The following is a 63,807-nucleotide window of genomic DNA, read 5'->3' as shown; positions in this document are numbered from 1 at the left end:
AGTCCCACCTATGAGATGTAAAACACAGATAGTTGATGACAAATCTAGGTTGTCAAGACGCAATTTTGACGATTTTTCCCGTCATACATGCCGTTTCAACATGGCGGCCTAGGATAACGTCGATGCGAAGGCAGCAGTCGTGGTAAGTTTTTACCGTTATTTTTAGTTTTGAAGTGAGAAATCGTGAAAAAATGTATCGCCTTCCGGGTCAAATATCATGGAAAATGCCTCGTGAAGTATTTTTGTCGAACGTTTGGTATTTTTAGATAAGATAGATGTTAATTGCGGACTGCTGTGGGTCTGCTAAGCTGATCTGTGCGATATCCATAGAAAACCACGTGCGTATCAGTACAAGTATGGTACACGGTATGGTGCAGTGCAGTGCAATTTAAGATCACCACTCGTTGACTTGGTCGTATACAACATGCGACTTCTACCATCTGATCTTTGAGATTACCGTATGTGCAGGGTCTAGCTTATTAAATGGTACTCATGCAAAGTTTGCTCTATTTCCTATTAGTATTTGCAAAATCGCACAGATCTGCTGGTAGACCCACAGCAGTCCGCAATTAACATCTATCTTCTCTAAAAATACCAAACGTTCGACAAAAATACTTCACGAGGGCATTTTCCATGATATTTGACCCGGAAGGCGATACATTTTTACGATTTCTCACTTCAAAACTAAAAATAACGGTAAAAACTTACCACGACTGCTGCCTTCGCATCGACGTTATCTTAGGCCGCCATGTTGAAACGGCATGTATGACGGGAAAATCGTCAAAATTGCGTCTTGACAACCTAGATTTTGTCATCAACTATCTGTGTTTTACATCTCATAGGTGGGACTTCGTAGCTTAGCTATCTAGAATTCCATCCTGACGATATGGACCGTACGCTTTGCTAATATTTCTTACCGAGATCTACATATGCGTGAAAAGAAAGCTCATGATTTTCATAACAAGGGTGGGAAATTAGTCGATTGACGCGTAAATCCAGTGGCATGATTGGCTTGAGTACATTCTGAATACCTAGTACCTGTACTAATTTAGGTAGGTTTTTATGCAAATAATAAATCCTGACCGATCAGACTGTGATAGTGCAGTACACAGCGTCATTGTAACAAAGCTGTCAATCAAACTGAACTCTTAGCCAATCATAATACGGGAAAGTTGTGTAACTCCTCGATGATTTCGCGGGCCGCGTAGTCTGGTTCCCTGCCCCCTTTCTACCGCTGGCTGCGCTGTGCTAACGAAAGGTCAGCAGGTAATATCTGCTTGCCATTTTGCCCAGATTTGCGGCAGAATGACCGACGCGCGAGGTCGATGGGGCGTAGAGTCCCGGAGCGCAAAGCACTTGTGGGGGGAGGTCAACTTGATTGTGACTCCGCTGAAGTTTACTACAGCAGCTTGTTTCATCTGCAGTGACTTTAAGCGTACTTGTACCAAAAAGTTCACAGTCTAACTAGGTGAGGACGGTGAGGTAAGAAAATATGGTACTTGTTCTTAAAAGAATATTGGTGAAATAGACATCGTAGAAGGTGTTATTTGCAGAACGGCATCTGATAACTTTGGATAAGTTTAATCAACCGAGTGTCGCGAAAACTGTCGGTCGTGGCTGACATACACCAAAAGTACAGCTGAGTAGCTGTAATATCGCAGCGCGCGGTACTTGAAGGCGCTCGGGTCAAGGGTCACCGCCACAGGAACAAGTACCGCTGCGATATCACAGCTGACACAAAGTATGTGCGAAGTCTGAGCTGCCCATTGAAGACAGCAAGATTGCACAGTGTTCTCCCCAGGAATGTTTTACAAGAGGGCGAAGATGTTGCAGGGTTCGACATTCGTGTAAAATGATCACTATCCCGCAGGACCAGTAAAATGTTTAATTCAGTGGTCCTGCAAAAGATTTGGTAGTCCCGTCCACAGGCGCTTGGCACATTGCTGGGATAATAATCGTATTTAATATGTAGAGTTGATTATTTAGTAAAAGAATCACCGTACGTGAGATATTAGTGTAGGCCTATAGGCCTACATGTTGACTGGCATTATACCAAGTGGCTATGGCTGCCTGGCTCGGGCCAGGCGAACGCACTGCGCTGCATAATCATCAATGTGTAGAATGTCTAAATGACTTGAATATTTAATAAAGAATAACGGTACGTGATATTACTGTACATGTCGGCTAGCTTAACCGAGCGGCTGTAGCTGCAGGGCTTTGGCCCGGCTTGGGCCTGTTGTCCACTGCTGCACAGACATAAACTCACGGCGTGAAAGCTTTTCACCGCCCAATTTCATAAATCAGCGAAATTCAGGATCTCTGAGCGTTTTCGATGATAAAAACTGGTCATCGGTCAGGTGGTTGCATAAACAATCGATCGACTGGCCCTTTTGCCTAAAATCATACCTTACCCTATGCTACTGGCGAGAAATCGTCCTAAAATCGGCTGGGCACACCAACCCAGCGCCGGCCATTTTGAATGAGCTGCATGAAATGTATGCACCTGTGCATACAATCCTTGGCAGATGACGTATTGTCTTTCAATTGCTCTTCTCTCATTGGACGAGTACGTTGCAGGAAGCTTATTCAAAATGGCCGGCGCTGGGTTGGTGTGCCCAGCCGATTTCAGGACGATTTCTTGCCAGTAGCATAGGGTAAGGTATGATTTTAGGCAAAAGGGCCAGTCGATCGATTGTTTATGCAACCACCTGACCGATGACCAGTTTTTATCACCGAAAACGCTCAGAGATCCTGAATTTCGCTGATTTATGAAATCGGGCGGTGAAAAGCTTTCATGCCTTGAGTTTATGTCTGTGCAGCAGTGGACAATGGGCCCAAGCCGGGCCAAAGCCCTGCAGCTACAGCCGCTCGGTTAAGCTAGCCGACATGTACAGTAATATCATGTACCGTTATTCTTTATTAAATAATCAAGTCATGTAGACATTCTACACATTGATGATTATGCAGTGCGTTCGCCTGGCCCGAGCCAGGCAGCCATAGCCACTCGGTACAATGCCAGTCAACATGTAGGCCTATAGGCCTACACTAATATCTCACGTACGGTGATTCTTTTACTAAATAATCAACTCTACATATTAAATACAATTATTATCCCAGCAATGTGCCAAGCGCCTGTGGTCCCGTCTGAAAGTCTCATGACATAACTAGGCAATAACTTGTTGTTCGAAAAATGTTTTATTTCACATAAAGCAAAACTCTCAGCACTTACGTCCGAAATAATGAACAACCATCTCGCTTGATTAATCATAGAAGATAGTTTGCTCCGCTCACAATCGGCTATAGCAGAAACAAATTCTCGTGCCCTTTTGTCATTTCTATATGTAGACCCGACATTCAAACCTTTTGCTTCATCTAAGTCACACAACCAAGGAAAATCGGAAAATGGTCTGCCATGTTTAGCGAGAGCATGTGACGTTTTGAAGAGAACAACCAGTCTGCTGACAACCTCTTTATTCAAAGATAGAATAATTTTATCGGCCCGAGTCTCGCCAGGTTTCGCCTGCTTGGCTTCCAGCTTACCAACATTCCTGCTATGAGTAACTGAGATGGCATGTGCCTTAACAGAATCTAATTTAAAATTCTAACATCCCGTCACAAAGGTGCCCACAGCGTCAAATTTTCGACAAACCTCGCAGTACATTTCCCCCTGGCCCTTACCATTACTGACAAAATAGGACAGCCAAGTGTATTTCGTTTTCCAAGCCTCCTGAAATTCACGTACCCGGACATTATCATCGTAGCACTTGTTTTATCGTCGTACCTCTACTGTAGATCGTGCCTTTTTGACAGCCGGGGGAGTATAGCCAACCAAAAAACGTTCCATCATTAGTAAAAAATCAGAGCTGAAAATAGATCGTGCGAGTAGTTGCGAGCAAACGGAATGGACGATGCCATTGAACTATGCGCATTGCATAGTGCGCACCCCATACAGCGCCCGCGGCATTGCCACCGGCCATGTACAATATCTGCGTGAAAACACCGGCGCAGTAGTTTTTCAATGGCCGTGCACTTCGAAGTTGCTGACGATCAGTAGATCGTGTTTATTTGCAGTTTAAACCAAAAGCTACTTATCGAAAAGTCACTATCCCGTCGGACTTGCAACAAAATAATTTTACTAGTCCTTAAAAAAAGTTACTAGACTCGGGATAGTGGGCCAGCGTGAATGTCGAACCCTGTGTTGTGAAGCACCACAAGCGACCGCGTAAGCTGTCGCGGGGGGGGGGGGAGGTCAGGAGGGGGGTGTCCCCCTTTTGCATTGAAGCTTTTGAAAAACAGATTAAAATGGTGTTATTTGGTGGCACTTTGCAAGTATTTTTTCAGATTTTTTCGTATAAAAAACTCAAAGGAAAAGAAATCTGAGACAGTGTTCCACAACTTTTATTCCAAGTTCACTGATTTCAATGAAGATAACATTTTTTGAAAATGAAAACATAGCGACAGACGTACATTTATTCATCGATGTCAAAATTATCACCATAACACTCACGTGTTCTCAGCCTGATACACGTCTGGCCGAGCCTAAAAATTGGTCATTTTGCTTTGGGAAGGAATACACAAGTGAAATTCTAACCTCCTATAAAAACTTCAGTGTACTCTGTTGTCCTTGGTTACCCTCAAGCTCCTTGGCATGTTTACTCAGCTAAGTCGGTTACCTAATGCTCTTTCCCTATGGAGCACCGTGGCTACCGTTACGGCCTGAGAGCCATGCAAATATGGCTCCCATCGATGAGCTGCATATGGGCTTATGATCTAGGATGACATCACAAACTCACGAGATTTGCAAGATCGATGAGAAGTACGTTTGCAGCCGGCGGGATCGACGCTCATGCTTGCATTTTGCCTGTAAGCACCGTCAACTTTTTCCCCCGTACATTTTATTGCTTTATTTTTCAAAAAAATAAATCTTTTTCATTTCTGGCAAGGGGGCGCTCGGAATTTACAAGAGGGTGCCACGCCCCTGTTACCTTATTCAGGGAGAACACCGTTGCAGCATAGACAGTAGACTGTTTATGGTTGCAGATAATGTCAGTACTCTTGATGTGACATTTGCTACCCCTTGTTCAACCATTGATTTGTATCAGACTGAAACTCGCAAAAACCGCAGAGACCCATCTTGTTCGAAACAGTAATTTTAGGGTGGAAATCACATTCAGCGATGCACTCGACATAGCTGTTGGTCCACAGTTACGAGTGTTTAGATACATAGCGGCTGCCGCGTAATTCTTTGCATTTTACGTGGCGGCCGCTATGTATCTAAAGACTCTAGCTCGAGAGATCTGCATGGCACCTGCGCTGTGTGTTACCGGCGTTATACTGCCTCATACGTTATACGTTATACGGTAGCTTACGATAGTTTGTGGTGGGAGGCCGTATAACGCCGGTAACACTCAGCCCTGCCATGCAGAGCTACTAAACACTCGTAACTATGTGTGGGTCCATAGCTGTAGTGTTTTCGGACGGGATTTCTGATTTTTAAGGGCTGGTTTTGACTTTTACGTCATTAACGCCGCTACCACATAACGTAAAAGTCAAAACCAGCCCATAAAAGTCAGATATCCCATCTGAGAACACCAGCTATGGACCCACAGCTACACTCCACAATATGGTCCTTCGTGAGTGTGGCGCAGCCAGCGCTAGAAAAGGGGCGGGGAGCCAGACTATGGGCAGCATAGTCATCATTGGACTGAAAGTGTCCTGGAACTGTTTTCAACTTGACAACTTTTTGATGTAAAAGTGTTTAAATTTCATGTTTTGCATAAGAAATCTGGATTTCGGAAAATTTTGCAGAAAAACATCGATAAACTGAATAACAGTAGTTTAAATATATCATTGCACCATTGGATGAAGAAAATCATTCCATTTTTAACGGATATTCGTCTAAAATGGAAATAAAGCATTTGATTATCATTTGCCAATAAACCAGAGAACACACATGCAACTTATTCACTTCGTTTCCTTGAGACTTGTTTGTGGCTTTCAAAAATCTGTTGACAAAATTACGACATTCCTCTGTTGATATGTGTTGGTCTTGTATTTATTCAAAGTTGGCTATAGTATAAGAAAATCATTTGTTTGTGTGATTGTTTGTTTGCATATGTCTAAGTTCAACCAATCACCTTGTACTATATTGACTACATGAACATTGGATCTTGTCAACTTCTGTAGAAACATTCAACTTTGCATGGAATATCAGTGTGACATTTGATGAAACTACAATGAACAAATTAACATGATTTGCAGATCAAAATTACTGCCAATAGTAGCACATGATATCAGACACATAAATCATATTCGATATTCGCTGGTACCTAAGGCCAAAAAAAATGATAGGTTTGTTTCTGGTCATTGACATGTAGCAAAAATGATGCGGCGACGCAATTTTTTTTTCAATTTTTGGTGGAATTTGATACATTTTCCCCTTTTTTCCATAGGGGCAAATGAAAAACAGGGAAAAAAAAGAGTTGACGCTCACACTTTGAAGTGATGCGCGCGCTGACCAGAAACAAATCAATTTTTGGGGGGGCCTAAGCAAGGAAATTTGTCTGATGTTTGTTCATGCCCTGATCACATCAAAACTAGGATACTGTAATTCACTCCTGTGTGGCATATCATCAGCTTTCATTCTACTCCAGCAATGAACATCATCCAGGATTCTGCTGTCAGAATTGTGTCTCAGACTCGGAAGTTAGACCATATCACTCCCATTCTCAAGGAATTATGGTACACAACAGAATCCAGTATAAGATCTCCTCATCACCTATAAAGCTCTGAACAACAATGTTCCTGCCTACTACTCTGCTTACTTCTGGACCTGATCCGGCTCAAAGATCTGTGACAGAATTCAGCAGTTTCAAATGAGGCATAAACATTTGAAATTCCTACGTGCAGAAAGTTTCACGTTTTAATGGTTTTATTTTTTTAATTACAGCACCTCATTACCATGTGATGTTGGAGGAATAGTGGAATATGATGAAAACATAAAAATCCAGTTGCAGAACAATATTATACTCATGTAAGTAAAATTAAAAGGACAAAATACACAACTTTCATCATTTTTAACATACTGTTTCTTGCGAAAGGTTACTAGCTATTTCACTTTCTTGAACATTTTAGCCCTGCAGTCAATAAAGCCTTAGCTTCTGCTTGTGTCAGTGTGAGTACTGCTGTGGTAACTGAGATGAGAATTCAGTGTGCTTCATGAGTAGAATAAGTTAGAAATTCATGCACCCACTCTTGCCTTGTGACATCAAAAACATGATGCACATTACATATTTTTGGAATATTGTGTAATTACTGAAAAACATTGAAGTTCACTACAGGGTAAATGCATTGCCCATAATTCAGTACAGCGCCAACAGTGTTGTTAGTGTAGTCATGGTGGTTGGTAACAGCAACGCAAATTTCAAGATGGCAGCGGCCAGGAAGAAGTGTCAGTCTCATAATATGTAACAGGTTTGACCTGAGAGCGAGCGCAGCGTAGGGTATATCGTCATTGATGTTGATGCATGACGCATATTTTGGCAATTGAGGTTGAATTGCTGTCGATTGTTTTCTAGAATAACATTTATAGATTATTATAGCAATTTAACTCGGAAATGCCAAGTTCACTAACGAAAATTATTTACAACTGGTAAATTATATAATTCAGATCAGTTTATTGTAACAGGGGCGGGAACAGAGGCAGTCTAATGTAAAACACGTACCATTCCCGTCGGTGGTAGTCTCAGCACACTATTGTGAGTTGACCGTTCGTTCTCGCGAGAGTTGGCTTGTTTCAAAATGGCGGCGCCTAGTGATGACCAATCCGGGCTTTTAAAAGTGATCGAAAATAGTCATTTTGAAACAAATTTCACACTTTCTTTGGAACAAAGAGATTCTTTTGTCAGAAATACACATTGTCGAGTAGGATTTGTGGTAGATTATATCTTTAATTTCACGCAATCCGTGTAAAAGTATTCAAAATGGCCGCCTCCATGGAAGTGCTCTCCTTGCAAAACTCGTAGGTATAGAGATTCGATTCTAAATTTCATGTACACGCGTTAGTCTTAATGCTCGCTTCGCAAGCGGCCTTCAGCCGCTCTCGCTGCGCTCGCTATCAATAATACATTACTGTAATAATGGAGAAAACACATCCAGAAAGACGTGTTTTGATACACTTTCCTAGATGTTTGTGCATTGAATTCTTTTCTGGAATACAACTAGGATTAGCTGAGAAAGTGTCTTGGTCCCAGACAAGAATTTGCTGCTTTGATCACGTACATGTCACATATATACTTATGGCATTATTAGTTTTGTGTGGCAATTTACAAATCAGTCTGTCATGTGAAATATTAAAACAAATTACTTAATTTGCTTTTGAAGTTCCTATTCTGCTGTCAATGTGTTGTTTGTTTGTTTGTTTGTTAATATGTTTGATTTTTTGTTTACATTTACCCCTAGCATATGTTTTAGAGCATTCATAAGGCTATAATTTCATTGTATGTCCGTCCATAGACAATGTTTTTTAATTTTAGTCCTGATATCATGATTAAAATTTTAGCTGTATTGGTGGTTTTCTGATTGGTTGGCGGGACTTAGTGGAAGTAAAAAAATCAGCACATAAAAATCTGAAAACCCAGTGGAGAGGATGGTCATCAGTTAACCCCATAATACTCAAATACTATGATGTATGTCATTCTTATTAATGGTCAATTTGAGAACTAGACATGTAATTTTCTTTATGCAGCATAAACAAGATGATCAAGTCTGTGTAACTCACTACTGCATTAAAATCTGAAAAAAAACCAATCAGGATTACTCTCCTAACATTTATTCACTAACTTATGCTACGTTCAGACAGGTAAAAATTGAAACGCTTCTGCAACACTATTTGTGATTTGTAAACACAGGGGATTAATAGTTTGAGTCCGCTTGCGTCCATACTCACAAAATTAAGCCATTGTTTTGGTGTTTAAGACGTCTTAATGCGCCCTCTCGAGTTCAAAAGGTGTGTATGACCAAGCATACGGCATTGTAACAAGATGGCTGAAGTGAACGACGTCGTACTGCTTGTCTTCTGTTTTTTTTACCTGCTGCATATGTGGTCCAAAGCGAGTCATCGTCGCTTTATGATCTGAATGCAGACCAAATGCAATCGTTAACTGATTTAGCCCTTGCGTTTGATACGTTCAGATCTGTAATAAAGGGAAAACGGCTCCACGTTTCACCTACACTATTTTTTCGTTCTCTGTGTTCATGTTTTATTTTGTGCGTTTGGCTATTGGTGTAGATATAAGCCATGGCGAGACGTAGCCGTAATCTGGCTGTCGAATGACAGTGTGATCCTTTGACGCTACGTTTCGAAACCAGTGTGGTTTCTTCCTCAGTCGCTTTTTTAATATTTTCTCCCCTTGGATTTTTCTTCCACTGTTTGTGGCTTAATCATTGTCAGAGTATTGTTCGTCCAGCAAGGAGGCTAGAATATTTATATTCGAGTCAGTTGATAGTGTTTCATTTTGTTCGGTCTTTTCTGAAAGATTGTGTACTTGTGCATTGTCAGTGTTTTGTTCGTCCAGTAAGGAGGCTAGAATATTTATATTCGAGTCAGTTGATTGTGTTTCATTTTGTTCGGTCTTTTCTGTAAGATTGTGTACTTGTGCATTTATGAGCTTGTCGCCAATGTTTGGTTTTTCTTTTGTATGCGATGATCTGTTTCATCTTCAATAAAGTATTTACTGTTTGGTCTTTTTCTACTTCTTCCTAGTTCTTCAGGAATGCTTTTTTGATGTCTTTTGTTTTGATATGTGGATTATGTGTGGTAGAAAATATCACTTTATTAGTGTTGTTGTTGTGTGTTTGTTTGTTTGTGATTTAAATGTGTTCTTCGTGTTGCGTAATTTGTTTCCGCATTGATGTTCGATATTTCTTGTTGTGAATATCCTCGCTGTAGCAATTTTTCATTAAATGTTTTGACTTTGTTGTTAAAGTCCTCTTTGTTGCTACATGTCCTCATGCCCCTTAATGTTTCGCCTTTGATCAGGCCCTTGAAGGTTGATTTTGGATGACATGATTTTCTGTGTAAGAACTGGAATGTGTCTGCTGGTTTTGTGTGCGTTCTAGTGTCTAGTATGTTACCGTTGTTGTATCGTTGAGCTTTGTAAATGACTAGGTCAAGAAATGTTATTTCGTGTGAAGAACTTTCATATGAAAATTTGAAAGTAGGATGCATTTTTTTACTTACTGTTAAAAATGTGTGGAGTTCGTGCTCCGTTCCAATGAAGATTAGGAAAATATCGTCTCTGAATCTACACCATAGTGATATTTTTATTGTGTGTTCACATATGATTTCCAGTTCTAATTCGTGAAACGTGATGTCGATTGGCAATCTCGCGTGACGTGGCGATCCCATTGCGCACCCACATGTTTGTTTGTAGAATTCGTTGTTAAATTCGAATGTGTTGTTTTTCAGAATAATGTTTAGCATAGCTAACAGGTATTCTGTTGGCGTTTCAACTGGGATTGACAGATGGCCGATTACCGAGGATTTGAGACAGTTATTCGAAGAAAGGCATCGATTTTCTGCCTCTGCCGCTCCGTTTGTTGGGGGACACCGCGACATTGCACTTTTATATGATATCCGATATTTACGGCTACTAGACTGTACAATATCAAAGTTAGATTGGCTTTGCTAGATCTATGAAATCTCCGATAAATATCGGATATTAAGCGCGATTTGACAGAATCTAGTATCGTCTAGTATAAAAGCAAGAGTCAGTCCTTGGAAGTCGGGTTTGACCAGAACTTTTAAGGTGGTGAAATCTCTGATATATATCGGATATTTACGCACGATTAGAATGAATCCAGTATCGTCCAGTATCGCAGCTAGAGTCAGTCCTTGGAAGTCGGGTTTGTACAGAACTGTAAGGTGGTGACATCTCCGATATACCGTAGGCCTATATCGGATATTTACGTGCAATGTGAATGAATCTAGTATCATCTAGTATCGAAGCTAGAGTCAGTCCTTGGAAGTCGGGTTTGTCCAGAACTGTAAGGTGGTAAAATCTCCGATATAGGTATCGGATATTTACGCGCGATTTGACAGAATCTAGTATCGTCTAGTATTGAAGCTAGAGTCAGTCCTTGGAAGTCGGGTTTGGCCAGAACTTTAAAGTGGTGAAATCTCCGATATATATCGGATATTTACGCGCGATTTGACAGAATCTAGTATCGTCTAGTATCGAAGCTAGAGTCAGTCCTTGGAAGTCGGGTTTGTCCAGAACTGTAAGGTGGTAAAATCTCCGATATATATCAGATATTTACGCGCGATTTGACAGAATCTAGTATTGTCTAGTATTGAAGCTAGAGTCAGTCCTTGGAAGTCGGGTTTGGCCAGAACTGTAAGGTGGTGAAATCTCCGATATATATCGGATATTTACGCGCGATTTGACAGAATCTAGTATCGTCTAGTATCGAAGCTAGAGTCAGTCCTTGGAAGTCGGGTTTGGTCAGAACTGTAAGGTGGTGAAATCTCCGATATATATCGGATATCTACGCGCGATTTGAATGAATCTAGTATTATATCGTCCATGGGGTTCTGTCATAGTAAGCTTATTGATATTAGAGTCCCCAAATCGCCGGTAAATATCGGCAATTTCATGGGACAACCACAGTTCATTCTAGTATCGTCTAGTATTGATATTAGTCACGAAATCGTCGATATGTCAAACTGCGATACTAGATTGGAAATATCCGATATTTAAAAATTGTGCAAAATCGCGCCTTCATGGTCTGTTGCTGTCGACAACTTCTTTGTATTTTAGCTTCAGTGCTTACAGTGGCACTGATCTGCTTTCCGGTTTAAACCTCTCTGTAGAGCCTCTTCTGCAATTTTTTTGTACAGGAGGGTGTCGCGACACGTTCTCTTTAGCAGTCTTTGAATGCTTTCGTCTGCCCAGACTGAGATCAGCAAACTTATTTCGTTGTCTGACCAGTTATTTCAAGGAGATGTATAGACCTGTGTTCGGCAGCCATGATCAACGTGAAAATTGTATGTTGGTTGTTGTTTGTTTATGTTACAAATACCTGTCGCGTGAGGGCGTTTAAAACGCCTCTGAAGCGGCTCGGTCCGTCCACACAGTGATTTGCAGATAAAGTTAATCCCTACAACGGCTCAGGTCGGGCCGACTAAACCGTCTCAAATCTGAAACGCTTCAGAACCACTTCGGAGTGTCCACACATAACTTTCTGTGCCAGTATTGGCCCAGAACCGTTTCAGAGGCGTTTTAATGGCCTGTGTATGAACGGCATGATAGTTTCTGTCAATAAGACTTGTACCAAGACTAGCATGTAAATAAAGAATAACAACACTACATGTACCAGCAGTATGTAAATCTTCTGTGGTGGGATTACTGGTTGCATATTGATCAGTCTAGACCATACCATTACCAAAGTAGTCTGGTTCCCTGACCTTTTTCTACCACTGGCTGCGCTGCTAACGAAAATAAGATCAGGTATAGGCTAATGTTTTAGTCAGAATTTTGACTGCATATTAATGAGCACAGTCACCTGACAAGATCATGTGAGTGGCACAAGTACAGTCACAGGCAAGCTCGGAAATTAGATGACAAAACTTCAAACGTTAAGTAAGTCTCCAACTCTGTTCTTCTATGATGGTATTCAGTGGTGAAATGACGATTATCCTCTAGGATTTTTGCCTCACCATGACCTGGTGACATTGGTGACCTTTGGCATATACGGCAATCACTCAAAAATAAATGGTTTTTCGTTTTTCATTCAATGTCGACATAGGATGTTTGGTTCAGGAAACTGGAGGTAAAATGACTCAATGGGTATAAGAAATCTAAATCCAAAGGTAGCTCCAGGTTAGAAATGAAGTCAACACAATCACTGCATTTCTAGTAAATTGACCAATGATAACAACGCATACGATAGCCAATACCTGACCCTATGTTCCTTAGCAGCACAGCCGCGGGTAGAAATGGGTCAGGGAACCAGACTATCAAAAAGAGGGGTGTCCAGGATGCATTAAAATGGGTAAAACCGTACGATAGTGGAGAGGAAGACTATGTGGTTGAAAAAATATTGGCCAAAAAGTCTTCCATGTGTTTTATCATGTTGAAATAATATCATAAACATCTTTGCGTGGGAGCAGTGTTTGCTTGACACTTCTTTCTAAAGTGACTGGATACCGGTGAAGGGGTGGTGGTTTACTTTATCTCAACCTACCGGTATTTCTCAGGTGAATAGCATTAAGATAGATTATTGTGGTTTTATGAATCATTGAAGGGATCACCGACACCCGAGACTGACTCAAATCTGAAACTTCTTCTAGATCAGGGAATCTACCTGCCTTTGAAGAATGGGAATCAGATTTCTGGCATCAACCGACTGTCTGATCGTCATTTTTGGTAGGTGACTGAAATATTTGTGATTTCATTGACACTTTGACTTCTGCACCTTATAGCAAAGGTTGTTTTAACCCACAGTCTGTCAGTGTTACTGTGATAGTCAATTACACACTTGAAAGATTACCCATGGGAATTCAGCCCAAAATCTTAATAATCAATAAATCTCATTTGTCAGATATTTTCAAAAGGACATGTTGTTTGCAGCGATATCTTCTGGTATGCGTGTATTTACACTGAAAGGATAAGACTTACCAGGAAAACCACAAATTCAAAAATACATGTCGTTCCATGTTGTTGTTAATTAGGGGGGGGGGGGTCACTCAGTGAAATAGTGGGGGGCGGAGGGGTCAGGGAGACAGGAATGTTTACTCCCGTCACTTGAGACAGAATTGATTTTGCCGTATCTATAATGTCGAAAGCTAAATTTTCTGGAATTGATGTGTTTCTATAAATAGAATGAACTTTGATTTAGGTAATTTAGAATGCCTTTTACAGGATATTGTTTCGTTTTGGACATAAAATGAGACATACACATCGCAGATTTTACAGTGTGTGTTATGTGACAGGCCATTTTGTCCAAAACTTTAATACGTAGTGAAATTCTTTGTAAATGTGAATGTTATGTAATTTATACAATTGTACTGTGAATGTACTTTTGGCTACAGAAATGACATACCGGTAGATATGAATGGAAACATGTTTATTTTAGATACAGTTAAAATGTTGGCAAAGATGATATTTAATTGCTGTGTATGTGGAGATAACATTCTCATTAGAAAATGATCAGGTCCAAGAACTGATAAAACTGAACAGCAAGGTAATCTTTGAACAGCAAGATAATCTTCAGTAAATGTCAGTTTATTGACATAAATAGCTCATTAATGTTGACTTTTGAAGATATACTCCCTGTTAGGGTTGTTTCATGGCCGTCCCACTGGAGTCAAAATGGTACATGTAGGTACCTTATTTTATCGATAACATGTCATCAACTTGGGTTTACACAAGATTTTCCCTGTTTTGCTAGTGTGATACAAAAGTAGCATTCACAGATATTAAATGTAAGTTTTCTCTCCAGTCAGTACTCTTGTACATTGATGTATCTGAGTGTAACATATTTTCCAGCAAGGATTGGAGTTGCATATAAAACTAAATTAATCTCTGCTCATAATAATTATGTGGCCACGAAAAATCTTTTGATCTGACTTTTTTGTTTGAATTTTACTCGACCGATGGTGTCAGTTTACCATTTAATTGTCTTGAAGGAAAGCCTAAGGTCATTTGTCCGTCTGGTTACAGGCCACTCAGAGCCAATGAACACACCAACCATATGTACAGGCTGCTGCACGATGGAAAGAGAGAATATTATAACTGTAGTCTGTTTAGCAAGGATATTTACTCAGTCATTGTTCTGAAAAAAATGGCATTCCTCTGACAATCTACTTGAACCTGACTCTTCCTGTACATAATTTCGGTGATCTTTTTGTTTGCATGCCCATGTATGTTTTCAATGTTCTCTCACAACTTGGGTAAATTTGTCAACCTTTATAGTTATTAACATTCCAGTTTTTGCAAATATGTTCAATGAGAGATCGATAACTATAGCAACTATTTTGGTGTATAGTACAAAACAATGGAAAAGTAAATCCCATTGGGTACCATAAATAACATATATACAGTGTGCCAATGAACAATACCCATGAGCAGTAAATCCTTTCTGTAGGCTCATTTTATCATGATGTGAAACCAAAACTAGTCTGAAGGTGGGACGTTGCTTGTTTGTTTTATTTTACAAATTCCTTGGAAGTTGAGCCAATGTTTAATAGCCAGAATCAGTGCATATATCCAACATGTATAGACACATTTAATAATTGAAGTGGCAACATAATGAATGTTTTTCAAAGGGTCATAGTAAGGTCATTGTACGTTATTCAACCTTTTACACAGGAATTACAACCACAGGTCCAGTAGGCATAATTGTGATGATTTTTTCGTATTATTATCATAAAAAATAATTATGAATATTAATAAATTATTAATATGAATGTTACAGAATATTAAAACTTTTTTACACACAATGTCGTCTACTTTGTGTAGGCCTAAATGCCATCTGGAAACTCCATTGTTTTGATAATTATGATTATGAATAAATTATGATTATGATTAATAAAGTCATATTTTACACATTGTAATGTGCTTATGTGAACAACCCTCTGGAAACCCTTATATAGTTTCACAATCTATGCCAAAATATACAAGTGACACCATTGCCCAGGTTCAGTCTACGGCGAGAGTTACCATTGCCCAGGTTCAGTCTACGGCGAGAGTTACTACACAGTATATACACTGTGTAGTAACTCTCGCCGTAGACTGAACCTGGGCAATGGTAACTCTCGCCGTAGACTAAACCTTGGCAATGTTGTCACTTGCATATTTTGGCATAGATTGTGAAACTGTATGAGGGTTTCCAGAGGGTTGTTCACATAAGCACATTACAATGTGTAAAATATGACTTTATTAATCATAATCATAATTTATTCATAATCATAATTATCAAAACAATGGAGTTTCCAGATGGCATCTACACAAACTAAACGACACTGTTTGTAAAAAAGTTTTAATATTCTGTAACATTCATATTAATAATTTATTAATATTCATAATTATTTTTTATGATAATAATAGGAAAAAATCATCACAAATTATGCCTACTGGACCTGGGTTACAACCTCACAAAAATACAGTATAGTGGTTATAATGCTACTGATTGCACAGACTTATCAGGTACGGCCAGTCAGTGTTGACAGATAAAGTTAACCTTTGTACTCCAACCTGTGATTGGCATTTTTCCTCTGTCAGTGTGTACCTGTGTCATATCTAGGCACACAAAACTCAGTGTTGAATGTCTCGAAGTACTGAGGACAGTGATACTATTCAAAAGTAACCAGCTCCTGAGAATTTATTTTTGGCACACGTATGTGTTCCCAGTGGTTTACAGGTGTAGCTCACACTCGTGAGCCTTTTTTTTTTGTCTCAGTGAAAAACTTGCAAATATATTTTTCATAATGAAAACAATTTTGGCGACTAGTGCATACCATCACAATGTTACCAAGTTTGTAGGCCTTCCTGGTAACCTGACTTCAGATTCTACATGAAGGTACAGCCTGTATCCATGTGCACCCATTCATTTCAATTCTGTTTCTCCCAAGGGGATCCGAGGTTATAAAGATCAGGCTGAATTTATTGAAGTTGGGATTGTGCAATGATTGATAAATATGGACATCAAACTTTTTGTGTGTTTAATTATTGGCTCAGTGAGTCATATAAAGTCAGTGCTCATCAATTAATAGTCATGTTTTGGTGTTTTATTTTGAAATGTCATAATGCACCATGCACTGTCAGTGGTCTGTTTGTTCCATTTCTGTGCTTATATGACCTGACATCCCAACCTGCAGTAAATTTTCATGTGGATATAATGATTTCATACTAGCAGACAGAAGAAGTCAGCAAACTGGGTGAGGTCCATTTTTCTGCACCTTAATTGCAACTCGTACTTTTGTTGGCATCTCACTGCCCAATTTCCCACATACTGTCATTTTATAGCTACGTATTTTTTTTAAGTCTGCCCAGCTGTGATAAGTGGGCACATTGTAACCCGTGAGCTCTCCAAGTTCAAGAATTTGCTTCAGTGATAACATCATCTAAATCACCAAACGTGGGTACATTAATGTCTAAGGATGGAAATTTACGTTATTTTGTCAAGATATGAAGTTTGGGATTTCACTGCACACCCTTAGCAAAATACTCTGTAATCAGTATCAAAGATCAAGTCCATTGTTGTCAGAACTAATATCGTACTCACACTGAAACCACAAATCTATCAGATGCCACTACAGTTTCAATTCCAAAATGTCACAACTGCAACAGCACTAGAGAAGTAACCCAAGGTGACCTGTTCTTGTGTAAAAAAATGCAAAAAGAAGTATTTTCAAACAGAAAAGTCAAGTTTAAATGAACTGCAACCACAAGCACAGCCAATCGTGACACAAGATCTAAAAGTCAAAGTGACCTTCAAGTCTCTAGGTACAGAGGTAGATTTGGTCAATCTTCCAATAAAAGTTGTAGGATCAAAAATTTGGAATAATATTTCCAAGGAGATAAGAGATATACATGTTTAGACACAGGTTCAAATAGCATACAGAAATTTTCTTCTGTCACGATACTGATTTTGAATTTTTTTGTTTTGTCTTCAGTGTATTTTGTTCAATTTCTCTGATTGTAAGAATTTTATTTGCTGACACCACAAAGTTCATCAGCAGCAGTATAGTTCTATTTCATAGAATGAGGTGGACTCATTTATTTGGATCACAACAGTTATTTTCCAACCTCTTACTCTCATACTTTGCTGTTTATTGCAGTTTTCAGTGTGTGTATTGGTTTTGTTGATATTGTTGTTGTTGTATTTTGATTTATTTGTTGTGGGAATAAACTAAACTAAAACTAAACTATACGGTATAGTGTGTGTTCCAGGGCCACCATCGACACTGCCTTGGTAGCATGTGATTGTTCAGAAGTCGATCAGTAGTGAATAAGTTCTATTAAAAAGCAAAGTTATGTACATTTTAAGTGCACAGGGTGTATACCACACCATAAAGAGCTAGAATTATAATACCACATCCCTAAGCAGAAGTACTGTACCCTACATGCCATTTGCAGTCACAGTCAGTTAAGGTGATTCTAATTTAATTACATAATCTGCATCTGGGGAGTGAAGTTCAGTTTTCTTTTAGGAATGAGGTTTGTAATTTTTATTTCTATGACTCAAAGAAAATTGCAAAAATTGGCAAAATATAGTTGTAATATTTAGGTTCTGCATATTAAAAATAGGGTGGGTGAGCTTGTTTTATTGGAAAGATATTTATTTGGCCATATTGTGCACAGATGGTAGAATTTTTACCAATGTCAGGCATCTAATATGCAGATCAGCTTAAAAGAGATGCACCAGGAGGGAAGTCAGAGAATGAAAAAAAAATGTACCTCTTTATTTGAAAGAAATAACCTTTTAAATAATAATAATAATAATATTTTTATTGCTTGCTTGTAAATATAGGATTACATCACATTTGTGGCAATAAAAGTGTGATACAAAAATAAGTTCAATTTTTCTTCAGTAAAGATAAAGTTGAGTTGATAACCTTTTAAAAGTTGAGCATTGTATGGTGAACAGTTTTAAAGGCTATTTTCTTAAATGTAGAACAGGACTTAAAACTAAAATCATATCAATTTGATGTAACAGTTTAAAATGAATTCCTTTGTGAAATTTAGTTGCCCATTAGGTTTGGAGCCAAAGGAGACCAGTGCACCAACCACAGCGCTATCGTTTACTTTCACGTCAATAACATGAAGAAAATGCAAGGTGCAACACAAATATAAGGTATTGTAAGCAATGATGATGATCTGGTTACAACAGCTGAGATAATTGGAACCCTTCTTGCCATCGGAATTGTGGTACTTGGTGCTCTCATGTTCTTCAACTGCTGCAGGTACGTAACACTGAGGAGACCTTATCAATCTATCAAATTTGTCAGTACTATTATTACCTGTTTTTCTTGAGCAATCTGATAAAAATCAGATGTAGAGATGGCAACTTTTCCACCTTTGGTTTTTGTTTGCTGTTCTCATTAACTGATAGTCCCCTTACTACAGCTGGCCAACTGCTATAGAGAAATGGATTCAAATCTCATGCTTTGCAGGAGCCAATCAGGTTCTGTTTTTAAATACAATGCTGCAATCCATAACAAATGGTTGCATGTAAACCTTTTTCTAATTGGTCAGCTGTTCTGGCTGATGCGCGAGATTTGAACGCAGTAATTCATATTAGTGGGTCAGATGTGGTGGGGCAATTTACTATCAGCAAATGAGAACAGCAAATGACAAGCAAAAACGTGGGAAATTTTGTAATAATACATTGAGTCTTATGTGTTGCTGATCTTTTCTGTGATATGTCTACCAGTGATTGCTTATCAGTGCTCAGTATGTACTGGTACATGTGTTTTGCACGTTCCAGGATGGTATTTCACCTTTATTACACCTTAAATTCCCTAATGTTGTATATCCTTGTATCGTTGAACTGTAAAGGTATTTTTGCCTTACTACACTCGTTGAACTGTAAAGGTATTTTTGCCTTACCACACTCGTTGAACGTACAGGTATTTTGCCTTACCACACTTCTTAAGTGTGTTGTTGCGCAATAAACATTATAATATTTATTTGAACTTTGCAAACATAGTTGCCAGTTATAATGGTTACATCCAATAACTGTTAGAGGACTGCGGATAATCAACTTCACCACAGGGGACCGAAAAACTGGTTGTTGTTGTTGTTTTGTTGTTTATATTTATATTTGTCATGTTGTTATTGTTGTTGACCAATAAAATTCAACAAACATAACTAATGTGTTGTTGTTGTTTCAAAGTATGGTTATACGGACCATGTTCAAACGTAATGTAGATGTCATGAGAAACAGTATAAGAAGTCTATCATTATATGACCCAATGCAACTCACTCCCAATGTACTCTCTTCAAACTCTGAGTTTGTCCTATTTCAGAAATCGCTATAATATGGTGTGACTGGAAACAATGTACCAGACTTATTAAAAATACGTATGAAAATGTAGAATATAAAATAACAAATCATCATTGATGACACAGTCCCTGCTTGTCTGCTTGGTTATAATCTTTGGTGTCTTGGTTGCTGTAGTGTGACCTTGATGCAAATTGCATGAGGCCTATGATTTGCAAACTAATGTTATTTGTAGAATGTTCAATGAATGACCCATTTCCGTTGGTATAACAAAGTGGGTGGCGCTATCACGTGACGAAAATCGACAATGTCCATTGACATTAAAAAATCGTGACAGAAAATCTGTGTGAGCACAAACTGAATTCTTCTTATTCTGTTTTTGCTCTCTATGTATAAAAAATGGTATTTTCGTTCTGGTCTGTGTCTGTGACAAGTTTTTTTCCAAATTGAACAAATCAGTTCACAGATGTTTGATTTATGGTTCAAAGACATAAAAAAATTGCAAAAACAATGACCGTCATTGTGGCCATATGTCAAACTTTTCACAATTGTTACGTGCAGAGAAAACGAACAAAAGGGTGAACTCAGCAGTTTCCGTTTAAACAAAATTTATTACGAAAACAAAACTAATTGCTAAGTCAGGGACAGAGTACAAGCTTTAAAAGTGTACAGACTACTTATCTCAGCTGGGACGGCAAAGCTCCAGTCTCAGAGTTGTAACAGTCAGTTGGATGAATGAACAGTCCTTTGGCTTGCAGGCTTGAAGCTGCACAAAGTCCACAGTATAAATCCAGCGTTGACAGTGAAGGTCTTGAAAAGTCTTGAGAATGACTACTGCTGGAGTTTAGTAACACACAAGAGACACGATCCCAAAAGTCTGACTGGAAGCTGTGCACGTCCCTTTTATAAAGGCATATAAGAACAATCTAGAACTTTTATTGACATGCTAATTACTGTTCTAAAATTATCTCCCTTACACAACTAATCAACTTTCCAGAACATTCCAAACATGACTAATTGAATTCAAGGTTGTGAGGTCATCAAGGGCAGTGACCTTGAGAATGTTCTAGACTAATTGAACTCAGGTCATGATGAGTGTGGGGGAAATGACCTACATAACACACCCCCTCTTCAAAAAAAAGAAAATTTTTCAAAGAAAAATCTTTCTTTTACAAATGTAATCTTGAAAAGGATTTAAGTACTCAAATTTTTTTTTTTTCTAAAGTAAAATTTCTTGAAAGTGAACAACAATAAAATTTCTTGAAAGTGAACAACAATAAACTCTAAATACGAGAGAGACAGTCTGCAATTAAATTGTCTCTGCCTTTGATATGTCTAATGTCAAGATTAAACTCCTGTAACATTAAACTCCATCTTAGCAATCTCTGATTTTGCCTTTAAATTTCTGCAGAAAAACAAGAGGGTTGTGATCAATATAAACCACTATTGGCTGATTTGAAGAAGTAACATAAACTTCAAAATGCTGTAAAGCTAATATCAAAGATAAACACTCTTTTTCAATTGTAGAGTAGTTTCTCTGGGATTTGTTAAATTTGTGTGAAAAGTAGCAAACAGGATGTCCCATGACTATCTTCTTGCAATTTGTTGTTGGAAAACTTGAAATGGCACTGAATTTGGCATAAAGTATGCACGGCAAAGTCCGGTTATTTTTACTGAGTTCGATAAAGTCATTGTTCGGCAAATACTTGGCTTCCTCCTGGAGATATTCCGCTTTCGCAGGATTCAGTCCGTCTGGATGTTGTTCCACTGGATTACTGTCGCAGACATCTTCGTTGTGGTAGATGATGTTTGTCCTCGTTGGAACATCTTGGAACAAATGTTCATGGATTGGTTCTTTCAGCTGTTGTTGGTGTTCTGGCTGGAGGTGTGCCAACTTTGTAGACTCCAGCTTCTCCAGGATTTCTGAGTTCTGAAGCTTGACCGAGCCCAGCTTTGAGTTTAGAGTATTTTCACTCAAGTCAGTTTCAGTATCACTATCTTCATAATGGCCAGAACTGACGGTACTGACAGGCTGAGTTATAGTAGGATTATCCCTATCCAAATATGGCTTAAGCATATTTATGTGACATAGCTGTTTTTGTTTTCGCCTGTCAGGTGTTATTATGATGTAATTTAAATCACTCAATTTCTTATCAATTAGATATGGCCCAAAGTAACGAGCATGGAGTGGTTTGCCAGGAATGGAAGTAGAACAAGAACTTTTTGACCTGGTTCAAACTTCCGTTTGAGGTGCTTTTATCATATTTGGTTTTCATTGACTGCTGAGATGACTCAAGATTTTCTCTGGCTAATTCACATGCTTTAGAGAGTTTCGTACGAAAATCTGACACATATTGCAAAATATTCAGACAATCATCATCGTCTGATAGGAATTTCTCTTTAACGAGCTTAAGTGGGCCACGGACTGTATGTCCAAATACAAGCTCAAATGGGCTAAAACCAAGAGACTCCTGAATTGACTCTCTAACAGCAAAGAGCAAAAAATGAATTCCTTCATCCCACTGCTTCTCTGTGTCAAAACAGTAGGTCCTAATCATGTTTTTCAAAGTTTGATGAAATCGCTCAAGAGCACCCTGACTTTCTGGATGATAGGCGGATGACCTATACTGTTTAATGCCTAGCTGATCCATTACTTGTTGAAAAATACCAGACATAAAGTTGGAGCCTTGATCGGACTGGACACATTTAGGGAGGCCAAATAAAGTGAAAAATTTGACTAAAGCTCTCACTATAGTCTTTGTCTTTATATTTCTCAGTGGTATGGCTTCTGGGAACCGAGTTGATGTACACATTATTGTCAGCATGTACTCATTTCCTGATCTTGTTTTTGGTAGGGGCCCAACACAGTCTATTAGTATCCTACTAAATGGTTCTTGAAATGCAGGAATTGGCTGTAAAGGGGCCTTTGGAATGGTCTGATTTGGCTTTCCTACCATTTGACATGTGTGACAAGTTTTACAGAAATGTGCTACATCCTGCCTGAGATTAGGCCAATAAAAGTGACTGAGAATTTTATGATAAGTTTTCCTGACTCCTAAGTGACCAGCCCAGGGCGTTTCATGGGCCAGGCGCAATATTTCAGCACGATAGGGCTTTGGAACCACAATTTGATGTTTTATAGCCCAATCGTCATCAACCAAAACATCTGGAGGTCTCCATTTACGCATGAGAATACCAGATTTTGTATAATAGGAAACAGAGCTATCTGAAGTTTTATCTTCATCATCTACCCTGTCAAACAAAGACAAAATATCTGGGTCTTTGTGTTGTTCTGCAATGAGATTTGATCTAGAAAATGTCTGACTTTGTCAGCAGAAGTTTTACTGGAAGTTTCAAATCCACGAGGGATAACGGAATGATCCGTGTCAAACACCTGACTGAGAAAGGTGTCATTTAAGTCAACATCTGTGACATTATTTTTGAGAGTATTTTGATTCTCGGAAGTTTCTTTGACATGGCTCGAGTAATAGCACATGAAGGAAATAAATCGGGTATCTCTTTTCAATTGGCTCTGGATCCTGATCTAAAGTAGGATTATCAGTCACAAGTGGATTAGTAATGACCTTGTCCCCAGCAAGGTCGTTTCCAAGAAGAAGGTGAATCCCTTCAAAAGGCAAAAAAGGCCTAATACCTAAAGCCACAGGTCCAGAAACAAAGTCCGAAGACAAATAGACATTATGGAGAGGAACAGGAATAAAGTCATTGCAATCTACACCCTTAATAAGAACTTTAGAACCTGAAAATGACTTTTCAGAAATCGGCAGGGTATCTGCCAACAAAAGAGACTGGGAAGCCCCGGTATCTCTTAAAATTTTGACAGGGGTAGCGGAAGAAAATCACTAGAAAGTGATATAAAACCATCGTGAATAAATGGTTCGAAAATACCCATAATGCTATCTTGAGAAGAATTGACCTTGACCTCATTAATTGGGGATAAGAGGGGTTTAACCTCAGAAAATGTGTTACACACATTATTAGACTCTAATTGAGTTGATGAAGAAATAAAGCCGGTTGGCTTAGATCCACTTTGACCACTTTGACCTTCACGTTTTCTTTTCAATTTGAAACACTCTGACATTAAATGGCCGTCTTTCTTACAATAATTACAAGAAAGTGTACCGAACTGTTTGTCAGAAGGAGATTGAGACTTGGGATCTGATGATGTGGGAGTGTTACTTGAATTTTGTGAACTGTTGTCATTTGATTTTCTACTGTCCTTTGAGAAATTCTTGGATGAAAAGGAGGAGTTAAATTTACCTGCATTGTTTCTGTATGAAAAGGACTGGGATGGTTTGCTGAGAAAGGAAGATTTGTGGGTCAATGAATAATCATCGGCCAAACGTGCAGCAACCTCCAATGTATCTGCCTTTTGTTCATTGATAAATGTCTTGATGTCACTCCGGATGCACCTTTTAAATTCCTCAATCAAAACAAGTTGTCGTAATTTGTCATAATTCTGACTGACCTTTTCAGAAGAACACCAACGATCAAACAGTTGTTCTTTTGTTCGAGCAAATTCAACATAAGTTTGATCCTTCACCTTCTCACAATCCCTAAATTTCTGACGGTAAGCTTCAGGCACCAACTCATAACCCTTGAGAATTAATTCCTTCACAGAATCATAATTTGAAGCCTGCTCTACTGACAACTGAATGTAAATTTCTCTGGCTTTACCCACCAAAGCACTCTGCAAAAGCATAGACCAGGACTCCTTAGGCCAATTCAGACTCTGAGCAATTTTCTCAAAATGAAGGAAATATTTATCAACATCATCCTTTTCTTGAAAGGGGGAACTAACCTGAAATGCTTAGTGATGTCAAACTTGTCTGAAGGGAAGAATTTTCCTGACTGTCCAAGCTCTAAACGTTTTATTTCTAACTGCAGTCGGTGTTCTGCTAATTCTCTTTCCTTTTCTTTTTCCTCTCTTTCTTTCTCCCTTTGTCTTTCTTCCATTTGCAATTCTTTTTCTTTCATTTCCAATTCCCTCTCTTTCTGTCTTTCTTCCATTTCTAACTGCATTTGTATTTTTTCTTTTTCTAATGCCTGTCTCTCCTTTTCCATTTGTAATTCTTTTTCTTTCATTTGTAATTCTTTTTCTTTTTCTAATGCCAATTTTTTTAGCTCGAAATCTGCCTGTATTTCAATTCTAATTTTTTGAGTTCGAAGGAAGACTCAGGCTCATAATCTTTTAAGGCAGACTCCTCAAAATGGCCAGAATTAACTAAATGTTTTGCAATCTTGAACTGTATTTCTCGCTTGCGCATAGATCTTTTGACATCTACTTTAAGGAAATTGGCCAGTGCTATGAGGTTGTCTTTTCTGAGGGAATTAAATGTGTCCTGATCAAGGTCATCCATAAATTCGTCTGGTTTAAATTCCGCCATGATTGAATTTCGCTGAGTTCACAGTATACAGTAGTTTTGAAAAGGTAGGCAAAATGTTGTCAAACGGCTCAAAATATTCGTATCCCGGACAAGCCCCCAATTCTGTTACGTGCAGAGGAAACGAACAAAAGGGTGAAGTCAGCAGTTTCCGTTTAAACAAAATTTATTACGAAACAAAACTAATTGCTAAGTCAGGGACAGAGTACAAGCTTTAAAAGTGTACAGACTACTTATCTCAGCTGGGACGGCAAAGCTCCAGTCTCAGAGTTGTAACAGTCAGTTGGATGAATGAACAGTCCTTTGGCTTGCAGGCTTGAAACTGCACAAAGTCCACAGTATAAATCCAGCGTTGACAGTGAAGGTCTTGAAAAGTCTTGAGAATGACTACTGCTGGAGTTTAGTAACACACAAGAGACACGATCCCAAAAGTCTGACTGGAAGCTGTGCACGTCCCTTTTATAAAGGCATATAAGAACAATCTAGAACTTTTATTGACATGCTAATTACTGTTCTAAAATTATCTCCCTTACACAACTAATCAACTTTCCAGAACATTCCAAACATGACTAATTGAATTCAAGGTTGTGAGGTCATCAGGGCAGTGACCTTGAGAATGTTCTAGACTAATTGAACTCAGGTCATGATGAGTGTGGGGGGAATGACCTACATAACACAATGCATATGTAGGTCATAGTGCTTGCCTTTGTGCCAAGTTTGAACATAATCAGTTCACGGATGTTTGAGTTATGGTTCAATGACATGAAATATCGCAAAAAATGTGGCTGCCTCGTGGCCACATTCGATCGAATCGCAAAATAACTTGACGTGCATATCAAGGTCATAGTGCTTTGCCCTTGTGCCAAGTTTGATCAAAATCAGTACATGGATGTTTGAGTTATGGTTCAAAGACATGAAAAATCGCAAAAAAAATGGCCGCCTCATGGCCATATTCATCATATCACTAAATAAATTGACATGCACATGTAGATCATAGTGCTTTCCTTTTGTTTCAAGTTTGAACAAAATCAATTCACAGATGTTTGAGTTATTGTTCAAAGACATGAAAAATCGCAAAAATATGGCCACCTTGCGGCCATATTGAATCGTATTGCAAAATAAATCGATGTGCATCTGTAGGTCATAGTGCTATGCCTTTGTGCCAAGTTTGAACAAAATTGGTTCAGCAGTGTCTGAGAAACTGTTGATGACGGACGGACGGGACCCAATCTATAAGTCCCCACCGGACTTCGTCCGCGGGGACTAAAAACAAAGAATGGACTGCTTGGCGTAAGCAAGGGTGTAATTTAGCCCACTTTATTCAATTTGTATCTCTGTGATTTACCCACAATTTTCAATCCCAAAAACTGTGATATGCCAAAGTTTGATAGATAACATTCCTGTTAAATGTCTTCATTATGTAGATGACATTGTGATTTTGTCAACATCAAGAAATTGGTCTCCAGAAAAGCCTTAAGTTGATAATTTTGGACTTTACACTAAAAATATCACCTTTTACTGTCAATATTGATGCATGAGCAAAGAACAGGATGGCTGGACAGTCTCATATACATTACATTTACTTTTTGTATGTTGCACAAAAGTTTTGTAGATAACATTGTAGATAAAAATAATCAACTCATTTGAGTGTTTGGATAGATCACACGACACTCCTCTCCTCTCCACTGTTTATCCTTGTGTGTCTATAAAACAGATAGGCATCATTACGTATACCCTTGTATTTTGGTTTGTTTAGCCAGAGTGCTGTACTGATTATTTCTGTCTCTACAATCAACTCGATAAGTAATTTAGCACTTTCCTCGTGTGTTCTATCCAACCACTTGCATGAGTCAGTTCTTTTTACAATGTTATCTACAAAACTTCTGTGCAATGTATAAAATAGTAAAATATGTATATGAGACTGTCCAGCCATCCAGTCTTTTGCTGTAAAATGAAAGTTATGGTCTTTAACAAGTCTAATCGACTCCTTGAATAAAGTACCACATGTCGGGTGTTTGACCACTACTTCAATATGAAAATGCGGATTGAAAATATATTTCAATGAAGTCATTCTATGAGACGCATCCTTAAGTTTTTCAAATTCTATAATCTCTCCGTCTTTACTTATTGGAATTTTCCAGAAAGCCCAGACAGTCAAATCATAACAATAATACCAGATCAGACTCATCACCTGTACAACCATCACTTGAAATCAAGCAACCGGACTTGAAGAGTGAGTATCTTATAACTTTTTAATAACTGAATTCCAAAGCACACTTTAATCACTCTCTATCATTCATATACATTCATATCATTTCCCTGTATTTTACTCAGTTTATCAACCTGAAGTAGCCCTCACTGTAGCATTTGGGTGTAATGTTAAATTAATAAGGGAGTTTACTACAAAAGTATCGATTCACCAAACTAATACGAGTAGGAAACACTGTATGTGATATAGCAAAATTTTTAACGTCTTTCAAATCATGGATGGGAGATATTTATGCATGAAATGAGAAACTTAACTAGAGAAATAAGGGTTTTCATATGAAAATAATTGTATTGGAATCAGAAAGGTAGACACACTTCAGTGACGTGAGGTCTTCTCAGCTAGGACTTCCTGGTAATTATGTGTTTTTGTAGTATATCTGCCAGGGATGTGCTTTTTGGTCTTAATAGCAATTGTTCCTGCTGGAAGCTGTCAGATGTTGATTCATTATACATGTTTGATTACATACCCCATGCTGACATATGCTTTGACTCTTCTATATGGGAAAACAACTGATCGTTACTTGCATGAAGAAATTTTGCAAAAGTACACTTCAGGTTTCTATGTACTTCTTCTCTACCCAACCCAGTGTTGACCCAGTTTGCAAGATCAAGTGACAGTATACTTCACATACTGAATAAATATAGATGGTTTTTATCCAAGTCATTACTAGCAATCACGGTTTCATGTTCCTTCTTCACAATTGTGGAGGAAATCATGATGTTTTCTTGAGGCATGCATTCATGGATTAGTGATTTACCATCAACAAACTTGGTTTTTGCCACTTTTACCGATGAAATGCATCAAGTTGAGTAAAAAGTCAAATTTGAAAGTTACCGATACAACATGAAAAGACAGCGTTGGTTCATACGTGTCGCTGCATTGCTTTCCTCTTTGATTTTAGTCATAGTTCCCTAATACCCAGAATGAATTCCATATACAAAGTACCATGAAATCCTATTTGATGTCTGAATATCAACATTCAGTAAATGTGGATATTTCTTTGAAATGAATTTAACATTCTTAATATATGCATCTCCAAAGTATTGGATTGGTGTCCACTGTTGATTCAGTTCAAGGACTTATGGTATGTACATGAATCATTTATGTGAGAATAACTGTTTTGTTTTGCGTCCAGCTGTATCAGCCACTCAAAGTATAGCAAAAGAGGACTTTGAAAAACATGTGACGGCGCTCCATGCAGATGGGGACTATGGCTTCTCTGTTGAATTTGAGGTAGGAATCAAATAATTTCCAAAATAAATTTCCATGTTCAATTTTTATTTGCATGTACCTTAGTAAGCTGTTTGTCATACATAACCAATGATATCCTGTGAAATATATTCCCTTCCATATCACCAATCTGACAATTACTTTTAATATTTAAAAAGTATGAAATGAACATTGTTTACAGGGCTCAAAATACTTTTTGTCGACCATCTATCCACTAGACAAGTTATGATAAAAAGTACCAGCTGTCCCAGTAAAAAAAATGCCTGTCCACAAACAAATTGTTCTGTTCATTCTCAGAAAACGTACCAAATTAAACTCATCTAAGACAGACAGTCCAAAGAAATTAAAGAAAATTATTTTGTATAACACCTCGTTTGAGAGGTTGGCAACCATATTGAACAGTCTCGGTCTCGGTGTTCTATGATAGCTGATATTTCTTGGAAAATGTTAAGTATGTTGAGTGACACTCTTCATTGTTGTTAATCAGGTAAATTGTTGATACGGCAAAAGCGCCCTCAACTGTGTCATTTTGCATGTTCCAATATAGCTGCCTCCTGTTAACAGTGTTGAAATGATTGTCAGTCTGTTTTGTTTTGTTTTTGATCGTTAACGTCCAGATAATGGTTTCGAAAATTCCTAAAGTTACATGGATTGAAATTTTCAAATAAATGGTACGGGAAAAAGATTGTACAATATAGTTCTGACTGAGGGCTGAAAATTCCACCTGTACACTGGGACAAGTACTTTTCAAAACTGCCTGTCCAAGGCCCTAAAGTACATACCTGTTCAGGACAAGGCAGACAAGCATTATTTAGAGCCCTGGTTTACATAAATCATTTCCAAATCAATCATTAAACTTGAATCAAATATGTAAATATGTGTGTCAGTATACATAAAAAATATGTCAGTGAAATTTGAGCGCTTTTGCTGATTGACATTCAAGACTTATTGATGATTCAATCTCCAGAGGTAGAATATAGCATTCGTTTGCACAAATACTGTATATCAGTTAGGTGATCTTTAAGTAGGTCTTAAATCAACTTATAAGGATTCATTAACAATGGCTTTATTTGGAATTTTCATGTTGTGCACTCCTAATGTAGTGTGTATCAATCAAAATGTCTTCATTCCCTATATGGCCTACAAGGTGTATGCATGTCAAGGAGTTGCTCATTAAAACCAAATGAATGCTTCTTTCATCATTGGAAATGAGAGACTTTAACTTACTCTAACTTTCCTCAGAGAAACTTTCAACTATTCTCTTTCTAAATCAAGAATAAATTCAGGAGTTGCATTGCAAACTTTGATATCGAAGAAACAAATTACCTTGAATTTACCAATATTCAAAATTAAAGATGGCTGCCATCCCTCTGTTACCTCTATGCGAAAGAAAAGATTAAAAGATTTTTCAATTTTCACAAAACTAAGCCCATGAAATTTTTATCAACCCCATGAGCTTCATCTGAATATCTGTCCCTGAGGCACACCTCAATAATTGCATACCTATCGACAACAATGTTTGTGAATATTTTGCAGCATAGACAATGGAGCAAAAGACTATTGTCTATGTTTGCAATAGTTTGTTTCATGCCTCCCAACAACTGTCTCAACATTACCATAAAGGATTTCTGAAGAATGACAGACACCAGCTATTGAACAAATTCCCAGTCACATAGACTTTATTATAACACGCCACATGCTCATTCCGTTTGGCGATTCGCCAGAATACGTCACGTGACGAGAAAATAGATACGTCTAGTCCCCACCGGATTGATAAAAGTGACATCAGAGGGCATTTTTTGAAAAGCTATTTCCCTAGGGAAGTAGTTTTGACCAAATTTGGAAAAGTGCCCGGTCGTCTGCAGCTTTGCAACAATGGCGGGTGACTAGAACGTGATGTGCGTCCGGGATAGGTGACGACACATTATCTAAAACAGATTTTCCAAAATTTTCAACATTCCAACAGCGTAGGAACTTGAACAGGTAATCGACGGAAAAGATTTAAAAAGTGCAACTAAGGATGTCGCTAGGTATGTTTAGAATATTTTTTGAAAGAAAGTGGTACTACGTACAACTGAAACCACTGTGGATTCATCGCCCGGTAAACTTGTCATAATGGATTGTTGCGGTGCAAAATATCAAAACACATTAAAAACTATATAACAATACAACATGAGCATGTGGTGTGTTATAAAACACCTATAGCCTGGTCTTTATTCGGGCTATAGCGCTCGTCTATTACCCCTTGTGGCCTTGTGTTACCAGAAACACATCGCTATACCCCTCGGCCTATGGCCTCAGGGAATAGTGATGTGTTAATTTCTGGTAACACACAAGCCCTCGGGGTAATAGACGGGCGCTATAGCCCTCATGACCAGGCAATAGGTGTTTACTAAACCCAGTTGGACACTAACAAATCAGAAACAATTGAAATCCAGACTGAATTGAAACCTTAACTCATATTGGTTGTACACCCATCATATATAAAACTCCTGAGCAGTGCACATTTATTTTGTTTGTATAGACAGAAAACATCAACAAATGCATGGACATGATTATGTACACACTTCAAATTATGGATGCACACTTTTTGTCAAAATTTTCACTAACAGATGTCATAAGTGGATTTTTAACACGTACAAGCATTCTATCTTTAGTCTTTAAAATTGGCCTCTTCTATATATAATGTACAGCATCCCCAAATTATTTGTGTCATGTATTAGTGAATCTTATTTTAGCAGGCTTGAAATACACTTGAACAAACAGTTTGGTTTGATTTTCAGACCTGAATTTTCCAGTAATTTTCTGTCTCTAGAGTGGACCTTGATGATCAAACCGACCAGTATATTCAGCATATTTACTTTCTAATGCTTACTAGTAATAGCATTCATTATCTGTCTTTTCAGGAAATAGGCAAGATATCTACCAGACATTTGTCATGTGTGCATTCAAAATTACCTGAAAATAAACATAAGAACAGATACCTTGATATTGTGGCCTGTAAGTACTGTACTTTTCTCATATCAGCAGTTATGGACAGATTTAGTTTGTTTGAAAGTGTTTCATGATGTGTTGCCTTGCTTAGCAATAGGCAATGGGATATTTCTATAGCTATATAGTTTGCTGTTGTTAGTTAGATTTGTGGCATATTCTGTCTGCTTGTTGTAACAGTATGTGTCAATTGTTTTGAGAAATACACATCTTTCACCACTGTAAAGCTTTTTACCTTTCCCTATCATATCTATGATATGAAACAAATTATGCTGAAAATCAAGCGATTTTGATCAGCAGAGAGAAACGGTTATTGATTAATATCTTATCATGCTGGTTTTTCTTGAGAGGGCAGAAGAATTACAGCATATTCCCTGTTGATCGGTGAGTCAGTATGATCATACATGTAATCATGCTTATAGAGACAACCATGCTGATGATCTAATTCTTTTCTACAGATGATCAGAGCAGAGTTCAGCTGACACCGTTAAGTTCCAAACAAAAGCATACTGATTACATAAACGCCAACTATGTTGATGTAAGTTTTACCAGTTCGTATGATGTGTGGTACCCTACCAGTAACCATTTGTAAATTTTGTGTGCTGTTTACTTGAAATGCATGTACATCTTTCACATGTATTTTTGCAAAACACTCCTGGTTGCTATAGCACCAGTACGTCAAAGTAACATTATTATTATCACAGTGTAGAATTTGAAACTAACAGAATCCAAGGGAAAGATTTTTGTTGTGGATTCCACAGGACAGTACAAAAATTATTGCAATGTCTACCAATACTTCAGCAATGTGACTATACAGACGTTGCTGCTACACCTGCCAAAATGCTGGATGACTATTGAATTACAGTCTCTGAACTTGACATTTTAGTGAAGTAGACTCCCGTATGGCATGTGTTAAAGTGAGAGGCGATCTTTAAAAAATTTTCAAAAAATCATAGTTGACAGCCGAGTTGCACTGGCCGGTGACAATATGGTACTGTGATGTTTCTTTTAATGAGATAAACGGTAGCATATTGATTGCCGATTAGTTTCTTTAGGTGATCTTAAACTTGCAGGGATTGTTCATGTCTTTATGATTCCAATGCAATGAATTTTGATCACTTATTTAGTATTTAATTCCTGAATTATTATATGATTTTCAGGGCTACCGCAAACCAAAGGCATTCATAGCATCTCAAGGTTAGTTTATACAGATATAAATCTTTATTGTTCATCCTTTTTAAAAAGCTATTCATGAAAACTGTCTTTCAAAAATTGGTGATTTTTGATCAAAAAAACTTTATCTCAGATTTTTATTCACAGATATTAACACACCCACTAATATTACACTGCTTTGTCATTTGTACAGGTCCTTTGAAGTCGACAGTGAATGACTTTTGGCGGATGATATGGGAACAAAACAGTGTTATCATCATTATGCTGACAAATCTGATTGAAAAGGGCAAGGTTAGTCACTTTCAACTTGTTGAAGAAATTTTGTGACATGTACAGCATAAGTTGAGGTGACAGTAACTGATATTGTTAGGATCTCCTCAACTGGATAAGATTACCTGATTGTATAGCATCTCGTTACCTGTCAAGGTTTTTAAGATCTCTCCGACTTCAATGTAAATTTTGTCACTGGGAACACTGACAATGTTGTCAATTAAGTCACTGCCAGCTGATCAGGAGTGATCGCACGACTTAACAAGGTTGTCAGGTCACTGCCCTAAAGGCAGGTTTACTCATGTGACCTGACAAAGTTGTCGGGTCACAGTGCCACCTGATCATGTCCGGTTACATGACCTGGCATGGTTGTTAGGTCACTGTGACCTTATCAGATTTGATCACATGACTTGGCTTGTTGTATAGTTCCTTTGATCTGATAAGGCCATGAAATGTTATTAGGGTCCCAAGCCTGTGGGCTTGGCCCCTATTGTTTTTGTAGGCAATCAATATTCTTCTTCTTCTTCCTCTTCATGTTCCGTAACTTTTTAGCTCACCTAGAACTCAAAAACGCTTGACATAAACTTCTGAAACTTGCAGGGCTAATAGGCCATATGAGTACTCTAAGCTTGCACCTGACCTTACCAATTTTGGTTGGTCACCATAAATGATTGTGGATATCTATTATTATGGAATCTGCATATCTATGAAGTAAATGTTTTTATAAATCATTCGGTCTATGAAGAAGCTGACAACATTGGATTCAGGATTCCCTGTTCACTTTTTCAAAATTTTGTCTTATTTTTCAAAAGACCGAAAACCACCTACCTTTATTTTATTGCAGAATAAGTGTGAGCAGTATTGGCCATCAGAGGGTACAGAGGAGTATGGTTCCATTGAAGTCACATTGGAGGACACAAACAATCTGGCTGCGTATACTTTACGAAGATTTACTATAAAGGTAAGACTTAGGTATTTGCGCCTCAAAGCTGAAGGCTTACACTTTTTCCTGAACTTTCTGTGAGGTAACTTTCAACAGTACTCATACCAAATCACAAAAAAAAAAATCAGAGGTCACCATGCAAAGTTTGGTGATACCAAATGAATTGCCCAACACGTTGGCAATATTACAAATTCAAAATGGCTGCCATGCCTGATTGCTTATGATACAGTAGAGCAAATAATACAGATATTATGTGACAAAAAGTAGAACTAAAAGTAATGTGTCATTCATGTATATTGCAACTTGAATATTTCAGAAGTGGATCAAAATCTGAACGTATTAGTTTTCACCTTGCTGTGACACAGAAGCAAGAAGCCACAAGTTACCTATAAATACCTCACAATCAAGAATAGTCTATACTTTCAAGAGATGCTTGTCTGTCAGTTTGTGCTGTTTTGGCCTTCTGGTGACGGAAATTAACCCTTTGAGTGCCAAAGTCAATTTTTGTTGCCTTTGTAGAATAGCCCCAAGTCAATTTTTTTCAGAATTTTGCAAAAATTTTGATAAAAACTGCAGCAAATGAAATGTGATGTCCACTTGGTCAAAAATTATCCAAACAATTACAAAAATTTCCTAAAAATTGGAAAAAGGTTGCACTAAAATTTTGGTGGGAAAAATTGCAGTTCTCAAAGGGTTAAGAGCTACTTGATGGTCTTTTGACATTGTGATAATGGAAAAGTTAGATGCCAATTACACTGCACTTATCGGCAATCACTTGTAATATTTGTCATGAATTGACTGATTATGATCGGCGCAAACAAACAAAATGACTAATGTAGGGAGGAATGTCAATGATGTACAAATTGCCCATGGTCTGAAATACTCAAAAACAGACACATATATATCTACCATTCACTTTTGGTAAAACGAAATGTAGCACTAAAACAATATTCCAAGAGGAAAACGAGCTGATTTTCCAGAGTGGCACATGCTCAGCTGTCCGGTCAAGCCCCTTTTGCATAGTCTAATTTCAGCATTTTTTCCATAAATGTGACTGTCCCAGCATGACCAGTTCAGCATTTGTTTGATGTTTTTATTCGACCAGACTGAATTGTTGCCCTGAGATGCAGTAGTTTGTGCAGCCATCATAATGAAAGCAAGTTGATTGTTATACTTATAGCAATCAACTTTCACGTTACAAATACCTGCTGGCGCATATATAAAGGAATTTGGAATGTTCCTAAAGCGGCTTTTTTTGCTCAGACTGGTGTGTTGTGGATACACAATTTAATCCATACACTAGCTAGCTCAGGTTTGGCCAGTAACACCGTCTCAAATCTGGAATGTTCCAGGACCACTAAGGACCGTTCAAACATATTTTTTATGCCAGGTATAGGGTATGTACGTTAATAGGTCAAACCCGGAATTCGAATGGACACGGTACAAACAAACCCATGTGTGTAAACGCGCATAGACAAACGTGTATTTCCATACGCGTTAGTGCATATGTGGGTTTGTTTGTTCCGCGATCACGTGATCTCTTAGGCGTACTGATCGCTGCAGAACGCATCGCGTCCTTTTTATTCCGGAGTAGAACCATTGACCTGTGGTTTTTCAGAAGTGTTTCAATAGTGATTGTGTGAATACTGTATTAGTTCAGGTGCCCAGGTTGGTTTTGTCAAACTTAAGAGGCTTTGGATGGTCAAGTTCAACTGACAACCAAGTTCAATGGTGTGGATCGATAAATCTGGATCATTAAATTACACCAAGTTCAGGGGCTGTGGTTTAGTCAGCATTGACAAAGTTCAGGAGCTCGGATCAACCAAATTAGACCAAGTATAAGAGCATGGATAAGTCTTAGAAGAACAAGGTCTAAGGGGCTTGTCAGTTTCCTTAGACAGAGTTAATGGTAGCTTGGATTAGTCAAGCTATTCAAAACTGTAAGTGTGGTTTTCTTTGCCCTGTTAACAGTAGTAATTGTGGGATCTGAAGAGCAAGATATTACATTTACAAATGTACCTGATTTAGAGTTTTAATTACATCATATCAGAGGACTACAAGTTACTGTATCTTCAAACTCATGCCAGAATTACATTACATTAACATTTGTCACCTTTTATTGTGATAACACAGTGTGGATTAATTGTTACATTACAGCAGGTCAGAGGTCAGCACAGAGAGAGAACGGTGTATCAGTACCACTACATTGCATGGCCGGACCATGGCATACCTGAAGATAGTCTCCCGGTGATTTCATTTGTTAAAAAATCTTCAGCTGCAAATCCATCGGATGCTGGTCCCATCATAGTGCATTGCAGGTATGATACAGTACTTATTGAGTGGCTGCAATTTGCCTTCCAAAATTTACATCCCAACATTTCATTTGCTAAATAACATTCCACAATTTCACATGTGAATATAATTGATAATTTTCTAGTTCACATTTGTCTGGCTCAAATCATTGAGGCAGTACATGAGATTGAATCTGGAAGAGTTCGTTAACTTTACAATAACTTCATACTGAACAGTGCACACTGTGTCTCTTTTGACATTTTATTCAATGTAAAATTTTCAGCACATTCAATTCAAAAGTTTGATAAAGTAATGTTTGTTCCATGAGTGTGTCATGTACAAAAAATACAGTATTGGAGTTAAAAAACTACCAATGACTTGTTGCAAATGTACAATCATTGGATAATTGTACTTGTATTTTGTAAGTATTGAATATGTAATTACACATTCATGGAGGCGTAACGATGTTCATTACGAATTTACTGTGTGCTTGTATTGTATTGTGTTAATACAACTTCACTCAATAGAATTAGCTAATTTTAATTCTTCTAAAATAAATTTTGTTCTGTCCTTTATCCAGTGCTGGTGTAGGTAGATCAGGAACGTACATCGTAATCGACACCATGCTGAAAAAAATCAAAGACACTGGAAAGATCAATGTAGTGGCGTTTATGAAACATATCAGACAGCAAAGAAACCACCTTGTACAAACAGAGGTAAGATATACCTGTACCACTGGCGAAATATTCTAATGTTGTACAGTGATTCTGGCTTGATTTCGGGAAAATTTTTTTGTAGTTGTAAGACTATGAAATACCAAAGTTCTTTGAAAACTCACATGAAAGTCATGGTCACGAAAATAAAATGTACAAATCAGAATGTTTATTCTATGGAAATGAAACTTAGTCATGAATGCAACAGGTGTCAGACATGCCTTATCAACTTCTTCTCAATCGTTAAGTTATATTTGTAGAATTTCTGTCCAACAATAGTAAAAGTTTTATTTTGATCTAGCACAGTGTTTTGGAAGATTAGGTAAATTTTGTGGGAACCATACACCATTTCTGTTGTCCCTTTGTAGGATTACATTGATAAAACGGGGGGAACCCTGAAGGTAAAATTTCGGGCGTTAACAAAAACATTGTAGCTGTGTGTCAACATGCAACCTCAGGGATTTCATCCGAAATATATCATTATAGAGCAATATTGATAGCCCTCTGTCCATCGAACGCTATGCGGTATGCTCTAATGTAGCCACTCCAGGATTATGTGTGGTGTATTCACATCCTTATACCACTTTACATTTCAACAGATTCAATACACTTTCCTCCATGGTGTGCTGTTGGAAGCAATTCGCTGCGGTGACACCGACATCAACATAGATAATTACAAGCCCTACTTGGACCACTTGGAACAGAAAATATTAGCTCCAAATAAGATTGAAATTTCCCTTCTGGAAAAACAATTCCTGGTAAAGATAACCTTTGATTCTATGAAGCATGTTTTATTTAGTCCCCACCCTCCGGGGGACTTAATAGGTTTGGTCATGTCCATGTGAGGGTGTGTGTGTCTATCTGTCTGTCTATTCACACAGATATCTCAGAGATGCCTGGAGCAATTTGGGACAAGGATTATATTACACCTTATGTCTACATGCGCTTGTCGATTTGTTTGAGATATGATCCAATATGGTCACAGCGCGGCCATTTTGGTACGATTGTTTTCTTGTCTGGAGCCATAACTCACGCATTTCTCAACCAATTTTATTCAAAGGTGGTACAAGGACATCACTGAACTGATGTCATACATGCACACGCACATTTGTTTCAAAATATGATCCAATATAGTTGCATGGCACCCATTTTCTTACAATTTTTTTATGTCCCAAGTCATAACTCAGGCATGTCTCAACCGATTTTCATTCAAAGTTGGTACAGGGACATTGATCTATGTCATAAATATGCATTTCAATTTGTTTCATGATACAATTCAATTTTGCCTCACGGCGCCCATTTGTTACGAGTTTATTATGTCTGGAGCCATAACTCGGGCACGTTAGTTGGTACAGTTTACCTATGTCACAGATATGCTTGTCAGTTTGTTTCACAATCTGATGTAGTATGGCTACCCAGTGGCCATTTTGTAATGATTTTTTCATGTCCGGAGTCATAACTCTGACATATTTCAACCAATATCATTCAAAGTTTGTACAGGGGCATAGATCTATGTCATACACATACACATCATTTGTTTCATGATGTTTAGCAGTATCATGTCAATTATCGAACTTTCGTAATTAGGCTGATATGTCAAGAAATAGTACCTCAAATTTCATGAAACTTGGTACTGATGTTGAGCTCATATTGCTATGACAGTGAATAAACACATTTATTGGTGTCATGTTAATTGATTTTAATTGCATATTTAATTAACTTTCTTAATTACAGTGATATGTCCATCCAATTTGATGAAACTCGGTACAGATATTGATGTCACAGTGTTATAGATACAATTCAATGACACTTAGCAGTATCATTTAAATTAATTGCTAATTTGCATATACATAATGAATTTTTGTTTTTAGGGTGAATGTCCAGAAGCACTGCATCAAACTTTATGAAATATGGTACAGGTGATAATCTGTCAGTGTTATGATAGGATGCAAAAATGTTTGGCAACATCCTGTTGATTAATTACTAATTGACTTATTTAATGACCTTTTTAATTAGGGTGCAGTCTAGGTTGGTTTTGTTTTTCACCATCATGGAACTCATTCTCGACCATTAAGCCCCATATCTGAACCACAGAATTTTTAATCACAGACCCAATTAACTGACTCTATCATTTCCGAAGACTTGTAATCAAAGTATCCATTACCAAGTGGGAACTGTGTCATCAATGATGACTTGCTTTTTTGTTATTTCACTTAACAAGTACATGCAAACAAAACTGTAACTTTCCAATCTGAGCTGTTTGTACAAAACTGATCATTGGTTTTGAAAAATAACAACCCTCTCACCATTAGTTACAATATCCAATAATTAATTTCCATACAAAAGCGATGTGACAAAACATGTACCACAACAAACCGTTTGTGGTGCTTCTGCATCAAAACAAATTAGAAACAGGAATGACATGCCTCCTTTACTACATGAGAATGTATGCAAATTTGCATCAACTGAGGCAATACGATCCTAAAAACTGAATGACTTAAATTTTTTACTTAATCTTTCCTGAACAAAGCTGTCAGTCACTCTCTTTGCAAAATCAAGAATGCAAATGAGGGGTCACAATGCAAATTTTCCTACCAGAGAAACAATTGCTTCAAATTTACCAATATTTAATATTAAAATTGCCACCATCCCTGTGTTTGCGCTAAATAAGGGAAGTATTACATTTTTGTTTTTCACAAAACAAAGATGGTGAAAATGTAACTAACCACACCAAGAGCTTCAAAATGAGTGCTCCTACATTGGTCAGTGGATCAGAAATTATTGGAAAAGTTTGAGTCCAAATGTCTGTCCCCAAGGCAGAGAGTTTGTAGTCTTCAAATAGATTAGTCTGAGATGAGTTTGACTGTGTGTGGTTACTCTCTTGACTCAGTTTGTCATGTTATAAGTGGTTAACGTAGCAGTTGTCTTCATATTAGCCAATAGAAGTTAGGAAAATCTCATGTATATTGTCCATCAAGTTGATGGTGATTAGCAGTTGATACAGAGCTGTCATCTTCACAGCTCCAGCCAGGTATATAGTTTGAGATTAACATGGGAAAGGATGGGCAATACGCAATCAAGTATGTTGTGGAGAAAGCAAGTCTGAGAAGCTGGCCACCGTTACCTTGTGCTATATGATATAATGACAATCTTTGGAACTGTTAACTGTTAGTGATGGTTGTTATTCATGACTTAATTTGTCTTGTAAAATGCTTGTCTTTCAGAGAATCAACAAATATGTGCCAAAGGAATATGAACTGCAGTCAGCATTGTATCCTTACAATAAAGTCAAGAATAGATCTCGAAGACCTCAAGTTGATATGCTGCCAGGTATGCATCTACAAATTATCAAGGAAAAAACACCATCAGTGTTACTCTGATAATCCACTGTCTTTGATATGAATAACCATTGAACTGCCTTTCGTAGACTTTTGTTCTGCCAGTGTGTTACTTAACTGTCAACAACATTCACTATAAAAACGATTAGTATAATTGACAGGTGTTCTTAGACACTGGGGCAGTCTAGTGGAGCAGGCTTGATGATGTTTGATTTGAATGCTATCAAAACTTACAAATGCTATTCATATGGAAGCATAGTAATGCTAATATATAAAACCATCCATGCTTATATTTCATATGCAGCCTGGACCATCAAACTGTCAGTATCATGACTGGCTTCCTGTGTTTGCTCTGTACAAGCTGCTCAATGTCATGAAAGCTGAACAATCTGTAATTAGCAAATTGTTATTTTCATTTTAATCACCCTAACCATAAGTAATATCAAGTATTGGATATTTTAGTTGTCAGCTCACTACCCAGAGTGAATATAATCTTTACGGCCCTGATACGGGTTTTGCGGACCGAGGTTGTAAAGTTTGTAAAGAAAAGGGCATATAAAAATGACAGTTCTTTGATTTACTTTTTTTTTCAACTTTGGGATGGGATGGAAAGCACAATTGACAAGCACCTAAAAAACACCCTAATCAAACATACATAACAGCAACAAAAATAACATACAAAAATGGAAAGAAATTATCGAGAAACAAATGTTAAAACAACAATACACAGACAGATGAGATACAAATAATATTAAAATGTCTAAAAAGCTCAAAACAAAAAAGTACTGAAAATAAAACAAGAGTGCGACTTTTGCAGTAGCCCTTTCCAATCCAGGGACATGTGTTTTTATAAGGTAAAATAATCATTTAGAAGATTTGTGTTGTACTTTGGAGACTGGAAAAAATGCATTTTTAAAGCTTTCATCTGTGTCAAGTGTGTCAATAACACCCAAGTGGTTGAACTCCAAGAAATTCATTTGATTCAAAATTTAGGCATTTCCCTTTCCAAATTCTGCACAATTCTCAACATTTCTCTGTTCAACTTTCTGTGACAAATACAGACCTTCCTCAGTAGAATTCATAACAGCCCCTCACAATATCAGAACACATCTAACACATTACATCATGATACATCATTCCACAAATGATAAAAAAAATTGTTTAACATTTGCAGTGGAAAGATCAAGAGTAAAGTTGGTACCAAAACCAGCAGAAGATGGTTCAGATTATATCAACGCATCTTTCCTTCAGGTTTGTTTTCAACAAAAGTGACTTTACATTTTAGAACACAACTTTCACAGGTCATTTTCATCTTGCTGTCTTCTTTCAATGTATATCAACATATTTAGTAGTAAAGAGGCATGAATTAATCCTTTGAGTGCCAAAGTCAATTTTTGTCACCTTTATAAAATATACCCCAGTCAAATTTTTTTCAGATTTTTGCCAAAATTTTGATTAAAAACTGTAGCCAATAAAATTTGATTTTCATTTGATCCAAAATTATCAAAAAAATTACAGAAAAATTCATAAAGATTGGTAAAATGTTGCACTTGAATTTTGGTGGGAAAAATTGCTGCAATTTTCCACCAATTTTTAGTGCACCATTTCGCCAATTTTTTATGTCTGTAATTTTTGTATAATTTTGGACAACATTGATATCACTTTTCATGGTCTACACCTTTTGATCAAAAATTTTGGAACAATCTAAAAAATAAATGTCTGAGTATGAAAAAAATTGGATAGGTAGGTTACAATTTATACAGGAGACAAAAATTAACGTAGGCATTTATAGGTCGAACAATTACTTAAGGACAGATAATTTCAAAGTTAATTTTCTTGATATAATTCATGGCATGTCTTCTTCAAGGAGCTATCACCGACTTTCAAGTTATGGTTAATGTTATTTCATTATCAGGGTTGTATAGTGCCATATCAATCACATAAATTTCCTTGCACACTTTATCAACTTTCACCAGTTGTTCTTGGTATCTTTACAGGGTTATAGGTCAAATCAAGAATATATCATTACCCAGCATCCTATGCAAAGCACAGTGGAAGATTTTTGGAGGATGATATGGGATCACAACTCAGAAACTATCGTCAGCCTAATTAGCATGGAGAGTATGGTAAGTTCTGTTGTTGAAATAATGAAAAATAATTTACACAGATTTTTTACAATAGCTGTTGGTAAAACTCAATTTTACATCTACAAGGTGTTCTTACATCTCCATTCATGTATGTATGTCTATGGTAATATTACCTTCTAAGACAGGATATGCAACAATAAAGGCTGGCCGGGCACTTGTCACATGCTATTAAAATAAATTTGATTCAGTGTGCCAGCTTTGAATGACTCCTCTGCAATAACACACATGACATGAGCTGTGCATTTTATATCACATGACAATTGCTGCAAAAGTTTTCAAGCTCAAAGATGTTGTAATTCAGTTTAAATGTATCTCATCATGATTAAATTTTGCATTTTTTCCACCAGACCTTCACTGCAATTATATTTCAGCTCAGAGTTCTCTATAAGCAGCTGTCCACATCAACGTCATATTCATGGTAATTTGTGATATATCTCAGCTTTGTCTTGCTTTCTTTACCCGTTCACCTGGATGATGCATTGCCTCATCAGCTTATCAAACTACATGTATTCATATACAAGACTTAGCGCAAAATGTTGTTTCAGTACATTCCACTGAAATTGACGTCACTGTTGACATTTAATATTATAATTGAATATTGTGCCATACATCAATAAATAGCATACGACAAGTACTATCACCATGCACATAGCACCTTACCAAACAGTTGTACTTATTGTGCACCTCGTATTAAAATTTAATTTCATAGATCTGTATAGTCTCAAGAAATTCATATCAATAATAATTCTGTATTGTGTAGCAAGATTTCTATCGGATACCTAAGACAGTGTGAATATTAAGTCACAATATACATCAGTGGAGATACAAACATCAGAAAGTAGTCCTGTGTCACTTTTCATGCTGTGTTAATTCCTACCCTGTTTTGACAGCAGGATGGTGACCTAGTTGTGTATTGGCCAACAGTTGACAACTTGAACTTTGACTGCAGTAATTTCACCATAACATTGAAGAAGGAAGAATATCACTTGGATATGATTACAAGGGATTTCCTGCTGCAGTCAAGTCAGGTAGGATTTACATCACTATGTTTGCTATTTTCTCATATCACCATTTCAAATTGAAATCGCATACATACAGACAGACAGACAGACAGACAGACAGACAGACATTAAATATGTCTGTGCTTTCTCTGAGGAATACAGTGTGAGGTGCCAAATATCACAGAGCATTATACACTGCAGGGTCTCTATGTCCTGAGAAGGTCATTGAATTTTAAAACCTACTGGAGAGCCTTTGAAAAGTACTTCAAAATTAATTTGAATCTTGGAAATTGATAAGCCACCAGCTACCATTTTCGAAAATCATGAAATGATCATGCAGTCATATTATCACATGAACTGGTCTGCCACCTGTGTGACGTACATAGAACAAGACAGATAATAAATTTGAATTACCCCTGTTCAACGTCATCAACCGGAACTTTTTTCCAGCACTTTGCTGTGATGCTTTTGTGCACAGACCAAGCTGTCGTGTTTGATTCTGTGCTTGTGTGACATTTTTACAAAGAGGTAATGCGATAAATTCAGACATGAAAACATGGAAGGCATATCCACAAAATTTCGAGTTGCTAAAGCTGTTATTTAGCTATTCCAAAGAATAGAATGTGGTGTCGTCACAATTAGCACTCCAATTCAGTCGGACGGACAGCTCAATGTCGTGGTGGAACGTTGAATCTGGCGATAAACCCGAAAGCTACACCTCAACGGAAGTTCAACTGAATAAATAAGTACACTTCAGAAAGTGAATAAAAGGCAAAAAACATGAAATCATTTGACAAACAACGATAAATTTCCTTTATCTCATAAAAATTCTGTAAATTCTCGAATCGGAATCAAACCTGCAGTATAGCGCTGTGGCAAAGACATCAGCTGTCAGCTACAGCTGTAGCGTGAACTCTGCAGTGCAGCGCTGTGGATGTATTTAATTATTGAAAGTTGACTCTGACAACAGAGTTTCCATCAAGTGACATAATTTTGAGATATCTACAGGCAAGATGTGTTACTGCAAACATCAAATTTCGTAAAAGACATTAACATTGACGATCGGGATTGGGATTGACTAGTTGTCACTGGCGGAGACCAGTGGTGACGGCCTATTGTGGCCACGTACTTTGTCTGGCTTACAGTGGGTGCCATCAAACTAAACCTTTCAGGCTCGCCAAGATCGTACGCTTGTGATATTACTGTTGCCTTGTCTTCTTAATATATATATTTGAAAATATTCTAAATAATCTGCTTATAGTACCATGGCTGTCAGGCACTAGCATGGTGAAGCCCCCTGCCAGCCGAGGGCAGACTTCTTTTGGTATCTTGATAGTGGAGCTTGATAAATTCATGTGACTGAATCCATATGTCTGATTGGTTAAGATGGCATTTGGTGTATCAAAATTTCAACTTGATGGGATTTATGAATGAAAGTACCCTGTTGCATATTTCCAGGGTGATGGGCCGTTTTACTCATTAAATGAAAGTAATCCCGGGAAATAAAATCTAGATCGTGACAATATTATTTCAATCCTCGACGATAATTTTAATCCAGCCAGATCAAACGAAAATTGAGAAGACATGTAATAAAAATACAAAATCCCATGGAATTTTTCGTCTGTGTGACGTCTTGTATACTCATGTTTCTCGGATAACTGCACAACTTCTCACCTTTTGCTCGAAGTTGTACAACTCAGTGAAACAACACTTGCATACAATGACATCACGCGGCGAACAATTTCATGGGATTTATATAAATACCATAAAAAGGATACATAAATTGGAATGTAAAAATAATGTACTTAAAAATGACATCTATAAAATGGTATTTGGCCCTCCCAAGAAAGCCCTAGAAAATTGCTGAATAATTCTTGAAAGGCTTTCAGTGTATGGACCCTGCTATTTATATAGATAGAAATAAAAATACATCAAGTACACAGTATATCCATATAAGCTTCTGTCTCTCTGTCTTTCTCTCTCTCTTCTCTCTGCAACTCTTGTAATCTCATTCTGATGAAACAGAGACTAGATTCTTAGCTTTCAAAACCTAACCAAAGATTTCTTCCAACTACTAGCTAATGCAATGATTCTGTTATTATTTTTTTTCAGGGTGATTACATGATGAATGTGCGTCAGTTCCAGCATGTATACTGGCCAGAAAGTTGTACACCAGAGTCAATCTTTGAATTCATAATTACAATACAGAATTGGAAACAACGGTTTGAGGGACCTGTCACAGTGCATGACAAGTAATTCAAATTTGATTATTATCATGTGAATTTATTAAAACTCCAAAAGCTGCGAATTTTATTCATTAATTTCATCATTTTATTTTCAAATCAAAATTAGTTAGTGTAAATGTGCTAACTGAAGGACGTGTATAGGTGTCACTGCTCACTGATTTGGGCCATGCCTACACATTGTAACAGGTTAACGATGCGACTCAGGTTCAAAGGTCAATTTTAGCAATTTTTTTTTTATTTCAAATTTCGAACCACCGACACGTGGTCTTTCTTTTGGGGAAAGGTGTTGGGTCACATCGTACCGGGAAATTCCTGAAATATTACTAAAATGGTAAACTATCAGCTACACCGCGTGCCATTATTTCCCTTTTGTCTTAACTGTCGCGGATTACCGACCACGATATCTTTGATAAACATGCAGAGATTATGTGTAGGCTTGGCGGTATAGTGTGCATGCGCTAGCTTCAATGTTATGCTCAGCGTTCTGAACTCCGCATGTACTACGGCAAACACGTTGAGCAGACCAAAGCCGGAGCTCGCTCTCCATATCATCGAAAAGGCAAGCGAGGTCCACAAAAGCAGACCTGAAAAAGACGGCAACATGCGCAAAGGTCGATTTAAATGTAAAACAGTCCGACTTTGGCTCATACTCCCTACAATAACGATCAAGAATGCAGTGAAGAGTCAGATTTATCCGAGGACGCAGACAATAACGGAGACGTGCTCAGTTCATCAACTATGAAAGTATTTGACACGCTGCTTTTCGAACATATTAGGCTATGCTGATTACATACCCGAGTCCAAAAATTAGCCTGAGCGAGATGAAACTTCTGTTAGTTGCGATAATTTTATCACTCTTGCTGTACATGCTTGGTGTTAGTATCGTGTTCTTTTATATTTTTAAACTCGAAGTTTCATCTTTCTATCGTGCAGTCTTTTCGTGTCTGCTGAGAAACCTTGAACAACATCGTACCCGACACCACGCGACATTTATGTCAAGGAGTTTCCCAAGCGAGTGCAGGAGTTCATACACACATAATGCAGATTCACAAGAGCAAGTTCACCGATCTGCTAATTTTTCGAAACGAAATGCAATTTTTTTTTTATTTCATGCCTTTTCTTTCTTTAAATATAACCCAAAAATTTAATTACGTCAAACGTGAATTGCGAGGGTTCACAAATGATTCTTGTGTGCGTGTTGTCTAAACTTATCAATTACCCGCAGACTCCACAGCTGCTAGCTGGACCTCAACACTGAACGTAAAACAAACCCGGCTCAACTTCTAGAAGTGCTGAAACTAGCAATTTTGCTATATGAGGTCAGTCATCAAACGTTTGACTAAAAGTAAAAATCTCCGAAATAATTATGTGTGCGCTGGTATTGCACAAGTCGAGTGACTCCACTGCAGACTAGTCGATACTCTCTCTCTCGGAACACGGTGTCGATGACAGCCTGCACTGTTCTATGCTATGGCGTGATTATTATACAAGAACACATATAAATAAAGTTTAAAAAAATAACATGAGTTAATCTCTCCCGTCGTAACGAAGGGCCACAAGTTTGCAGTGCGGTGCAAAAGCTAAGAAAATACAACAGACATTTTATGTTGTCAAGAGTTACGTGTGTTCGTCTCATCTTGAGGTAGGAAAACTAGCAACTGACGTCCCGTTCATACAGTGTCGGTGCTAACATGAACTTGGCAATCATTTTTCACAAAGGACATGCATAAATTTCCGATCGCAAGACAGGAAGTAGACAACTTGAGTCAAAACAAGTGAATGCCCGACGCGATCGCGTGACGACAGCACACAGGTCTCGATCAGATAGACTTTTTACACAAGTTCGACGTCTTCGTCTTGACTGTGAACTCTGGTAACCAGATGGTAACCGTTGAGACAACAGTATACAGTTAATATGCTAGTTAAACGTTCCAAAAATGGATTAAATCGCTAATTACCCCTCTGTGTTTGTTGTGCAAATACCACCCACTGCTGGCACTAAGCATTTGCCAGTTCAGTGTATAATTTCGTTGTATTTTCACATGATCTGCAATCCTAAACATATTCAAAATTCCAAAACTGACTCTAAATATTTCAACCTAGTCCTGGTGTAAGAAAATTCGCAGAAAATAGTGCGCGAGTCGGACTTCTTGGTCTCAATGTGTGACGCATAGGTAGTTTACTCAAATCGTCGATTTTCTCAGTTCCGTTTTTCGCAGTGCATACATTATTCAAATAAGTATAAGTCGGCGGCGCCTGAACAGACTAGCCTGATTTTTCACCTGTGGACAGTGAATGAATATATCTGAAAGAACGTGTCTCAGATTTCCGATAAAGGGCCTGGAAGTGAAGATATCCTGACAAACGTGAACAAAGGCCGATAATTTATGCAAAAAACGTCAAGTTGACACTTTGAAGGCGCATTGTGCGAAAACAAAAGCGAATTTCAAAAATCCGGGACAAGGTTTTTTGCCCAGTATACCCAGCCGTCGATTGCCGTAAACAGATCACCAAGGCCGATTGGAGATTTGTACTTACACTTTTTTGAGTAAAAAAACTAAAAAACACGTGTTTTTTAGTAAAACAGCCGTATGCGCACTGTTTTTGAAAAACTAACACATTTTCTGAACGCTTCGGTGACCGAGCAGATAAAAAAAGTACCACATGTCGGTGTGTGACCACGTCTTCTTTATGAAAATGAGGATTGAAAATAGTGACAACGAACCTGAGTCGCTACCTTAAATAATAAACGGGTACTGCACTCATAAAATGGCGCCCCACAGAAAAGTACAAAAATACAGTATTTCTTGCACATCATGATCATACAGAAACAAGCATGATGCCATTTGCTTAAATGCACAACACAGGATGGCCAACATTGTGTTGTTTTAATATTTATTTTCTCTGTCACGTGCTTAGTTTTCGAAAATAGCGGGGAATCTAAAATGACGTTAAAACGTTTGAATTTATAGGCCACTTTTGACACTAATGACAGTGTTGTACATTCTTTCAGTCTTTAATGGATCTTATTCAAAGAGAACTTCTTGGAAAACTTGGGATATTTTGAGATCCGTTTATTACATATTTGCAGCTATTGGGGCTTTAATTGATTTTATCACTATTAGGAAAATTTGATGATAATGATGAAAACTATAATGATAATAATGATGATAATTTTTATGATACTCCTCATAGCTATAGAGTATCTGTTCTCTTTACTTCTTAAGTTAATCTGTCCCAGAGTTGCATGAAATTCTTAACTGAAACTTTAAATAACAATAACATCTGATGACTCACATTTGTAAATATTTCCTTTTTTAACAGATTTGGTGGTTGTATCGCTGCAACATTCTGTGCATTATCCACCCTCCATCAGCAACTTCAGAATGAAAACATCATCAATGTTTATGAGATAGCAATGTTGTATACTCTTCGTAGACCTGGCATTTTTCATACCAAGGTAAATTTGGCCATCATAATTAAACTGAAATAGTCAAGTGGAAATAGAGTATTCTTTTTTATCAGACTGTGTGCCAAATCTCAACCAACAAATATTATGTCAATACTGCATTGATGTTTATCTCTTACATTAGAAAGTACATTCATTATGACTACAAAAAAAGATCCATTGATATCTCAGTTCTATCAACAATAAAAAATCACAAATCTCAAATGTGAGAAAGACAACAACATTGATTGGTTGGTACTTCAGTCAGAAAGTAAAAAAAAACCAGAAGAGACAATGCCCTGACAGATATATGTTTGTATGTGTGTTCAGTGTTATTTGACTTGGTATCAATATAGGCATTGTAATATTCTCTGAGTCTATATGGTACACATATATACAGATACATACTCGTTATGCTCACTTACTTCTCCATGTTTTGCAAATATCAAATCAAAGTTCATTTTTATTACAATATGCTTTACAACATACAACCACTGTTGAAGGTATACTGTCACCTCTTCCAATTTTGCCACAGTTATTGGAAAGAGAAAATCTAACCAATCACAGATATTAAGCGGGTGGCCACTTTTAAAAACAGCGCACTCATATGGGCATTTTGAATACCAAGCAACATACATACATACATACAGACAGCGTCAACTCATCATATAATCTCTCTTTGGTATATATACATGTACCAAATGTGAGCTGAAAATGCACTGTCATTGTTCACATTTGAATTCTACTTTGGACCAGAATTCACTTGTCAACAATAACAATACAGTCTACACATGTACAGACAGAGTTGACAAGCTGAATACTGTATATCTGAATATGCTTTGGTGGAAAGAAAAAGAAACCATTGTGCACATTTTAAAAAATGGTGAAAAAATCATCAAAAGTTACAGCTACTGACCCTTTATTATCCAGTGTTAAATGTCTGTTGGTTTGTTGCAGTCCTGGAATGTAAATTTAATTCTGCAAAATAATTTCATTGTCCACAGGCTGATTACCTGTTCCTATTTATGGCCATGAAGACTGCCATTGATAATCGACACAAAGACCGTAAACTTGGCAGTGGTAGAGCTCACCTGCTGTCTCACAATGGCTCATCACAGAAGAGGCATGGCAGTGAGGCTGTAGACTCGATATGGCAGTGGTTTTCTCTTCATGAAAACCATAGACCCCAGCTGTCCAACAACAACATTGCTCTTTCACCATCCTTTGGTTCAGAACTGGGCAGTCAAAAGGGGAATTCTTATGAACTAAAGAACTTTAGCAGTGCATTGCAGAGAGCGAAGATTGCCAAGGAGGAGGAGACTACAACGATCGATGATGATGAACTCACAACGTTAGCAAACATTGATGGTGATATCACACTAAAATGGACAAAACAGCCCAAAGGTGCATTGACGCCAGAGAAAGATTCAGACTATAGGAAACTTTCTAACAATGACAGCTCAGCTTCAGATTACAGTGAATCTGGATTTGAAGAGGATGATGTGTTCCAGGAACTTAAGATGAACTTGACTTCTTGCACATTGTGAAATTTGCCAGAAACGAAATTCTGTACAAATAATGATCCTGCCATGTGTAAAGTTGTTGATATCAGTGACTTGTTATCAAAGAGTTGTAGAGCGCCATCTATTGACAAAGATTCATATTAGTTGACTCAAATCATTTGAAGGTAAGAATGTCTGCCAAGTCAACAGTGTTACTAGTTGCAGTCAGTGTTTGTCAGTGATAGATTTTTGTGACATGTCAGCGAGTGGAAATTTTAAAATCTTTTTGACTATTGCCATGACAACATTTTGAAAGTTCACTCATCCTGGTGCACCTGAACCCCACCCATATTGACCACAACAGGTGTGTATACAGGTGCACCTGTTACCTGCTCGAAAGTATCATGATTTCGCTACCCACCCCCGTAGGTGCATCTGAAAATGATTTTTCAGATGGGTTGCAGGTGCACCTGTAACACCCTTAAGAAGCACACCTGTAACCCACCTGAAAGTACCTTGCTTTCGCCACCCCCAGGTGTACACAAAATTGTTGCTGGGTTGTAGGTGCACACATGACACCTTCGCAGAACACACCCATAATCCATCCATACATATCAAGATTTTGCTACCCCTGGTTGCATCAATAGCGTTCAGGTGGATTATAGATGTACCTGTAACAGGGTAAGCCTAAATCAAGCACCACACACCCATAATCCATCCATACATATCAAGATTTTGCTACCCCTGGTTGCATCAATAGCGTTCAGGTGGATTATAGATGTACCTGTAACAGGGTAAGCCTAAATCAAGCACCAAGGGCCACGTGCACATGCCGTGAGCCACATGCCAAATTTAACAATTCACAATCTCCAGTTTAAGCTAGAAATAGCTGCATTTTCACTCTAATTCACTTTATCGATTCATCTACGCTGTTAAATCACCTTCTATATGCATGAAGTGGTGAACTCCCAATATGTATGTTCATGAATTCAATATGTGCTGGGCAATAAGGGACTTGGCTAAAATTATAGGGAGGGAGGGCAATGTTTTTCATAATGATGCAGCGTGTAAAAAAGTGACCCTTCAAAAATGTTTGCGAGAAAAAAGTGACCCTGCCCAATTTTTATGCCTAACAAACATCGACTGTCCTTGTTCATGTCATAGTCAACATCAATAACATTTTATTTTTACATATAGTTAATTAGGGTCATAATGTGACGCCAAATATGAAGGCTGTGGCACTTGTATGGGCAAAGTTATTAAATTGAGGTCAAAGGTCATCCCAGTCACGTGATATTTTTAGATCAAACTTTCCTTCCATGATGAATGTCCAGCAAAAATTAGACCTCTGGCCCCCATTGGCTAGCCCAAAATCAGATATGCATATAATTAATAATGGATGTACAGGATGTGGCGCCATTGGTTGCCTCATGTCTATAAGTATCATTGGTGTAGAACTTGTAGTTACTGATTTATAGCAATATTCATTTAATTGAGGTCAAAGGTCATCCTGGTCACTTGCAGTGCAGATTGCAACACACAGCACATTGCTCATTGCTTGTGGTCCTTGGCGCTTGAATTACCGGTAGGCTTACCCCCTGTAACACCCTCAAACATCACCATTGCACACAAAAGAACAAATATATGTGAAAAGTACTTGTTTTTTACTCAATAATTTAAGAAAACTCGAAAAGTAATATAGAAAGTCTGAGAACTTGCTCTGAAATATTAAAGTTTACAATATGTAACAAAAGGTTAAAGGGACTTGTTGGCTTTAACATTATCACACAATGTTTTTCAATATTTTTTGACTCACCAAAACAGTGTTTAAAACATTGAAACTCATAACCAAGCAAAGGTACAATGTATAGACGTTGCTCAACTACGTGAATTTGAATGATGGCATTGACAATGGGCCAATCAAATGCCTTGCTTTACAACATGTGATGTCGTAAGGTCGAAGTTTGAATATGTAATTATCTGCCTGACCTGTGACCTCCTGTAGTATTTGTTTTTCTTAATGCAGCTTATATTATTAGATTTTTGTGAATGTACTGAGTGATTTTGAAATTTAGAATACATGTTTCCATACTTTTTAGGGAGAATTCAGTTACGAACAGATTCTTTATGAGGGGTTACAGAAACTTTTATAAGTTTACCATTATATGAAAGAAAAGCTCAAAATTGTTGAAAAGAATTAATTTGTCATTCGTATGAGCACAAAATCCAAGATAGGTGTGTTTTCGGTGTGTCAGACTTATAAAGTTTTCCACTGAGTCTTATGTAGGTGTGTTTTTTTGGTGTGATAAGAGTGATGAAAATGTTTTGAAGTCCAAGTTTGCAATTTGCTTTTGGTGTACATACATACAACTCACGGATGAATAGCAAAAGATAATCGGCACCACCTTGTACATAGATGGTAATTACATCAAGTGTCGGATTACACACAAATACAATACCTCAGTTACGTTAATAAAGATTTTATTGTTTGTAAATTGCCAAAGGAGGAAATTTATCATTTTTAGCTCATATTTGGTTTTATATATAAATACCAAAAAGAGCTTATATGATGAGTCTGAGTAGCGTCTGTATGTCTGTATATTTGTGGGTATGTGCGGATGTATGTCCGTCACACACAAGGCTCCCATACCGCAAAAGCTACCGTCTCAGTATTTGTTGTACAGGTAGATGTGGGGTTGAGATGTGAATTTGTTCAAGTGAACACATCAGTGTCAAAAATGTGCAAATGAGGTAAGAAAAAGGGAAATCCTGAAACAGGCTTGAAACAGGCTTACTCCACTGACTTGAGTCATTTCCTGTCATTGTTTATGAACTGTTACATATTAACAGACCTGCTCAAACCATAGACAGTAGAGGGGAGGAAGACCGTCTATGGTCAAACTAAGGGGGGCTAGCTGCCTTTCTGCTATGCATGTTGCTAAAGTTGACCTCCAGTACCTAAAGTTTCAGACCTTAATTACTTTTGTCATTCTTGTTTTTCTGGTTTGAATATTTCTTGTTGTTTTTCTGGTTGTACTGTGCAGAAATCATTGTCATAACATCAACGTAGAATTTTACTGCACTGAACAGATAGCAACAACATTTATTGTTGATCATTGGTACCCATACTGGTATGTACCAATTCTGATCAAATTTGAGCGACACCGTATAATTGCGGTATTTTTTATTTAGTGTTCTGAATCACATGTAATGACTACCAATATTTACAGCCATGACAATTCACAGGATCCAATTCATGTCTCCTCTTCAAATCCTACAAATCAAGTAAGATAATCCTTTTGATGAAGACATTGAATAATTCCAATTGTGTAAAATTGTCTGCTTAAAACAGCTGAATTTTTTATGAAAAACTTATGTTTTTTAAAATGTGTAAATAAGAAATTCATATTCTAATTTGCCCTGACCTTGTGATTCCAGTCATAATTTCTGGTCTGCTTGTCAGTTGTTAGGGACGATTCAGAATTTATTTCATGGGAGGGTGGAGGATTTTCTATTTTCTGGGTGATTTTTTTCCACGGCCCCCCAGTAAATTATAGAAAAAATCTATGGCCCCCCTCATCTTTCCTGGGTTTTTTCCATGGCCCCCCAATATATACATGCATGCTTGTACATTATAGACATATCCAGTCTAACAAGTTGCAGATACTGTAGTGGACATATAATCGATGATATAACAAATCATTTCAGGGTTATGTGACTATAAAAGAATGATTTGCAGGGACTGCAAGTGGCACACTTTTGGAAAGGGTAGCAATAAACATATCTGGTTGTAAATTCTGAAGAAAAGTTAATTACTAAATATGAATATTTTTTTCGTTATGTCTCACTGATAAATATGATGCACACAAAGACAAGCAAAGATATCAGTTACGTTAGAAATAGTGAACAGAAAATCAGAGGAGCAGATAATTGGCAAAGTGATATATATCTTGAAGTTTAATGGTAGATCATTTGCAGATATCCAGATTTTCTGGAAAGTGAGATGTACATGTACATGCACAAGTTAAGCATACATTTTCATTTGATTATGCTGAATATTTGCAGACTCAAGGTGAAAGTTTTAAACATTAGGAATTAAAATTGGTGAAAGCCAACTTATTTTTAATTTTCTTTTTTTTCTAATTGGTTTTCATAAAACCAAGTAGCTGCCACTGAAAGCAACTATTGCTGAGGAATATTTTAGAACATTTCTTGAACAAAACACCTTATCCAAAACATGAATTCACATGTTATTCTGCTCATTCCATTCACAATCCAATGTTCATATTAAAATGCAGATAACCCTGTGTAAGTCAAGTTCACATTTTGTCAGCAGTATTTTTCAAAATTGACAGAGCATTCATATTTCAATTTTTTTAACAAACTTTAATTTAAAATAGTCATGATGCGCATGTTTTCAGATGACCCGAAACAATACATGTTAATTTGTTTTTTTTTGCCTTTTCTGCCAGCCGCCACTGTGAAATCTTTGATTATACATATCAGAATGAATGGGACACAAAAGTATTAGCATCAATACACAATGTGTAAGCCTATCCACATTTCTCCTAGCCTCATACACACTGAGATCACTTCTTGGACTACAGCAAATTCTTGTGTACACAATATTTCAACAATCCGACACCATAGCATTGATGCAGTGCCACATGATCTTCTGGATGCCCATACAGGATTATTGGAAAATCAACCCTTTTGTAAATTTATCACCATATATTTTTGACAGTAATACATAATATTTTTATTTTAAACATTAAAAAACTTTTCGCTGAAAAGCAACTTGAAGATGAGTCGGCCATAAATTTATTTTCAAAAAAGTTTATGGTAGATGTAAGCACTGTAAAAAGTTATGAAGAACATTTAAAAAATTTAGAAAGGGTAGAATTGATGAGAATGAACATAGAAAAAGGAGCAGAAAAGAAGAGAGGATAAAAAATATGAGGACTATGACTGGTTAAAGTTGCTCTTGAGTGAGAACCTGCAAAATTTAAAAGTAAAAGAATTAAAAAAATACCTTGATAAACATCAATTACCAAAACAAAAAAAAATTGAAAGCTGAAAAAGTTCAAATTATAACCGCACATATACATGCACAACCTTCATTCAATTTAAGAAAACTGTCAGGGAAAAATATTGTAACAATTTATGTCACAGATGAGTCAGAGTCAGATAGCAGTGACTCTGAATTGGAAACCTCTGTCAATGGAGTCATTGAGAGTGATGATGATGGGTGTTGGTTCTGATATGATAGTGACATAGACACTGACACTGACAAAATCCCAGAGAACCAACGTGACCATGTTACTTTAAGAAGTGGCAGAGTGGCAAGTCGTTCTGTTTTGAATTATGGTGAAGCTGCATGTTGCCAACACAGTTTTTTTCAAAGCAATATTTCTCATCAAAGATGACAAGGAAACCCCCTCATACCATATATTTTCAAAAAGCAGAGACTCTAAAGTTTAGTATGGTAGCAGTAGTTTACTCAAAGGATGAAGTGGGTGTATATTTGGGGTAAAAAACCTCAATTTGGTATTAATGATAAAATTAATTTAACTCAAAAACTAGACAGTCTTTTCTGAAATGTAATATTTCACTTGAAAGGAGAGTATATGTAGATAAAACAATTATTTTATTTGGCATTATCCATCCTCATTTTAAAATTGTAAGGGTTTAAAGACTGACACACTAATAATTGATTAAAAGCATGATCAGCAAAATTGAAATGCCTCTTATTCAAAATCCCGTTCAAAATGCCTCTTATTAAAAATGTATGAGCTTTATTGCCAAACAAAACCAATTGATAGTCATCGTGTTATATAGCATGTAAAAAACATAATGTGAAATTTCAGAAAATTTGACCCAGCCGGAGTGGAGTTAAATTCTTTGGAAATTCTGAAAGTGGGAGGCAAAAGAAGCCAAGAAATCGGGTGATTTGCATACATTTGCATAAATTAACACTTCTTTATCATACAACTTTCAACTGCTTTACAAGCTACAAGGTAAACCCAACCTTAAAAAGACATTTACTGTAATTTTTAGCATTTGTTCAATGTTCATCTCTGTGTATCAGCATTTTTAGTTATTCTATCACTACATAGAGCACCCAATGCTGTATTTAGCAACATACCAGTGTGAACATAAATGACCATTGTTATTGTTGATAAATGAATTCTAGTCTTGACTTGATCCGAGATCTCTTTTCACAAAAACAACCCTGACTGTTCACTGTATGGTTTGTGTTGACATGCTAAACACTGGACATTTCATGACGCTTCAGGGAGGAGAACAAGATACTGCAGTAGATGCATAAAACCAATCCACTGTGAATATTACCGAATTTGGCAGCTAAAGGAGTTTAACTAAACATGTTGAGTTTATCTGTAACCCAGGTAGCGTCTATGGTTCTCTTTTGTAGAGATCAGAAATTCTGGGCAAATATTGATTGATGTTTTTTTTCCTTGGCCCCCCCTAAAAGATTGTGGTATTTTTGTCTGGCCCCCCTAAATTTCTTGGGAAAAATGGGTGGCCCCCTGAAAATCCTCCAGCCCCCCCCCCTGGAAGTAAATTCTGAATCGTCCCTTACTCCCCACGGACACCGTCCGGGGGACTTATAGGTGTGGTCATGCCATACGTGCGTGCGTCCGTCGTCCGTCCATTCATGCAGATATCTCACAGATGCCTGGAGCGATTTCATTCAAGCTTGGTACAATAGACATCAAATCAGGTCCAATAATCGTTATCATTCAAGGTAAAACTATGAAATTTACCAGGTCCAAGGAACATATAGATGATGACAAATTTAAAGGCAATGGGGCCATCTTGAACCACGAAATAGTGGTGGTACCAGGTGTCCGGAATGGGTAAGCGTACCCTGCCAGCTAGCCGCACCCGTCAAGATTGACCAAAAGCGACAAATTCATTGTTATTTGGTGAATTCACCAAATTACTTTTGTGAGTCAAAATTTGGTATGCTGTCACTCATCATTTGAGAAACAGACAGGTCATATTTGGATACAACATCTCCGTATCTACCGTAGAACTTCTTAATGATTTCACTAATCTACTTTCTGAGAATCCTTGCCTCACTAACTTTTGAGCTAATAGGCTGTGTCTAACTCGAAAGTCTTCATATGAATGGCATACTCTACTGTATCTGAGGAGTTGTGAAATATACACACCATAAGCTGGAGATGATGGTATATTGCTCGACAAAAAGGGAAAGTTTATGATTTCAAAATTGAAATCGTCTCTTTTGTCATACAGCTTAGTATATAGAGTATTATGTCTAATTTCAAACAATACATCTAGGTATGATGCCGAGTCCACACTTTCAGTTGTTTCTTTTATTTCTAAATCATCTGGGTAGATGTGGTGTAGATAATTGGATATACCAGGATTGTTTAAACTGATGAGATCATCAATATATCTGTGGGTGTTGTTAAATCGCTTGGCAATCCTTTTACACCCAGATTTCTGAAGTGATTGCATGAACTCTGCTTCATACGAATATAAAAATAAGTCTGCAAGAAGTGGGGCGCAGTTTGTGCCCATGGGAATGCCTATGGTTTGCCTGAATGTCATGCCAGCAAACTTGATAAATATGTTGTCAATTAGGAAATATAGCATTTGAATCACCTCAACATCACTGTATTTGAGTTTGGAATCACTGTTGTTGGTGAAATAGCCTAAGTTGCGCTTGATGGCAATGTATTCATACCTACGACTACCATTCTTGTAAAAGAAGGCTTTCTTCACGAGAGATGATAGCCTGTCTTTAAGTTTGTTATGTGGGATGGTTGTGTACAACGTTGACAAATCAAATGTGTGGATTGAATTGTACATGTTTTTGTTATTTTGTAAAATATGTAACAATTCTTTGGAGTTCTTTAATATCCACATTTGATTGACCCCACTAGTTTCATAAATTTTGTCACAATACCGTACCAAACCAGATTTAATGGTTGATAAAATGATGGTTAAAAGTTGTGACAAGCGTTTTGTTGTACACTTACTGGAACCAGCTATGAAACGTTGTTTATAGGGATTCGTATGGATCTTAGGAATTTAATATAATTAGGTAATACCTTGTCATCTTGTGCTAACTCGATGCCAAACTCACTCAAAACTGTTGAATGGTTCTGCAATATTTCCTCTTCAGATAAGGTTGAAAGAGAGTATGTTGTGCTACTCTCATCATCTGAGTTAATCTGAAGTTCGTTCTTTAAACATTGAATGTAATATTGCTTGCAGACAAAAATGATGTTGTTTGATGCTTTGTCTGCAGGCACAACAACATATTTATCGTGTAAAGCATCTAGACATTCCCGTACAGAAGGGTCATCGAAGGCAGATGTAGTGTTGATGACAGTGTGTAAAGAACGAAGACGTGAAATGCGAGATTTTACCTTGTCACGGACTGTGCGAAGCCAGTCCGAAAGACATCCAACGTCTTCGTCTTCAAGGGCAGCCCACTTCTTAGCATAAGCCTCAGCAGCATCCATGATTAACTTAAAGTTAAAGTTCCAGTTTACTTTGGGTGGCTCGCGATATTTTGGGCCAAACTGGAACAGCTGCCGAAGCTTAGGATGTGGAACTATTTCATGTCACCTGTTATTATAAGACCGTGAGGTTTGTAACAGAAGGGAGATGACATACAATCACAAGTACCATTGAACATTGTTCCTAATATCAATTTCTTTCAAGACCCTATTGTAATTAAACAATTTCCTACCTATGGTCTTAGAATAGGTATAGGACACTATAGGAGGGTCTTGAAATGTAAAATAAGGTGGTACTTTGTCCATAACATCCTTGTTGTGTGAGATATTACTGATGTCAATCATGTCAATCCCTTTGTTAACAAACGTCAAGGGGAAAAACAATCTCTGCTGACTGTTGATGCTTTCTGTCCGAACAGGTTTGAATAGGCGATATTTGCCTATATCCATAATAATGGCGATTAACCGGTATTCGGGCAGCAGAGGGTCGTATACATTCATAGCTTCAACAGTCAGGAGAAGTGATCTTAACTTCTGCAAGGAGCATGCAAAAAATGCAGTTCTTACCTGTGAACACCCAAAGGTTGATTTAACATGGGTAGTAGATCACTGAACTGAGGATTACTGCAGGTGTTATTGCTGTGTCGATGGCCATGGCTTCGTCGTCTTCTCTGATGAGAATTAAACAAACCCATGACATTGACAGTCTTTCCTCTGGGGCTAGATAGGTTACCCACACCTAGTATGTTATCATTACAGCCATAAGGCATATAGCTGTGCCAAGTTCAGTGATCCAGTGGTGTTCACGTTGTTTGCGATAACTCCTACTCAGTATTGAACTATTAGAAGGGTGGTAAATTTTTCTAATATTCTTACTTTCATGTTCAATACTGAGTGAAGAGGACCATTGAAGTGAGTGTAAAGGCAGGTTGGCAGATTGTTGTTAATGCCTGACCTATGCCCACACATCCTCTTAGAAAGTTTTTCCCCGGTCTCTCCAACATATATAAGACGTACCACACAAAGTGCACTCTATGCCATAAATGATGTTCTTAGATTGGCATGAAAGGGGTTCAAATGCCTTTGTGTGGTACGACTTTACTCCGTGTCACAGTGTCAGTGATCAGAATATCACATGTCTTGCAATTCCTAGTCAGACACTGTGACACAGAACAATCACATTCCATATTTTCCTTAAGAATGTCATGTAGATTTAGCCTAGGGCTCAGTCCAACTGATGAATTGTTTGCCCTATACAATCCATCAGAGGTAGTTTTGTTTTTCCGGTCTCGACCCAAACCGGTCTTCCTTATAGTACTTAAATTCATGAATAGATTATTGATAACCAGGCTACTGATATGCTCGGGGACTAAAGTCCACCAGCAGACATATCCACCTGGGCGTGGCAATAGACATCAAATCAGGTCCAATAATCGTTATCATTCAAGGTAAACTATGAAATTTACCAGGTCCAAGGAACATATAGATGATGACAAATTTAAAGGCAATGGGGCCATCTTGAACCACGAAATAGTGGTGGTACCAGGTGTCCGGAATGGGTAAGCGTACCCTGCCTTCATATGTCATACAGATGCACGTCAATTTGTTTTGTGATACGATCCAATATGGCTGCCAGGCGGCCATTTTATTACAATTTTTTCATGTACAGAGCCATAACTCAGGCATGTTTCAACCGATTTTATTCAAAGTTGGTACAAGGACATTAACCTATGTCATAGATATGCACGTCAATTTGTTTTGTGATACGATCCAATATGGCTGCCGTGCGGCCATTTTGTTACGATTTTTTCATGTACAGAGCCATAACTCAGGCATATCTCAACCGATTTTATTCAAAGTTGGTACAAGGACATTGACCTATGTCATACATATGCACGTAAATTTGTTTTGTGATAGGATCCAATATGGCCGCAAGGCGGCCATTTTGTTACGATTTTTTCATGTACAGAGCCATTACTCAGGCATGTTTCAACCGATTTTATTCAAAGTTGGTACAAGGACATTGACCAATGTCATAGATATGCATGTCAATTTGTTTTGTGATACAATCCAATATGGCTGCCGTGTGGCCATTTTGTTACGATTTTTTCATGTACAGAGCCATAACTCACGCATATCTCAACCGATTTTATTCAAACTTGGTACAAGGACATTGACCTATGTCATACATATGCACATTGATTTGTTTTGTGATACGATTCAATATGGCCGCCAGGCGGCCATTTTATTACAATTTTTCATGTACATTTGCAGAGCCATTATCAGGCATCTTTCAACCGATTTTATTCAAAGTTGGTACAAGGACATTGACCAATGTCATAGCTATGCACATCAATTTGTTGTATGATACGATCCAATATGGCCGCCGTGCGGCCATTTTGTTATGATTTTTTCATGTACAGAGCCATAACTCCGGCATATCTCAACCGATTTTATTCAAAGTTTGTACAAGGACATTGACCTATGTCATACACATGCACATTGATTTGTTTTGTGATACGATCCAATATGGCTGCCATGTGGCCATTTTGTTACGTTTTTTTCATGTCATGAACCATAACTCAGACATGTATTAAGCGAATTTATTAAAAGTTGGTACAAGGAGCTTGACCATCCATACATATGCACGTTAATATGTTTTGTGATACAATCCAATATGGCCACCATTATGATTTTTCCATGTCCTGAACAATAACTCAGACATGTATCAAGCGAATTTCTTCAAAAGTATTTTTGTCACAGACCTAATGAAGATGACTCTATCCTCTCTGAGGACCTGTAATCAAAGTACCAATTAACAAGTGGGGACTGTGTCATTAATGATGACTTGTTGATATGTACTTTTCTTACATCATGGTTAATGTAATTCAGAAAGGTAAATATGGGTACCTGGTCTGGTAGCTTTTATCCTCTTGCCCTGCAAGTATCCTTTATCAAATTCCAAATTCATGTAACATTTTTGCCATCTCTGTAACATTCAGCAATGCATTATGGTGCTATAGACATCAAATCAGGTCCAATAATCATTATCATTCAAGGTAACTAAGAAAGTAACCAGGTCCAAGGAACATATTGAAAATGACAAAGGCAATGGGGTCATCTTGAACCACAAAATAGTGGTGGTACCAGGTGTCCGGAATGGGTAAGCGTACCCTGCCAGCCGCACCCGTCAAGATTGACCCAAAGCGACAAATCCATTTTATTTGGTGAATTCACCAAATACTTTTGTAAGTCAAAATTTGGTATGCTGTCACTCATCATTTGAGTAACAGACAGGTCATTTTTTGATACAACATCTCCATATCTACCGTAGAACTTTTTAAATGATTTCACTAATCTACTTTCTGAGAACCCTTGCCTCACTAACTTTTGAGCTAATAGGCTGTGTCTAACTCGAAAGTCCAGTAAATAGTGTTGAGATATCACCACTTGATATCAGGGATATCACCTCTTGATTTGTTTGCAAATAGCATTGAGATATTACCACTTGATATCAGGGATATCACCACTTGATTTGCTAGCAAATAGCGTTGAGATATCACCACTTGATATCAGGGATATCACCACTTGATTTGCTAGCTACTAGCGTTGAGATATCATCGCTTGATATCAGGGATATCACCACTGATTTGCTAGCAAATAGCATTGAGATATCACCACTTGATATCAGGGATATCACCACTTGATTTGCTAGTAAATAGTGTTGAGATTCTACACTGAAGGAGAAACTTTCAAAAGAAGGATATAAAACACCATAAATAACATAAAATCCTGTCGGAGAAAATAAGTACAACAAAAGCTGCCTCACAAATCTAGTGTATCATGTACCTGCATTGGAACAACAACAGAAACTCAGGGAACATTTTAGATATTATACTGGTCATCTTTTACCAAACAAAAACAATCTTACACTTTAAGGAAAAAGGATTAATACCAAAAGCATGGGCAGCACAGATTGTTTTTTGTGTCTGTTTCTTCTACGGCATAATTTTGGGTTGAGATATGTAGCTGTAAGATTCCAGATTGAATTGCTGTCAGCATGGGATGTTATGTATGAACTGTGATACAAAAATTTTCCAGGAATCAGGTATCATTGTTATTTTGTAAATCTGAATCTAAATCAGGCTCTTATGTCAACAAAACTGCATGTATGGACTGTTAACTTACAGTAAATGCTTATTTTCTTTTATGTACACTCATCCAAACATGCACATGTACACACATACATACCAAAGATATCTAAGAAGATTGTACGCAAACCAAATGCTTAAATTATGTTAACTAAATTTATTACACAA

General features: G+C 37.5%; 1 protein-coding gene across 4 annotated transcripts; it reads left to right on the top strand.

Moving 5' to 3' along the window:
* The first annotated feature begins 13,280 nt into the window (after positions 1-13,280).
* On the top strand, positions 13,281-54,363 carry LOC139123151 (receptor-type tyrosine-protein phosphatase gamma-like). 4 transcript variants are annotated; one of them, XM_070689205.1, is made up of 22 exons: positions 13,299-13,427; positions 18,750-18,967; positions 27,551-27,642; positions 28,814-28,911; positions 31,815-31,908; positions 32,358-32,437; positions 33,060-33,096; positions 33,266-33,363; positions 34,187-34,303; positions 36,443-36,603; positions 37,158-37,293; positions 37,890-38,048; positions 40,515-40,620; positions 41,803-41,879; positions 42,626-42,754; positions 43,666-43,803; positions 45,889-46,028; positions 49,347-49,482; positions 50,475-51,626; positions 51,740-52,944; positions 53,127-53,507; positions 54,165-54,363. In XM_070689205.1, the coding sequence occupies exons 2-19, from the start codon at positions 18,948-18,950 to the stop codon at positions 51,015-51,017; spliced, it is 2,361 nt and encodes a 786-aa protein (XP_070545306.1). In that variant the 5' UTR covers positions 13,299-13,427; positions 18,750-18,947; the 3' UTR covers positions 51,018-51,626; positions 51,740-52,944; positions 53,127-53,507; positions 54,165-54,363. The 4 variants fall into 4 exon arrangements, with proteins under 4 accessions (XP_070545309.1, XP_070545308.1, XP_070545306.1 ...); XM_070689208.1 differs by having other exon boundaries at positions 13,281-13,427; positions 36,446-36,603; positions 43,669-43,803; positions 51,740-53,507; XM_070689207.1 differs by having other exon boundaries at positions 13,281-13,427; positions 36,446-36,603; positions 51,740-53,507.
* Positions 54,364-63,807: the final 9,444 nt, after the last annotated feature.

The sequence above is a fragment of the Ptychodera flava genome, chromosome 22 (assembly GCF_041260155.1).
Source record: "Ptychodera flava strain L36383 chromosome 22, AS_Pfla_20210202, whole genome shotgun sequence".
Lineage (NCBI taxonomy): Eukaryota > Metazoa > Hemichordata > Enteropneusta > Ptychoderidae > Ptychodera > Ptychodera flava.
The sequence above is the reverse complement of the archived record's forward strand: the minus strand, read 5'-3'. Positions and strand labels throughout refer to the sequence as shown.

What these genes read in the sequence shown, in the direction of transcription:
- LOC139123151 (XM_070689205.1), top strand. Translation starts at nt 18,948, where the DNA reads ATGTTCTTCAACTGCTGCAG. An exon ending in CAAGCAACCGGACTTGAAGA is followed by an intron (nt 27,643 to 28,813) that starts GTGAGTATCTTA and finishes TTTTGCGTCCAG; the next exon opens with CTGTATCAGCCACTCAAAGT. An exon ending in TCCTGCTGCAGTCAAGTCAG is followed by an intron (nt 43,804 to 45,888) that starts GTAGGATTTACA and finishes ATTTTTTTTCAG; the next exon opens with GGTGATTACATGATGAATGT.